We start from the raw sequence: 72,089 nt of genomic DNA on the forward strand, positions 1-72,089 counted from the left end.
TTTTGTTTTGTTTTTGTTGTTAGTTTTGTTTTGTTTTGGTTGATTGGTTGGTTTTGTTTTTTCCTCAAAGCTGTGACACCTTATATTTAAAAGTATAGACAAATTGTTGAATGGTGCGTGTCTTCAGTGTCTGTCTAGCTTAAAGTCTGACAGGAAAATGAGGCAAAACAGCAAGGTTATGTTCATATCTCTATAGCTCTGTCTTTTTATCTGACTTTTCAAGTTTATAAATGGCAGAGGATGTGCAGTGGAGTCTTTGGAATCAAAAGGATCTCAATAACACAATGCTCGAGCATGTGGGAAGTTAGTGAAGAAAGAACATCTCTGCCTTCACAAAAATTGTACAGGAGCACATTATTCATTTAAATGACATATACTTCCTTGTCATGATAACAACTAAGAAAGCAGAAGGTGAATATCTACTTCCAGATGCACACTGACTGTCAGTCAAGAGAAATAAACTGGAGGCTAGCTACAATTAATTCAAATTAAATTGAATAAATTTTTAGGCAAGGGACAAACAGATGATATCTTAGCTAGGCTACACTTTAATATGTACCTGTGCTTTCATCTTTCCTTAAGCCACTGTGGGATCACTGGTGGGCAAAAGCAGCCACATGGACAAGGAGCAGATGCGCTAAGTAAACTGACAGTGTCACAAACTGTTTAACCTGCATAATCTAGAGAGAGAAGGAATGACAGACCTTATGGAATTGTTCATTGATCTGCCTCCCCTTACCATGTTAAACACTATCTTTCTAAAACAAACCTATTCCTTAAGGAATAACATGCTATTTAGACTGACATCTTACAAGGTAAAAGGATGATCTAGTGTCATCTGGAGAGCAGAATCATGAGAGGCTAAGAAATGTTTTCTGTCTTTTCTGCTAGTGGATTTTATTTGTAACCACAGTGTCTTCCTGTGTGGCATTAGGTAATTGCCTAATGAAACCTGTCAGGCATGGGAACTCTGTTATTTTTATATACATGCATCTACCGTGTATTTCACAACCAGTATAAGCATATGTTTGACTGTCCCAGTGTTGACTGGGATAGAGTTAATTTTCTTCATAAAGGCTCATGTGGTGCTGTGCTTTTCATTTGTGGTGAAAATACGGTTGATAACACACCAATGCTTCAGTTGTTGCAGAACAGCAGTTACACAGGGCAATGACCTTTCAGCTTCTGGTGCTGCCCCACCAGCGAGGGAGGACACTGTGGGTGCACCAGGAGCTGGGAGGGGACACAGTCAGCACAGCTGGCCCAAATGGATCACAGGGATGTCCCATGCCACGTGGTGTCATGGTAAGCAATAAAACTGGGGTAAAGGAGGAGGAAAGGGGACATGTGGAGTGATAGTGTTTTTCTACCCAAGGAACTGCTATGTGTGATGGGCCCTGCTCTCTAGCAGTGGCTGACACCTGCCTGCTGATGGGAAGCAGTGATTGGATTCCTTGGTTTGCTTCATCTCTGTGCACAGCTTCTGCTTTACCTGTTGAACTGGCTTTGTCTCAACCCGTGATTTTTTTCACATTTACCTTTCTAGTTGTTGTCCTCCATGCCATTGGGTGGGAGAGAGCAAGTGGCTGCGTGGAGCTCAGCTCCATGCCAGGGCTAAACGACAGCAGTGACACTGGTCTTTCTCTCCTCCTTCCTTCCTCCCTTCCTCCTGCCCTCCCTTCGTTCCTTCCTTATCCTCCCTGTGTCCGAATGTCCTAATAGTGGTTACATTTGTTCACAATCAGCTGCCCACTTGAAAATAGGGGAAAAGTTGGTAGGGCCATTCCTTGCAACAATATGAAGTCACTCCCAAACCTCAGCAGAGATGCCTCTGCAAATTTCTCTTATTTTCATTGTCCTTGTCCTGGCTCTCACCTCTGTTTTTTGCAGGGTTTTGTTCTTGTTTTTGTGTTTGTTTGTTTGTTTGTTTGTTTTTCAATATTTTCAGGGTTGCATTGAATATGTTAGTGACAGAGTTCTCACCCTTTGCATTTGGCCATGATTCTGATGGAGTGTGAAAAACATAAAGCAACACCACTTAATTTAATAATTGGATTCTGAATACTTACATGTGGGGTTTAATCACATTACACATATAATTTAAAATGTAACTTTACCACAGGAATTTGCTTGAGAAACGTTTTGTTTTGTTTTGTTTTGCCTCTAACTGGAAAGAAAGAAAAGCTCATTCAATTTTGTCCACATTATTCTAAAGAAAGTCTGACATCTTCCTGTCATCTTTATGTTCTTTAGCTGTGTCTTCTGTCAAGTTCAGAAGGACTTCGTGGCACACCTGTAACAAGAAACCATTGACGTACCTGAATATATTGGCAAGATTTCCACTTACCATAAAGGTATATAGTTCAGAGGTAGTCTTCTTGGACTTCTTCGTGGACTTCTTGGACTCCTAGTACGGCTCAAAGGATACTTTGGGACCAGGGAGGTGTCTGAGGTAACAGGATCAGATTTGAGTGCCAAATATAGACTGTTTTAACCACCATAGCAGATATAACTATTAAGTTTCTTGGTACTGTGTCTTTTCATGCTACAAGCTTAAGTATCACAGTGTCATTATCTGCAAGGGACAAAAAATATTTCTGAGGTATCAGCTCAGAAGTAGGCTCTGATGTTAAGGTTTTTGGGGTCTGATCCAGGAATTTTCTCCTACAGGGAGATACCTGTACCTTGAAGCGGGAGGCCTCTGTCCACAGACAACAGCCTCTTGTAGGGAAGCAAGATGTTACCAAATCCAAAATGTAGAGAGCATCTTCAGGAAAAACAAGCAGTGGGCCCAGAGAATGATTCCCCCACCTAGCAGTATGCAATTTGGTGGCCTGGGGTAACCTGCATCATTCAAGATCTTCACTCCTTAAGTGAGGGATCCTCAATGCTTAAAAATGGTGTAAGAGACCCTGAGTACACACTATGAATGAAAATAGCTACCTCCTAAGAAGACAGGGTGTCTGTTGTGATATTTGAAATCTGTAATGTTCTAGCAAGGAGAAGACTCCTGGAACTGAAGAGATGTTTTCTGCCCAGAGGCAAAAATACCTAATCCATTTATTTCCAGTGTGAGCTATAATTAATGACTGATCAAGGAGAGTGCACCATATGCTGGTGAGGGGGAAAAAAATGCTGACCAAACATGTTGATTTCAGTCTTGTAGCCTGGTCACAGCAAGGAACAGCTGCAAAGTAGTTTCCACTCTCCTCCTCTTTATATACTGGGTGACACAGAAGGTGATTACCTAGTTTTAGAAGACAGTGTTAGCTCAAATAACTCCCACTTCACCTATACAAGACATGAATGCATCAGAAGGGCAAGGCACCTAGATAAGTGTACACAAAAGAATGTGTCACATGTCTGAATAAATGCACAAGCAGAGAGATGGGCAAAAAAAAATTGGTTACAAGAAATGTGGTTCTGCTACCCAGGGTAAGAAAATGGTCTGCCACAGCAGTCCCCACACCTTCATTTTAAGAAAGTCAGGATTCAGAAAGAACTCACTAGGTGCCTCAGTAAAACTCACATGGCTATGGAAGAATGAAATGCAAATTTTTATTTAATGCAAAAGGTTAAAGTATGCTAGGTAGGCAGCAATAAAGAAGCACAAGTACCACTGCCAGATATTTCACTAGAGACAATTCACAAAGTCAAGATATACTTTAATAAAACGTGAAGAAATGAGAACTTTGCTCAGGCACAAAAGCTATCAGAACAAAATCAGTCAATGATAGAAAATGGGAAAGCACTGATCACATTCCCAGCTTCAGTCTCAATTGTATCATAAACCCATTTCCTATTGCAGCGACATATAGGTCCACATTTATTTGAATTGCATTTGGGGCAAGGATAGAAGCAACCCAGGCAGTTCTTCTCCAGGCAGTCACACAAATCGATGTTATTACAAAGCAGCCGGCCATGTTTGTCATACTTCTTCATAATTCTGCAACAGCAAAGAAAAAGTGATTATTAGAGACTGTTTGTTTTCCCAGAACTGCTTTCATGTGTAATAAATCTCTCTGAAAAATATTAGTGCGTTTGTTCATTCCATTTATATTCAGTAAGCAGCATGCTAGCCATTTTAAAAAGTAAAATATATAATAAATTATATCTTACTTGGGCTTATAAAAAAAATCTTGGTTCATCTGTGACATACGTGCTTTTTTTTTCTGCTCTCTAGTTTCAGGATTGAAGTCAGCTACCTGAGGTCCTGGATTTTGAAAAGCTAAGCATTTTAATTGTCTCTCGATTTGTTGCTAAGAAAAACAAACAAGAGCAAAGTTACAAAAATTTTTGTTGGTAGAACAAATATTTACTAACTACCAAATGTCCTCGCTGTCTTCCAAATGACTGTAAAATTATTCTTGATAAAACTCAAAACAATACAGGTAGGAAGGTGAGACAAAACTCAACATAAATTAAGATAACATTGTTTTAAATATTTCCTTGTCTAGCTGATAATTGATTATTCCATTGACTGAATGTGAAACCTAACAGGAGAGGGAACAGTCAGGACTCTGAACAGAGATTCTTACTCTGGTACAGTGGCATAGTGTAAAAGTTGTCTTGTGAGAGGCAGAAATCACATATTTGGAATATTTCTGGAGGTTAAAATTTCAGCTCTGTTTCCTGTGATTCCACATAGCCCACATATGTTGACAGTCATTTTTAAATATGTTGACAGTCATTTCTAAAGTCGTTGCAGACATGGGCTTTGTGTCAGTTTCTCTTTAGACAATGACTGTGGACATCATATATTCAGTTATAATTCATTATGCACACACATAAATGTACATATAAACTGATATTCCATCTTAAAAATGGAGGTGAGTTGCCACCCCTCAGCTTTTGTGGAGGGTGTTGTTTCTTTCAGAGTCCACAGTGATTTTCACAATCAGCTGAGTTCCTTTATTGTTTCTCATGGAGAAAGCAGTGGCAGTTCAGTCTAATCTACTGATTTAGAAATATACATAAGTGCACTTGAATGCACTTATTTACTACAGGTCATCGGTGCTGTGCATCTTCAGTTGAATTCTCATGAAAACCAATCTCATGCACCTATATTATGCAGACATTTCTGCTTTGGAGTGTGGGGTAGATTTTTGGTGCAGAAGATATATTCCAGCATCATCATGGCCTGTAATCATAATGAATGTGATTTCAAGTTGGAAACAAATCATAAGCTATCCCTCTAAGAATAGTTTTTTTTTTCTTCTTCTTCTTCTTCCACATTTACTTAGAGCCCTGAAGTACTCCTAGCCCTCTACCTTACTGCCCTGCAAACTTGACTATTTTACTGTTGATGTTATTTTCCTATTGAGTTCAGCCTTTTATTTTTATAATTTTTATAATCATGGATGAAATTGAAGGCAAATGGCAAGGATCTTGACAAAAAAATGGGACTAGAGAAGTCATACCAATTGTTTTGGGGTTATTGAGGAGTCCTTAGCAGGAGAGACATTTCCTTCTGCAGATGTTTCCTTGCCAGAGATGCTTTTCTTGCCATTTGCTTCCATGTGATCGCTCATTTGATTACTCTTATGAAATACATACATACATGTTAGACATATACAGAAGTGTCAGAATCTCAGAATTTTAAGTGAACATTTTAAGGTTAGTAGGTGATATCCATGTTAGACTTTTATGTGTTATTAACCAACACAAAAGGCATAACAAATTGCGGCTCAGTATCAACCTCAATTTTAAAACTGCATTAAAATAATATAATACAGAGCTGTATCACCAAAGCCATTCTATTATTCGTCATTAAGCAAAACTCAAAGAAATTCTGTCATCTCTGAATCTACTACTAACTCCACATCACTGCACTGTCACCTTTAATGTAAAAGTGAGGAGACATATTCTCACTGAAAGCACAGAAGCAATCAGCGGTGTCCAGTGGAGCTGGTCAACAGAAGGTATCAGCAGTAGTTTCGCTTACCAGAAGGTGACACTGTTGTTCTAGCTGCAGTTCTTTTTGTAATGCTCCAAAAATGAGCAGGCGGGCTGACTGGACTGGGATGGGTGTTTCTGAAGGCTTTCAGCCGATATACTAGAAGAAAACTTCTTGACAATTATATCTCAGCCATTAGATTTGCAAGAGATTTTGCTTATAAATAGAGCCTAATAATAATAATAATAATAATACCTAACTGTTTAGGTTTAATGGGAAAAAGTGCATCACTCTGTCTGCTAACAAAGCACCCCTGAGGACTATGGGTTCTGTGAGTTTGCCTTACAAATGCCATCCGTCTCCTCTCCCTATCACACAGAAACAGTGGTTAAAACTGTTCGGGATGGATGTTAACTACTTCTTTTTACTCAGCTTGTGAAGCCACTTTCTTACAACTTAGTACAATGCATGTAAGTCCAGTGCCTCTGCATTAACCACAGGCAGCACCAGGAGTATTTAATGACCTTTTTGGAGTTCCTCTAATCTTTCCCCAGTCACTCCCATTGCCTCTGCCAATTAGCACAGGGGTCTTTGCCAGATTACCCTGTGCATTAGGATTGTTGCCCAAGCCCTGCTGCAGAGATCTTTGCTTAACCATTACCAAAGGGCCAGCATTTCTCTGTAGGAAGCAGGAGAGGAGTCCTGGCCTTTAGTACCTCTCCGCAAAGTAGGATTAGCAATGCGAAAGAAGTGAGCTTGTAGGAGGTGACGCTTTCTTTGAGAGGCTAAAGAACAGCCTTCAAAGGGTTTCAGAGAGGGTTTCCCTTAATCTTATTCAGTGACACTCTTCACAACAGGTTGCTCTGGAGCAAGTTTCGGTCCTGGTACTCGGGTATCTTTATAGGCTTAGAAAATAAAAGCTATTAACAGGCAATTAACATTTGCTATATGGAGGAGCCTGCTTGCCTGGAAATTTGCTAGGGATCCACAAATAAAACAAGAAGAAAGGCCACCACTCTACAGAAGGTGAACACTGCTCTTCATTTGCACTCAGCCTGGAGTCCTGATAAGGATTTTCTTCCTACATCTACTCTTATGTCCAACCATGCACGCAACATTGTCAAAGCACTTTATCAGTATGCATGAGCATCATCCTTGCTTGCTTGTCCTGCAGGAGCAGGACAGCCATCAGCACCTACTACTGTAAGTGTGCAGAATTCCCCGGTGTCTTCCGGTGTTGTAAATATCTGACCCCTTCAGAAAATAGGTCCTAGCAGTTATCTGGAGCCAAATATCCCAAATCAGAAGCCACTTCTAAAATCTTGGCAGAAAAGGAACAAGACCATGTCTTTTTCCAGATGACATACTTAAAATACCCTCACAGCTGCTCAGTGAATATATTCTGCAGAGAAAATGTAGCACATTTCTGTCTTCACATAATTGTAAATATAAAGTGTTCAATTTTAATATCCAGGAAAGACACTAAGGGACTAGGAAACTGTGCAAGATTTAGAAACTGGTGAGGCCCACGGGACTCATTTTCCTCCAGATCATGTCCTGATGGGGAAAAGAGGGAGACTATGAAACTCAGACATCCATCCACTCTCAAGTCTGCAAAACCTTATTATCCAGAGGAAATGATTATTTTTTTTTTTTCCTGAAATACTGATTATCCATCTAATGTGAGTAAGCTTTGGGTCTACTGTGTCTGGCTGTAGTGATAATCCAGGGACAATGCATTCAACTCCAGTCATTTTCATTCAGATTTCAACTCTGATGTCTTTAGAGGAAAGCCACTAGTTGCACTGTTCCTCCCCCAAAAACTCTGCTCTCCAAAACTTCTTGAAGAGAGCAGTATTTTCCTGGGGGTGATCATCCACATCTCAAAATACCGCTGTGACTGCAGCATATGGCTGAGAAATGGCAATTTCAACACAGATCCTTGGCACAGCTAAAAGCAAAGCTAAAAGCAGATTAGAGGAGGAAGAAAATCAGAGGCTGTGTTATATTAAAAGAGACTTGGTCTTATCCAAGTGACAGATGTTTCTGTTCAGAGAAGTTTCAGAAGATGTTGGGATTTGGAAGGAACTGCATTTGTTTATGATTTTCATAAGAGAAATATTTTCCTGTATTGCTCTTTCAAGAATTTAATATTCCTATTTATGATCCTTGCAGATTGCACTGTCTAAATATTTCAGCTTGTGAAATGTGATGACCACCATTCCAGATACTTCAGCAGCCTACTGCTGGTATCTCTGCAGGGCTTGCCAGAGTGAATGCACATTGTTTTCAAGCTGCATTTGTTCACACCAGGGAGCCTGTGGCTTGGATCTGTAATCACGTTCCTCACCTTAACCAGGGCACAACAAGGTGCTGTCCCCATGGCCCACCCTGTGCCCACATGGACAAGACTGAGACATTTCAATGGTCACATCTTCCTCGTAACATAGTTCTGCAGAGATGTCTGTAGGCTGAGACCAGCAGTCAGGTTTGTGGTACATTCTCATATACATCTTGAAACCTCTATAGGAAATCTGGTGACAGCCTAATTAAGGATGAGAATAAATTCATCTTCCTCAGAATCAATTGTGGGCTGAGCTGCCATGATGTGGAAAGGCCACTTACCAACTAGCGTACACCTTCTCTCATACCCCCAAATGTGCATCTGTGTTCAGAAGATGGCCTTTAAGGCAGCAAGGAAACGTAGACCAGATGAAGAAATAGGTCTCATCTCTTGCAGCTCAGCAAGAGACTGCTCTGGCGGTGACAGAGATTGCTCTGTGGTGACAGAGTGGCCCATTCTGTGACAAGAGTCTGGCAGAGAAAATCCCACCCTCTCCCAGTAAAATAAAACTAATCATCATGAGTTTTCCCTTCTGGTCCAAGAGCCTTTCTGCCATACCTGGAAGTGGTGGATCCCTTAGAAGAACCCTAAGAGAGAATTTAAAAATCATGTGCACCCGCAGGTGGTCATGCAATAGGCAGAAGAGGTCTGCCAGACTCACCTTCTGAAAAACTGCAGTTCTGAAGGGGATATGCTCAGTTCAGAATAGACCACAAGAGAGAAAGGAGCTTCTCCAGAATTTTATGTTGTACTTACCAGAGAAGGAGGCTGTCACAGCACAGGTTTCCTGCTGCACAATTCCTCTGACAGTGAGAGTATGATGTCAGCCCCACAGTGACTGAAACAGAAGACAAATAATCAAAATAACGTTCCCCAGAGAAGCAGACTGAAGGCAGTGCCAGGTAACTATCTTAAAGAACCTCACAGTTCCTGTCTCATTAATTATGGCTTTTAAGTAGTACTTATCACAAAGAGTGGAAATAGAGAAACAATAAAAGTTGGAATGAGAGTCCTCATGTGTTACTTCCATCTGTTGTATCTTTACAGAGCAAATGTATAAGCTTTTTATCTTAAAGAATAACTAAATGACAAAACTGTAATAACTACTGCATTTTACAAAAATTAAGTTTTTTTTTTTTTTTTTTTTTTTTTTTTTCAGGACAAGGATGCAGCAAAGCAATATTGTACCACATACATTTTAGACAAAATGTTTGGATTCTGTTTCCATCCCCAGTAGTCAAAAGTCACCAAATAATTACGCTCCCTAATAGCTACACTGACATCACAACCTCACGGTTCAGCTTTCTGCCTTTCATGATTGTTTATTTTCCCAGTGGAGACAATTCAGGCTCTTCCTGTTACCTCCAGATGCCAATTGCCAGCGTGCCACAATCATTGATGGCTTTCACTGCTTTTCCCTAGAACACTACTAAAACCTAAAGAACATCCAAAGCTGTCAAGTCTTATAAATTCTCCTGTTGTGCTTAGACAAATAGTCCAGAACATCCTTTTAACTTCATGAGCTGCATCCATCCATTTTCTGAGGCATTTCACAACCCAGTCTGAGGGCAAGTAAATTTATTATTTACTATTTTCTTTTCTTTCCCTCCAAACACTTTTAAAACAAACAAACAAACAAACAAACAAAAAACCATTCTAGCAGCAGACCTTAGCTAGGTGACTTAAATGATACTACACATGCACTTGTTTTGTTTCACAGACTGTCTTCCTTGTCCTGAAAAATAAAACAAGAAATCCCTCAAGGGAAAAGAAAAACCCAAACCTCCAAGGTACTCCTGCAACAATAAGAAACAAACAAACAAAAAACCTACCACCTGTTTTATTTTCCTACATATTTTTCAGTATTCTACTGATTTCTCCATATAATGCAGAAAAGAGGAATTAATATCTCTACAAACACAAAATGTATTATTAAACCATATATTATGTGGTATTATTAAACCACCATATTAAGTTTAATATCTCATTTTCTTCAGTTTGGTGTCCTCCTAATAGTTATATATGAAATTCTGAACTTTCTGTTCATGAATTATCAAGGGTGGGTTTTTTTTATTTTGTTTGTTTGTTTGTTTTTATCATTGCTGACAATAACTAGCAGCCTGAAATCTACTCAGAATAGTTTGGTACTGAGTGTGTTACGCTATGAGTGAGGGTATACTCATACATTAAAGCTTTAAGTGACATTTAGAGGAATTGATACTGGTTGCAAAACTCGCAGTGGTTCCTACAGAGCCAAATCTTCCCCTCTATGAGCATGTGACTGTAAATTTGCACTGGGAGATGTGATGCAAATGTCCCTGTTAGTTGAAGGAGAGGCAAGGCGAGCAGAGGGGAGGGGAGGGGAACCAACTCCCCCAGCAGTGGTATGGGGGGGAGGGAGGGGGGAGAGAATGAAAAGGTAGAAGTGAGAATAATCATAGGCTGACATAAAGACAGCTGAATAGGTAAATCAGAAGTGACATATGCAAGCAAGTCAAAGCAAGGAAATCATTCTGTGTTCAGCCACTTCCAAGAAAGCTGGGATTATCGTGCCTAACAGTTTCTTGGGAAGACAAATACCATCACTCTAAACATCCCCCCCTTTCCTCCTTCTTTACCCCCAGTTTTATTGCTGACCATGATGCGCATACTATGGGGCATCCCTTTGGTCAGCTGGGGTCAGCCCTGTTCCATCCCAGCTCCTTGTGCACCCCCAGCCTCCTCACTGGCAGGGCAGCATAAGAAGCTGAAAAGACTTTGGCTCTGTGCAAGCACTGCTCAGCAAGAGCTGAAACATCAGTATGTTATCAGCAGTATTTTGGTTCCAAATCTAAAACGCAGCACCATACAAGCTGCTATGGAGAAAAGTAACTATCCCAGCCAAAACCAGTGCACCTTCCTTCTGTGCCACTGAGAACTGCAATATAAACTTACTGGCTGATACATACACAGATTTTTGTTTCATCAACCAAAAGATAAGACTATTATGCAAGTATCTCAGTGGCCAGGCCAACACTGGACTGGCTTTATTCTGTAGGCAAACTGAATTATTCATTTCACTGTCAGCTTTCCTCAGTGCAAATTTCCCCCCCAGTTAAATGGCAATAAAAAATTTGCAACTGATTGGAAACAGAATCCTGCTGGTAGTTTTTCAGAACAGTATCTGATAAGGAGACTGAATACTGCCTCTGTTGGTACTTCTCATGCACCTGAGTGCATCTGTATTCTACAGCTAGCAGGAAAGAGGCAGCTGGAAAGGAGAAACTGGATTTAAAAGCATTAAAAATGAGCGTGTAATGACCTTACCCCTTTTGTTAATAGTTTCTTGGGGCTCTGTGGTTTCATTGTTTAAAGGTAATTACAGGTGAGGTGTTCAGTGGGAAAAAAAAAAAAAAAAAAAAAAAAAAAAAAAAAACGTGATGGGACAAGATCACTACAGACTCATTTTTATGACTGAAAAATGAAGTTTCATCTCTCCAGCTGCCCCACATCCATTTTTTATAAACTGGTTGTCAGATATTCCTGTCTCTTTTCTTTCCTTTGGATGTCCAAATCAGCAGCGGTCTTTGGATGTCCAAATCAGCAGCGGTCACCGGGGGTGGGGTGTGGGTGAAACATCTGACAGAAAAGAAGTATATGAAGGGCTGGGAGATCATTTACTGGCTGAGATGTCAATGAGAAAAGGTCATGAAAGGCTTGTGTGAGACACCAGGGGAGAACAAAACACCTTTCTCCCCAGGGAAGGGGCTGTGAATCCTGCCTCCAGAGCAGCTCAGCACCAGCAAGTTTTGTCCACAACCCCAACCACTGACTGGCCTCATGGCAGCAAAAGAGGCTGCTTCCTCCCAACTAGTGCTGTTTCAAGCCCAAAGGCAGAGACATGACGTAACCGTTTTCTTGTTTTCCGTAACAAGCCCCTAGCTCAGGTGGGCTGCCTCGGCCAGGCTTCATCACCTTTCCCTACAACCCTCACCAGCCTTACATTGCTGCTGGGAGAGTGTCATCCCGCTTCCTCCCTCTGGCCTGTGGCCTCCACACCTGCCAGCATGGCTGCTCCTCCCTCACGACCATGCCACCCCAGGCCATGCCACCCCAGGCCATGCCACTTTTGTCAAGCTTTTACCCTCCTGTATGGTGATCTCCTCCCTTTACCACCCACACACATCCGGATGCTGGCAGCGGGAGCTGTGGGGGAGCTTGGTGGGACATGGCTGGCACATCCCCGGGCTGCTGGTCATGGTTGGTTCCAACTGGCTCCAACAGCCCCACGGCCGGGCAAGTGGTGCTTTGGGAAAGTGTTTAGGAAAGGGAGAAAATGCCAGGCAAAGAGAGGAGTAAGGAAATTAAAATTTTAAAAAGCAAGATCAGCCACAAAAGCACCAAGTTCAGCGAAGAAGGAATGGAGGAGGTGCTCCTAGCAGGCAGCTTTTATTTTTACTTTTTTACTTTTGTTTCTCAGCTACCTACTTGGCAATGAATTAAACTCATCTTCCCCAAGTCAAGTCTGTTTTTGCCCACAACACTAACAGTAACTGATCACCCTGTCTTTGTCTTGACCCATACGACTTTTCATGTCATTTTCTCCCCTGATCCTCTTGTACAGGGGAAGTGAAACAGATCAGGTTGGGTATATGGCAGCTGGTCCAGGCCAGCCCACCACACCCTGGCCCACCATACCCTCTCAGTTCCTTCCCTCAGACAACATCACGTTGCAAAGAAAGACAGAAAATGGCACCTGAAAGATCAGCGCCTGTTGTCCCTGCTACAGAGGAGCCCCTGCACCTCTGGGCCAGAGATGGTGGAAGCTACAGCTCTTTTTGTGCTCTGTGAGTCTCTCTACACAATATGAGTGTGGTGAGGCCACATCACTGTTCGCTCATGACACCTGAGCCAGTGTCTGCTTTTCCCCACCCCATGCCCACCTTTCCTGGGACTCACAACAACCCTGAAAGGATCAGGCTGGTCCGCCTGCCCTGTCCACAAGCACCATCTACATAGCCGGGTGGTGTGGGGCCTGTGCCTCACTGCCCAGGATCCACAGTTGATTTCTTTCTCCTCACCTGCCCCAATTGCTACTCATGGCGCCAAGGAGGAAGGGGCCATGAGCTGGCAGGACAGACACAGCAGGTGGCACAGGGCAGAAAATGTCTGGCACTGCTTGGTGCTGGAGGATGAATGCCTGTGAGGGGACTGTGGCCTGTGGGCAACTCAGGCCAGGGGAGGGACACTGCTGAGGAGCTGTGAGTGATGCACACTAGGACAGGAATACCTTTGTTGGGATTAACCCAGATATAGATAAACAACAGAGAAAACAACGTAATCCTTTGAAATACCTCAGGTTGAGTTACTTTGTGGCGTGGAAGCAGAGCACCCAACACTCTCAAGAGGAGCTTGAGCATCTCCATCTTTACCCCATTCTCCCCGTTCCTCTTGGATCTTGCTGCAGCTTCCCTCACTTTCTTCTTCATCATGTCTCCCCTTTGGACCCATAGTCCCCTTGACTCTTTCCATCCTCCCTTCCCAACTATTCTGTCAGTTCCCATACTTCTTCCACTGCACAATCTCTTCCACATCCTTGCCAATTCCCCTTGAGACTCCTGGACTGTCATGCACGTGTGCCATAAAGTCAGAACAAGCTTAACTTTTTGACTTAGACTCTCTCAGGGCAGAGAGCAGGACATAAGCCAAAAGGCTAATCTTTTCACATCATATCTGTGTTTTTTGCATAAGGGTCTACTGAATACATCCTCCCTATTAATGACACCTCCTCTCTCTGGAAATTTTCCCACACGCCCTCACATCTTCACAACTGCTTGCCCCGTAACACCTACACAGACTGTGTAAGTACTATAAAAGCTCATTTCCCATCCATGTCCTCATAATCATTTTCAATGAACTTCCTTTCACCTCAACTCCCTCTGCAATAAAACAGCTTTCCAGTTCACCCTGGATTCCTCCCATTCACCTCACCCTCCCTTGCTGCAGCTCCCATTTGCCACTCCCAAATATCTATGCTCAACTTGTACTCAATGGCAGCATGAACTGCCATGATACACCTACTGATGCCACCATGTACAAATGCCACTGGAAGAAAGAGAGATGCAGGTCTGCTCCTACACAGCCAGCTTGCTCAGAAATCACCTTCACTATTTCCCTCTGTCATGAAAACTGTTCAGCTGCAGTCTGAAAGACAGAATGTCAGCCAAAAGGCACACATCAGTCAGGAGTGCCAATCTGAAAATAACTTCTGTTTTAAAATTGTTTTAATCCTTATTTACACTTTTTTTTTTTTTAATTAAGATTTTTCTTCAGTAGAAAGAAGAAAAGCTCATAAAAGAATAATAAGGAAAGGGGAGAGTGGTTAGAGAGGATGAGTGGTTGCTCACAGCTGGAAGGAAATGATTTTAACATGCTAGTCTTACAGGCTAAACGTTGTTACAGAAACTTTAGTCCATAAATCTTACAGCAATGACTTTCTCATGCTTTTCTTAGTCCATCTGATGGCTAATAAGGCAAAGCTAGTGATTGACTAATGGGAGTCATGGGACACACTGAGGTAAAACGCCTCCAGCTCTTCCTTGCCTAGCTGACTGGGTCTGCTGTCTGAATCAGCGTGATGAAAACCCTGCACGCAATTTTCTTTGGCACTACCTTTAACTGGATCAATTGCTAAAGAGATCAAATAGTTTCAGGATAAACCTGGCTGCACTGGTTCGTAATGCTCAAATGTTAAAGGGATCCTTGGGTAGTGTCACAACAGCTACAGGGTTTGTTTTGCACCACAGAGAAGCAAAGAAGATTCATTGCAGCCAATATGACAACATTTTCCTTAAGTGCATTTAGAGGGTACCAGTGAAAAAGTCTTTGTATCAACAAGTCTGTTATTATATTCCTTGTCTCCTCACCATGCGGTATTGAACTTCTTGGTTTTTCTACATTTCTGTGTAACACTGTTTTCTGTATCAACCAGAGCACCAGTACAGGTAGTTTTGTCATAATGTTATTACTACACAAATAAATAAATATCTTGAACTGAGGAGCCCATAATTCTTTAATCACAAGCTAATATGTTTTGCTAATATTAGTTCACTAGAGGCCTGGATTCTGTTCATCATGTCTGAAACATCGAGTAAGCAAGATGATTAAACCTGTGTCTAAACTAGCATACAGATCTGTTCCATAAGAATGGAAACACTTGGTGATGTTTCAGAGGGCTTAGTTTGGACTAGTAGCCATAGGGCTATGAAAAAAATGACCATCAGATGGTGGAGCCTATCAGTTGCACCCCAAGAGCTCATCATTTCCTTGTTTAATCTCTTTCAAAAAGAATCTGGTTTGCGTACCTTAAGACTGTCTTGGGGGTTAAAGCATGATAACGGAGACAACAGGGAGGGCTCGTCAAAAGCCCATTCCTAATCAAACATGAATGTGAATGTAAACACTTTCAGTACAAACCTTTACAGCTCTGCTCAGGAAAAACAAAGTTTTAATGACAAGGCATCCATTTATTATAATTAAAATATGATATTTCTTTATTCCTTTTCTGTCCACAGCTCTGAAGCCATTCACAAGTTTATGTTTCATGACACTGTTCTAAATTACTATCCCCTTTGCATCTTACAAACACAGAATTGGAGAGCAACAGATGAAATGACTTGCCCAAGGCCACAGTGCCGATTATAAACAAAACAGAATATAAAGCTTTTCCAGCTTCCTTATGTGTTTTTGCCAAAAATTTGTACTACACCCTTTGTTCTGATATTCAGACAGGAAAAAAAAAAAAAAAAAAAAAAAGATAAAAAAGGATAAAAAAGGATAAAAAGGATATAGGACTCTATCTGTGTGTTAGGTTATTATTAGCAACACATCCCTACAAACAACTCATCCAGTAAGGAATTAATTTAGATACAATATGAAAATATATATCTTATTTCTGATTTGAAATCAGAATTTTTCTTTTCTTTGTGAATTGGTTTAGCCCAGCTTTCCAGCTGGGAAGACAACCACAGGACTCATAAAAATGTGTTTTATCTTTAATTACATCTTAAAATCTTAAAATGAATACCAAAATGCTAGTGAATCACACACTAAAATATACCAGAAATTGTTTTCCCAAGTCAATCATCTACATTTTTATGTAACCAGTCAGCAACTTTAGTTAGAAGTTGTCTCCTTTCCATATTTTCATTTTTTGAATACTCCAGTAGTAGAGTAGCAGTCACTCTCTCATCCTCTTCCAGTGTAGTATTATAGAAAACCTGCAACTGAATAAATAAACACATGAGGCTGGTCCATGTAATTTCACTTGAAGCAAACAACCATGTATCTGACACTTTAGACATGGAAATACATAGAACAGGGAGAGACTGCAGAGAGTAAAGAGTGGATGAGGCAAGGGTTCTGATTACACTAGGTGGGAAAGCTCCTTGCACACCAGGAGTGTGCCTTTTCCTTCCACATGCAGCCAGCTTCACTACTACTCGTGTCTACAACTAGTTGGGTAGCAGAATCCTCTTGTGCTGCCTCATCTACAATCACAATGCAAGAAGTCTCTCCCATCAATCTAAAGAGCAGAAGACAAGGAAGGACTTAAGAGCAAAGAAATGTACACAGATTGGGGGGGTGGGGGGGGTGGGGAGATGTACAATGAGGGAAATGAGGAAGCTGTCTGCATCACAGATGACAACCTAACATGCCAGCAGCCTAACTTTTGTTAATTTGCCCGTGGTCATTATGGAGAAGGTTATCTTTACAGACAGATTTTAAAGGTGAAAATGAGGCAGCTTTGATGATATTTACTGGGACTCTATTCCAAATCTGAAAGTTAACTGAAAGGCTGACACTGGACTATTGATTTTGTCATCTAATTTTTTTGTCAGCTAATTAACTTTTCCCTGAGGTACAAAAGATAAAAACTTTTAGTTCATGTATGTTTAGGAGAGATTTATTTTATTTTAGGAGCTAACTGACTGAATTGTTCTTCTAAATAACCATCCATTCTCAGTTACTTTCTGTATATATGCATGCATCAACCAATGGCTGAAAAAGTGAAGCACATTTTTTTCTGTAATGACAGATTCTCACGAGTATCTGTCATTACAGGAAAAAATGTGCTTCTTGAACTGTAGTTCAAGGCTGGCATAGGTGTGCTGATCATCTGCAGACAGCACAAAAACTGAACTCTTCAGCAAAAATAAAGAGTACCTTGGGACAGAGTGGAGAGGAAAGAACAAGAAAAAAGGAATGAAACAATGAGTGAGGGTTATCCATTCATCAGACACTCATATGTGGATGTCTTATTGTGGGGAATAACCTAAAGAGAAGCTACAACCATATTCCACAGATTTCTACCCACCAGCAGGTATCCCAAACCCCATCCATCCCCTTTTTACAAACATAGATCAGCCCAGTTAGAATCTGTTGTTCACAGGCTCATCTGAGCTGCCATGCAGGCAAAGGGAAAGAACTGTATCACACGTGTTCAGGCCGTCTATTCAGCACATGGGCAAACAACTTCATATGTTGCAACCACATAGAGCCGGACAACATCCATCCCTGTGCAAAAGCTCATTTTAATGCCATGGTGAATGACTGCATGCAAAGACCCGGAGCTGTGGGTGCACGTCCATACATTTATTTCTCATGAGGAGGTATTATTTTTCTCAGCATTTCAACACAACATTATACACTACATACCCTGAATGTCTTTAAGGAATGAGATTTAAAAAGCTGTATTTACAGAATGACAATAAAGTTGAAACTAATTGCTTTTCTCATTTACCTCTTGGATCTGCACATCTGTATTGACAAATCTTCCCATGACTTTTAATATATCATGCAGTAATTCCTTTCCATACCTGTAAAGTTGAGAGAAAGGTCCTTCCATGAGCATGTCTGCAAAAACACTAAACTTCATCTCACTTGAAAATACTCCTACTATTTGTTTGTTATTTATCATGTTGAAAATACCAACTGAGCTGAAATTTGCAGTTTTATCCTCCCTTCCCCCTTTTAAAGCAGCAAAAATAAAGTTCAGGTTAGACATTTGAACAGGATGAAACACACCAATTACTCTTCATTTTCATTTCCCTGTAAGATCTGGTATTTCTACTCTGGTAACATGAATTTTTGGCTTTAAAAAAAGATAAATTTTGTGAGCCCATGCAGAGAAACCCATCCAGAAAGGCTGCACAATAACGATTCTAACAGCTTGTTGCTTCTGTTCATGTCTTGAGGACAGTGTATAAAGCTAACATCCACACTGTTCTTTCTGTTTGAAAATGACATGTCAGTTTCTCAGCATATTTCTCAACAGTATGGAACAGCTCTATAAGGGAACAAGCTGGTGTGACACACACCTGCTATAATTTGCCTTTACTTGAACTAGAAATACAGTTACACATTTCAATGCTAACAGATGGCTGGTCTTACTTTTGTTGCCTCAAATGGGTCCTGAGGGACTCCTGTGCCACCAAAGACAGAAGGAATAGATGGATGTCACAGGTATGCTTGTATTTGAGAATTGCCAAGGAGAGAGGGAGTTTTCTAGCAGGCCTTAAAGATATTTGCAGACAGCCCAAGCTCATGTGCAATTCACCTGCATCAGTGCAGGTAGGCTGGAGATGGGTTAGGACTTAAGACAGTGATTAATAGTACTACTGGTCCATGAAGCCCTTGTAAACGTGTACGATCCAATCCACCATCTCTAATAAGAGAGTGGGGGCTGTCTTTGGGAAGAGATTGCAATCTTACTTTTGCATTTTACACCTGTGCTTATGAAATGCTAGTGGATAAACCCATTTCTAGAGTATATGGGGGAACTTTTTTTTTTTTTTTCCCAAGCTATGCATTTTTTTCCTGATTGTGGAACTGTCTGGTTGAATATGTAGCAAGAAATTTACCTTTTTATTTATGCAGTGAAAAAGATAAATTAGAAAGATTCTCCAGTTGTCTACAGGAAGCCTATATTGCCTCACACTATATTACAAACAGCCTGAATAAAAACACAAACAAAAATCAGGTCAGTGATGGTTTCATCTGTGATGTCCAATGCTATGCTCCTAGCACTGAGGCTAATCCTGTTCCATCACTTTCCATCAGGTCTATTCATTTTCAAAACTCTTACTCATTTTCTTGGCTTCTAGTTTTCCACCATCACTTTGCTCCTTTTACGGCTCCTGAAACCATTTGTCTACAGGGCCAGTGTACGGGGCGAGACGCTCCCGACCACAGATAGAGCATGGGTCAGTGGGAACACTTGTATAATGTGTTTGCATAACCAGCTTTTACAAAGGCACCTGTGATCAATTGTGTGATAGTCTAAACAATGTTCTCCTTGGGGACATCAAAAGGCTATCATATTTACAGATCACTAGCTACCCAAAACATGCCTAGCTTTGTTCTCAGCCATTTATGTGAAAGATATAACTCATGTCATCCTGTCAGGCATTTGGCACTGATTTGATGAAATTGATGAAATTCATGAAATTGATTTGATGAAATGGATGAAATTGGCACTTCATCCCATAAATAAAGTGCTCCAACTTGGGGTAGCTCTCACTGGCTGGTCCAGATGTCCAGCGTCATGATGGAGGACATGAGAGTTCAACAACTTTTCTAACTGTTGCCTATCAGCAGGTAAGAGTATTCATTAACTTTTCATTAACTGCTTTGCCTACACAGCAAGTGGCTTATTTCTTTTCTTTTTGCTTATGCTTATACTGCTCATATTCCTCTCAAGCTTAATTATATTGGTAGACAATGCATATAATTACAATAAAACCCATCACACTCTGTCCATGGTCCATTGGCATTCTATCATCCAGCATCCAAAGGATCTGTGTAGTAGAATCTGAAGTACATCACCGTACTTCAACCATGCACTCTTCTGCTCTTCCAAACCAGTAAAAGCGTGAGGATATTCCTGTTTTGAAAGTTTGTTCCGTTCAATGTGAAATGCTGCCTGGATAGCAAGAAGCAGGGAACTATAGATTTCATGGCAGCTAGTCATACAGATACGAAGTCATAATTTCACTTATAGCTTGCTTATTTGTTCCCTTTACCTGTGTTTACAAAGCACATATAAACATACTCTGAGAGATGGGTTTTTATCTTCCACTGTCTCACACCTACGAAAGCTTACCATTTAAGTAGGTAAGTAAGGGTCAGATTTTCTATAATTTTTTACACTTCAAAGCACTGAGACAGTCACAAACAGGCTCATTTAAAAGCATTCTGTATCTGATGTGAGTTCTTCTTTGACATTAAGACCTGATGAACTGAAAACCTTGGTCTGTGTACATAAGTAATTGCATCAATCATTACCAAAAAAAAAATAATCTCTGAAAGGAAAATCCGTACCTGGATTTTACATCTCAAACAGCAAGATGAAGGAAGGAGTAAAAAGAACCACAGAAATAAAGAGAAGCCAAAGCTTTGGTTGCTTAACATACCTTTCACTTAAAAGGGGCCAATTTTCTGTAACAAAGTCCCAGGCTATTCGGTGCCCGATGTCCTTAGTCACCACATATGAAATGATGATTGAAGTACAGTTGGAAGAAAATAATGTATCACTGAGTCCATATTGCAAGTATCTGTTAGAAAATAAGTTAATAACTATCAGTTGCTGTTCATAACCTGGAAATATGTACCAGTTCTGGACAATTCTTGTCTTCCCAAATACCAGAACATGGACAGTTATATCAAACTTGTGTCACTCTGAGCCATGTATTCAGCTTGTGTTTTATCCTTATGTTGGTAAAATTCCCTGGTCTTGCACACTGGCTGTCCACTTCTCAGTAAAATGAGGGTGTAGCACAATCAATCTATATAAGTTTCTGGAAAAATCTCCAAACAGACAGAGCCTTGAAAGTGAGGTAGCAGTGACTTAGACTGTTGTGCAGAAGGGACTGGCTGCAATAACAAAGCATCTAAGATACTCTCAGGCAGACTAAGCCATGACTTCAGAAATATTTAAATACCGGCCACTGAAGTCAATGGTAGTGGGTGACTGAGCATCTGTGAAAAGTAAGTAACTCGTCTTTTTATTGCATAAAAGCATTATTTTACAGTCTCCTGTTTTCAATGGGTTTTTGTTATTAAAAAAAAAAAAAAAATCTTCTCAAAGAGTATAAAAAACTTTACTAGTAGAGGAGATGAGTTGGGTTTCTCCCATTTGCATGCCACCAGTATGCTTAACCAAATGGAAAACCTGTAATGAGGACCAGGAAAAGCCCAGCTGAGCATTCCTCAACCTAAAAGACATTCAGGGAGGCATTTAGAAATATAGATTGCCTCGTCAGCTACTACAGCACAGGAAGAAAGGAGGTCATCACAACTTCCTGAAATGGTGTTTCCTTTTTGTATAGAGTACAGTCTATCTTACAGCTTGTCAGGGACCACTGCTAGCTTGTGCCAATACTAAAGTCATCAAAGGGCCATAGGCTAGGTGGAATATAGCATAGCTCCACTCAGACATGTCTTCCCCATCCATCTGGCCATCTTTTCAGACATATCTCTTCTGCCTTCTCAAATGACCACCATCACAGGGGCTGGTGGCTGGCAGGAGAAACACCTCTACTACTTCCAGAGCTTTAGACCCACTGTGTTTACGCCAATGCTTGGACGATCATTCTTTAGGCCATCATCACTGGCATACTTCTGTCCTGTGAGATATTCCTCAGGCAACGTGGACACGATATATTAGAGAACTCAGCTTCAATGCCTTTTTATTGATAAAGTGAAAAGATTTTACATGGGTGTCACTGAAAGATAATAAATACAGTATTCCAAACTGGAAATTTAAATAAATGATTTCCCTGTGGCAGTCTACACTTCAAGTCATGAATAGTGTACTAGCTAGTCTACTTTCATTTTCGTCCTTCACCTAGGAACGGATGATTTGGCTTCCATGCAAAGGCTAAATAGGCTTTGAAACTTCGGCTTGAAAATAAAATAATCAGGGGAGAAGCGTTATGGGAAAATGATATAAAATACTAAATGGTGGATAAAAATGTCAAGGCAAATTATAAATACTGTTTCTTACAGTGCAGAGAGCAAGGGCAGCCAATGGATTCAAAGTTAAAAAAATGACAGGAAACAAACCAAAAGATACATACAAAATATACAAAATGTGCATACAGCATTTGATATTATGGAATATGTTGTCACAATCTGCTGTAGCACCTGAAGACATTTTAGTTCAATAGGAGATCTAGATATACTGACATGTCCATTGGCAGTGTTAGACATGGCACACTAGTTACCAGCTTGGGAAGTCCTTTTCTCAGTCATTAATGGCACCTGGGATGTTATACCAGCAGAATGACCATTTGTATATGCACTGTTTATCATATTTTCTCTGTAAGAAAACTCTTAAGATTCTGACACTGGTGTATGTTAAGACACGTGCCCCTGCAGCAGGCAAACCTCTGCCAGGTTTGTACAGTTCAGTATTTGTTTTCTTGTGATTTCTACCCACACAGATATGCTTTGATCAAGGTCACCTGTGAAGTAACCATGACTCTTTGGCACAGCTCATGGCAGAGAGGAGGATGTCTTTATCTTCCTTTGTGGAGTCGGTATGGTTATACATTTCCCATGCAAAATTCCATTCTTTATCACTTCCCAGTGCAACACCATAGCAACTGACCGTTCTTCTAATTAAAAAGGGAATTCTGCAAAGCAAAATATGGTTAAAAGGTACTGTATTGTTATGAAGTCAAAACAATAAATTGATACATAACTGAAAAAAATGTTTTATTTACAGTTAAAAGATGCACAGTAAGAGAAATATAAATTAGCAATCTAAACAAAAGTGTTAAATTTGATTGCTTTATTCATGATTTAAATATTAACAAAAATGCAGCTTAAAGGAAAAAAACAAACAAACAAACAAACAAACAAAAAAAAACTCTTCATTTTAAGCAGTTGGGTCAAGTCAGTTTCTGTACAGATCGTGTCGATGCCACTCCTGCACATCTCAGCCAGTATATCTATCACACCATTAAAGAGGGTATAGCTGCATATAACTGGGGTTGTTTAGTCTGGAGAAAAGGAGGCTGAGAAGAGACCTCATCTTTCCCTACAGCTGCCTGAAAGGAGGTTGCAGCGAGAAGGGTGTTGGTCCCTTTTCTCAAGAGACAGGTGATAGAACATGAGGAAATGGCCTCAGGTTGCATGAGAGGAAGATTAGATTATACGTCAGGAAGAATTTATTCACAGAAAAGATGGTGGTTGGGCATTGGAACAGGCTGCCCAGGAAGGTGGTGGAGTCTCCATCTCTGGAGTTTCTCAAGAGATGTGTGGATGTGGCACTTAGGGATATGATTTATTGATGGACTTCTTAGTATTAGACGATGTTTGGACTTGGTGATCTTAAGGGTATTTTCCAGCTTAAATGATTCAGTACTTCTATGACTCTGTAAAAATCAGTCCAGATAAGCCTTTTGTAAGTTTCCTTCTATGAGTGCACCCAGGAAGAAGAGCCATGGGCAGCACAAATGGAAACAGAAGGGACATTTCTCCATGCAACAAGCACCTTCCCATTACTTGGATTTCAGGGGAGAATCCTCAACAGGGCAATGCCGTTCATAAAAGAAACTAAATGCAAGCATTTTGAGCATAACACTGCACTTCAGGTGCAAAGGCTGAATAGAAAATTTCACCTGTGGCAATGACATGTCACTAACACTACAACACATCAACTCTTCCCAGTATCAGCAACATGTCTACTACTCTACTATTGCAAGCTACCTAAAAATGCTTTAATGTTATTTTGAATTAATTCCCTGTTGCAGAATGTGTCTCACTGCTACAAACCAAACTTTTAACCTCCCAATAGCATACTGTTAATCTGCATAGCATTAGATAAGACCAAGGTGGTAAGTAGAGCTATAAAACTATTTTCCATTACTTCAGGAGGTAGACTTGGAAAAGAAAACAAGTTTCTGGTCACAAAAGCCATTCTTCAGGCACAAAACCAGCAGCAGAAAATTCAAATTTAAATATGATTTAAGAAAAAATCCTCTGAGTTTCACTAAGGGATCATAGAGAAAATGGAGTCAATACCAGCAAAAACAGAGACAATATTAGTCAGAGGAAAGGCTATATGACAGCAATATTCAAAGCAAAATGCAGACAGAAATAATTTATAGACTTTGTAAACTATGAAGGTCTAGTGAGAGTTAGGGAGAGAGACGGGTGTTCTGGATGATAGACATCGCTTGTTGAGAAGTGAAAATGCAAGCTGCAGGGATTTTGATAGCCCTGTTGGGAGTGGGAAATTTTACTGGCATAACAGAAAGTGTTGGAATGTTTTATCTGGATATGTGCTGGAGCATAGGGAATTTACCGCTAACATTGATACTTGCTGGAACTGAGTGGTTACGTTAAGATAAGGGATGTTTTTGTGAGGAATTCTTCTGGATCTTATTTGAGTTACAGGGTCTAGCATTTTTTTTTAATAACCATTTCATAATCTTGCAGAAAGAGGCCACAGTAGGTTGATGTGTGATAATAGGGTATATGGTTAGCTAAACTATTCTTTTCAAGATGCTTCATGAAAAACTGCCTTGGCTAAAACACCACTATTCTGATATCTGCAGCTGTTTTATTACTTTGAAGAATACATTGGCTATTGAGTGTAAAGCCATTGAGGGTGAACATAAAATAGATAATCTTTGTAAATCTTTTGGCTGCAGCTCTGATGTTGGCTATTCAAGGCAGGCTATACAGCCAGCACACTATGGGACACTGGTCTACCAACTGGTGGCAACTAAGGTGGCCCTGAAGTCACTTATGTTGTCTAGTTCAGAGAGGAAGCCCGTTGTGGCACAAGGGAAATTTGGAGTTTGGGGTTATTCTTTCTGAGGGATGTGGTTTATTAATCTTGGTATTTTTTTTCTGAGAATAGCTGTGTGGTTTGAGATTACTGGCCTTCCAGGATTCTCTCATTTGTACTTCTTGGGGAAGATGCAAAAAAACTTCTGGAAAGATGGAAAGACGGTGCATTAGGTGATGTCATTTTCCTGGAGCTTCTTCAGAGGTGACATTGTGGTTTCATAACCTTTGAGTACAACAGCATTATACAACACCACAGAGAACGCTACTTTACAACACTATTTTAGATAGGTTTACTTCAGTCCTATAAGCAAAAATTGAGCTAAACTGAGAAACTGGATGGAAATCCTGGCTCTTGGCCTGTTACCTACCTACTTACCTACACACACACACACATACACACTTCCCCCCTCCCCCGCCTCCCAAGAGGTAAAAATGCACCATATCAAGTCCAGTTAAGTTCTGCCAGGCCAGGAGCTCTTTGGAAATGTTCAGCTGAAAGCTAATTACCTTATGTGAAAAGGAGAAGCAGTACTGACTTACACAGATGTGGGGATCCTACAGGGTATGGTAACACACCTGGTGCTCGCCTGTGTACTACTAGGACTTTTGCTCTCAGAATGGAGAACATACAAGCGTAGCATAAAGTAACATAAAGGGACCTTTTCTGTGAAGTTTGAGTCAAAAGTGTATTGTGACCTGTTCCCCTCCTATCCAGCATATGAAGAGCTTTCTCTTTAACTGAACAGGAACTGCAATCTGTCATTGGAAACCTAAGATTCCTGTCATATGACTTTTTCCATAAAGCACGATTTCTTTCACTTAATAAAACGCGTAATTGCATTATTTCCCCACATTTTTAGCCATGCAAAGCTCAGTACTGTCAAGTCTCTTTGAACTTATCTCAGTTCTAAACAAGATAGCAAAATTAATTTTCTCCATGTAATCCAAAACCAGATCAGCTAATATTTCTTAGACGTGTCAGCTCTTGAACTCAGAAAAAGTATATAGGATTCCATCAGCAAAAAATAATTTTGAGTATTCTTAACAGGGGAAAATGGGTGACTATTTTGAAAACAGTCTCAGAGCTCAGAATAGTATTCTTGCTGTTAGTGTGGAATAGTACAAATATTCTCTCTGGAACATACTAGAATGTGTTTAGCCCATTTAAACCTTTTGCTTCATCTCCAAAGCACTTTTTTTTTTTTTTTTAAATGAGGATGGTCAATAAAAGGCTAATAAAAATATAAATACAGGTTCAGTTCAATTAGCCAGTCACACATATCAACAGAGGCAGAATTAACAACCAAAACATTAATCTTTTACCACTATTACAAATAAAAAGAATAAATAAACTTTAAATAGTCACTCACCAGTGCCAATACTATATGATTATTGCATAGAAAAAAATCAAAAGAAAAAGGAAGGAAAAGAGAATAAGAATTTCAATACATTGTAATATTTCTTTCACAATGCAATACTCTAATACAGAAAGTCTGATCCTGGTAGAGCCCAGACTCCATGCTCACAAAGCAGAAACCTAGACACTAATTTCCAGTCTCAGCACAAGAGCTGACAGCCCCTCCCAGCACCTGTTCATGCAAATACAGAACATGAAAAATGATGTGATGGGTTCACCCATACGAATCCATATCATACAAACATAGCTTCGTTCTCTACTACTTAGAGAAGCCTAGAAATTGAGTCAGTATATGTGATGCCCCCAGTTCTGTACTGTGGAAAAGGGATTGGACAGTATGGGATGTTAGCCCTAATCTGAGCTTCATTTCTTATATGGCTATACAGTTTATGGTCTTAATGGAAAAAATAAAATAAAATAAATAAAATAAATAAAATGCACCCTCCAGCTTGTAAATTGTATGTAAAAAGCAGTAATTATGAAATCAATATAAAGGTAGGATTTGGGGAAGTGGTGGGGCTTTATGTTCATTTTCTTGTCTTGAGGTTTTTTGTTTTTTTTTTTATTTCTTTGTTTTTCTTAAATTCTGTAGGTCTGTGGAGAACAAACAGTGTATAGGAGCCATTCTCACTCTGCCTGCCTCATGTAATAGCCCACTAACTTCACACCTCCCTTACATATGCACACCTCTAAGAGCACATTATTGTTCTTACTTGTATTGAGGGTTGTCCATCCACTTAGTATACAGTTCAGATGACAGGTCCAAACAGTCTTGGAGACCCAGCCAGCACGCTGTTGCAAAAAGTTTTTCCAAATACACTCTTGAAGGGAAGCCAAAATAGCAAGAATAAAAGGTAGGTATTCCACATTTGGAGTACTCAAACTGTGCTTGACCACAGTTTTTGCACATGATGCTGTTAACCCAGGAGAACCTCTACTAAAGGCACTTGAAATTTAATAAAAAACTAAAAAAGAAATTGCTAATAACGGGTTCTTGAAAACAGTATTCATGGATATTAGTGAGGCTACTCATGTACTCTAGTTTTTATTAGCTTTCTGTGTGCTTTATAGCACTGTTGCTCTAGTTGCACCTCGTCTCAATCATTCTGACAGTCAAGACTGTGGCTTTCAATTGCAATGCAAAAAGGACTATTTTAAGCTCTAGTGACTGATCCATAAATCACATCTGAAGTTCATTGCTACAGGATTTTCCCCAAATAGCAGCAGCATGTTGCACCTGTTCTCCAATCAAAAAAAGCTACCATTCAGATCATTAAGGTATCATCTTTTATGCTCACTGAATACACTAAAAAAATCCCAAGCAACCCTGATACTGCATTTTCATTAGAAGTATCATCATAAGTAACACACACTTAAGGACAGTAAGAACAACAATTCAGTTGCATTCAAATTAGACCATTTTTCTGTATCTTCTATTTAAATTTATAAAAGTGAACTACAATGTATCAGATCCAATCATGTCAGCCCAAACTTTTGAGAAAAGCGGAATACTTACTGTGCAAAATAGTCATGTTCCAAAGCATCAACATTTTGACGAATAAAACCTGCATAATAATGGTATATTGGCAACATTCTCTTTAAAAGGTATTTCTTTTAAAAGAAGGGAAAGAAAAATTATTTTCATGTAGATGCATGTTTTTATTATGCTGAGTTTGTCTCTACTTACTCAGATACATCCTAAAAATTTACCACTAATAATTTCTTGACAATATAACGCATTAAAATGAAGTATATAAAATAATCTATATAAAAGTCAACATACTTGTACTATTCAAAGTGGGAAGTTACTATTTCACATCACTAGCACCTTTGAGCTCAGTACAAAGAAAATAATGCTCATTCTCAAACAATAAGACAGAAAAAAAAATTTCTAAAAAGAAAAATATTCTTCTCACATATTTTAAACATGCTTATGCTTTAACAACTTAAGAGAATCACTGTTTTGGTATTGCACTTAAAACAAATGTACAGTCAAATAGTAGTCAAATAAATAAATAAGGAAATACCATCTCTTGTAACAAATATGGGAAAGAATTATCTCATTTAGTTTCCCAAGCCAGTTCCTACTTTCCATGTAGATTTTCCTGATCCTCAGTTTTACAAAAGCAACACAAAGCAAAACCCTAAGATCAAGGTTAATATTAAGAATGTGAACATATTTCTGTTTTATAGTAAGAATTATTCATAATGTACTGATGTTCATCATTTTCTAGTATGTAGAAATAAGAACCTCATATTTAAAGAAGAAGTTGGCAAAGTCATGCAAAGGGAATTATAAGAACTATGACCCATCGTACTCGTTAGTGTCATGAGAAATTATAAAGCACTCAGTTTAGTCTGCTTTATTTAAATGGGCTAGTATCTTTGCTAACAAAAAATTATACCTTTAAAAGTGGATATACTTCATAGTTTTTCAGAGTACTTTCCAGATTCTCGGGCACTAGATTTAACAATACCACATTCCATATGAAGAGTTCATCTTCTCTGGCAAGGTACTTTGTTAGTTCAAGTGCTGTTTCAATCTGAATATATCCAAACCTATTTGAAGATATAAAACACTCATATTTGAGCATACTTACTCACATTAACTATCTATCATGAATATCTGTTTATTTATGAAATTGATGATACAGGGTGGAGAGTGAACTGGAGAAGACACTGGAAAATTAAAATAAATGTAAAACAATGGTTCATCATTTAAGTGCTTAACTCTCCACCCATTTATTGCAGAGCACAATGCCACTACCCAAGTAATGGGGCAATCATGGCAGTAAGAACAGCTGCATGCAGACTGAGTTGTGGCTCTGTCTGCAGGATTAGGTCTAAGCACATTTACAGCACGTCATTCTCACTAGAAAAAAATGCAGGAAAAAAGCATTGTTTTCACTTATAATGCATTTATCTTTTTATTGCTAGACAACAGATTTGCAGTACAGGTTCTTTCATGGAATAAACATCATTATAAAAGTCAAACAATTGAAATCTTGTGCATGCTATCCCAGGGATTAGCAATTTCAGCATGGCATTTCTGTACCTTAGTATGAAACTAGCATGGAAACCATTCTTTCCCACAGAGAAAAACAATTCAATCCCCAATCCACCAGAATAGAAACACTTCTAGCCTGCCTATATGGGACCATAGGTTAATACTTCACAGTTACTCTCCTTATTATGTGCCAGGCTTGAGCTCTCTTATGAGAATGGACACTTATACAAGAGGAATAAAGGGAATTTTGACTTCCTGCTCCCAGACCCACCTCCATAGGCTTCAAAAGTGGCAGTGTGCTTTGGCCGCCTTCTCCCTAGGTGACCTCCCACATTGTAGGTGCTTGATGCTTTGGGCATTTCTGATATGACTGGGACACAGGCCTATCACATCTTTGGCTCCCCACAGTACTCTTGAGCTCTCCAGCAGCATGGTCCTGCAGCCTCTAAACATGAATCTCCTCTAAGAACTGCCCAGCTTTCAGAAGGAGGGAAGAGTGTCAGGAAAACTGATGTAAAATCGGGTTATCTTAAAGTGATTTTCTACAGAACTGTAGCACCCACAGTGCATCCTGTAATCTTTTTCTGCCAAGACATGAATGACCAACTCATCCACCAGCAGAGGAGATGCAAGAGGTACTATGAGTGACACAGGACAGCAAAGCTGATATTCCCCAGAATAAATTTAGAAAAGGAAAATTCACTCTCTTCATTCAGATTTTTTTTTTTTTCTGTTACAACAAATCTAGGTTAGTTTCTAAAACATTCATGACAGTGCTATAATTTATAATACTTGCTAAGAGATGGAACACTTTAAAAGAAATTTTGAAAATCACTCAACACTGACAGAAGAATGTACTGAATACTTTATGCCCTCCCATTTTGTTGTTCAACAACGTCTGCTGTTCTTATGAGGCACATAAGGACAGAAATGAAAGAAGCAGAAGCAGGAATGCTGAATAAAATAACGTATTTTAATTACTTTCTTTGACATATGCAAAACATACTTACTGTGTCAATGCAAAAGCATCATCTAGGAGCTGGAACCTGCTGACAGCAGGAATAGCCTGCAGAAAGCATCAATACGGTGTTAATAGACTAAACACATCATTAAGAATAAAAAGAGCTGTACTAGGTTTCGTATGTGTAATACAAGTCCCTAACATTTTTTCTAGGCCAAAATCTTCTACAAAATGTATTAAAACATATCCTGTATTTTAAGATGAAGTTGTTTATGTGATTTTAGGAGCGTTTATATATATATAAATATACAACTGCATAACACTATGTGTGGAACTTCAAGACCCCTCTTCTTTGCATGCTGAAATTAAAATAAAGAAACTGCACGTTTCCTGAAAATAACCTTGTTATATCATTCTGGCACATTTTTTTCCTTTTGAGGCTTCAGTTCAGAATACATACATTAGTCCAGACTGGAGTGTCTGACAACCGTCACAAATTACATTCCTGGGGAAGGACTGTGGGTGAGTCTCTGCCTACAGCTCATGCTGATCCCTCTTCATCTCCTCCCTGTTTCCATACTGGTAATGCTTGGCTGCTGCTCTAGCCAACCTTACCACCAAACAGTACCAAAGAACAGCCCTAAGTCAGCAGTTTGTTCTGACTTAGATTTGCTGTGAAAGAAAAACTTAGAAGAAAGTGTGCCATAGAGAGGCTTGGTCACACCTGTGTGTTCTTATCAGCTTCGTATTCAGACCTCCCAGATAAGTCATCTGATTGCACATTAGTGTGTGCCCCAGACTCAGAAAGCTTAAACTTTCTCAGCTTTGTTATCAAAACCAATGAACTGAAATTATTACCAGAGCCTCTCTCTCACTGTAGGTCTAGGAAACGTTAAATACTATGCAACCCTATAAATGGCAGTATGGATGGGCTGCTCTATGCCTCATTTATCTCCAGCCCATGCTGTGGCAAGTCAAAGGTGGCACAAAATCTCCTCTGTGTTGTATAGCCTACAAAGGACTAAAAGAGCTGTAGTAGAACTGACTGGAACTTCTCAGAACAATCTTCACACAACACACACACACAAAGCCCAAAACACCCCAAAACTCCATCAGATGCATTTTTTGTTGTTGCTGTTTCATTGGCAGAAATACTGTGCTTTGAGGAAATGTGGAAATAAAAGCTTTCTCCTAACTTTTCTCTACATGGTTACCTAACTGCAGATAAAGCTCAGTCACATGTTCCCATTGATAATTATTCAAGCCTAATTTAAGATATTGGAAGAACCACCAGTCATTAAGACAACTTTGAAGACAGAATGCCATCTCATGTATGCTATTTTTCAATGCAATGCTTATGTGAAACTACTTGGGCCTGTTCCTATTCCACTATGGAAGTCTGCCAGTGACTTTAGTCATGCAATGGTGCATCATTTGTTCTTATGTGATACACGTGAATTCTTGTTGTTCCAGGTTTTCATCAAAGTGATTACTGGTAAGAACTGCAAAAAGAAATACATGGAAAGAAGCCAATTTATAAGTTTTAAAAAAACAAATGTGATCTTACCTTTGGATCATTTTCAAGCAAGTGTACTAATCTTTTTAAGTTTAACTGATCATAGTTCACTCTGTAGTATCCACTTAAATTTACATTTAGCAGGATCCAGTCATTTTCTGATTCTGACACTTGCATTTCAGGAAAAATTTCTGTGAAGTGATATTAAAAAGTATTATTATATGTACCCTGATAAATTCTATTGCATTTATGAACAGCGGACTCAATGATCCCCTGAGACAGAGGTCTAAGGCTGGACACAATGAGAATGGACACAAGCTGGGTGCATTTGTCATCTATGCTCTGCACAATAGAATAACTTCAACAAGCACCTGACCCCTCAGTAACTGAGCACCTTGAAGATGGCAAAAGGTGGGCTGAAGACCCATGCTGCTCCTAACCACTGGCTAGTAGGCAGTCCACAGAAACACAGAATATGCTGAGTCAGAAGGGATCTGCAAGGATCGTTGAGTCCAACCCTTTGCTCTACACAGCAACACCCAAAAATCAGACCCTACCTCTGCGAGCATTGTCCAAACACTTCTTGAACTCCAGCAGGCTTGGTGCTATAACCACGTCCCTGGGGATCCTGTCCCAGAGCCCCACCACCCTTTGGGTGCAGAACCTTTCCCTCACACCCAGCCTGACCCTCCCCTCTCCCAGCTCCATGCTGTTCCCTCGGGTCCTGTCGCTGTCCCCAGAGAGCAGAGCTCAGCGCCTGCCCCTCCGCTCCCCTCTGAGGGAGCTGCAGGCTGCCATGAGGCCTCCCCTCAGCCTGCTCTGCTCTGGGCTGAACAAACCAAGGGACCTCAGCTGTTCCTCATATGTCTTCCTCTCCTGAACCTTCACCATTTTTGTAGCCCTTCTTTGGTCACTCCCTAATAGTTTTGTGTCCTTTTTACACTGTGGTGCCCAGAACCGCACACAGTTCTCAAGGTGAGACCACACTGGTGCAGATTAGTTTGGGACAATCATTTTGGAGAGTTCAGTAAGGTCATCTAAAAGCAAACAGCTTGGAACTATATGATCGTTAAAGTCCCTTCCAATCCGAGTCATTCTATGATTCCTTCTATGATTCAATACCTCCACGTACCGACGCATGCACTCTTGGCACACCTGCTCCTCCCAGTGTTCCTCCAAAATGCACCCTTCAGTACCCAACAGAAAGCAGCCTACTAGAATTTGCATAAAAGGTGATCAAGAAAAACAAAACAGCTAGGTTTATGTGAGAGGCAAACAACTGAAAAAGATTACTTTAAATAAAAGTCCTGTAGTCTTCTTGATTTACATCATATCCTGAAGTCTCCTTGTTTCAGTTGTTTCATTTCACTACTGCCTACATTAGGCATTTGTCTGATTACTTGCTCCTGATAGCTTACAGGGCACAACAGGCGGACAGAGCACCCTTGAAGGCTTTAAGTGTATTCAAACCCTACTTCAGCTGGGTATGATTTGAGAAGACGGTAAACTCTCATAAGACGATAAATCAGTATTGGTGAGAAGACTGGGACTACAGTGTGATTTGACAGAGCAAATACTACAGGATTCATCCTGAGTCATTCTCACAGATTAAACAAGAGGAAAATGTCACACATGACAGTTACTAACTTAACCATTTAAGAGACTGTGGGTGGCTAGCATATGGCACTAGCAGTATTTTCCATATACTAGTTCAATGCTCTGCTAATCATCAAAAGAACTTTTAGATGCATCTAAAATAGCAAACTTGTGCTCAGAGATGCAGCCCATTCCTAAGCTACACCCCCAGGCCAAGTGAACATGTTCTACCACAGCAGCATGGTTCGCTTGTGTTTTGTACATTCACTGAACAGATGTGCATCACTCAGGGATTGTGTCTTTACCTGCCAGAGACCAACACAATTACATTAGCAGAAGATAAGTATCTAGACATTGCCAGAGAAGCCTTAAACCAACAGGACAGGCTGTTAACATTGCCTAGCACAGCTGTGAAAGAATGTGCTTGGTTACTGATAGCTTGGAGCTCTCAACTGAATTTAACCTGTTCAGAAGTAAGAGAAATTAGCTCCCATGTAGCTCTATTCAGCAAAACTACGCATACACGGCATCACTTCTGGACAGTTTCCTTTTTATGTATTGTTATATCACTGCAGAAGCTATTCCAAAATTTTAGGAAAAACAGTACTTCATACCAAATCCCTCAGTTTCTTTTATCCAAACCATCCTCATGAACACTTCTGAATCACAACAGTAACAGAAGTTCTCAACCAGAAGCCATTTCAGGCTCACAGAAGGAAAATGGTATCTGAATAGAAAAATATCTCAATATTTTTTCCCTTGTAAGGAACCATCTGGTTTATCTCTACATCAAAAAGTCAAAAAAAGAAATCAGAATTATTATTATTATTTTAATCTTCAAGCTTGAAAGCAAGTTACTTGGCTGAAGTCTAGTGTCTGGGAAGTTTCATACATGGCTTTCAAATACTAGTGGAATGCGTTTTAAAGACTGAATTTCTACTTTATTGTAGTTCCTTCAGGCAGATGCAACACAATGTTTATTTCATAAATTCTTCTGTAGCTCTTAAATCAGATAATGGGTGAAGAAATGGAATTGCTGTCATTTCAATAATATAAGCCTAGCCTGTAACACTAGTACTTCCAAGCAAGCAGTGATTAACACTTCTTTCCTATAAATTTTCCAGTTTTTCACCTCACTGGAGCATCCACTGATTGCTTATTTATTTGCCCATATACTGTGAAATAATCACTTAAGCTATCTTATTGCCTGAAAAACAGGGCAAGACCATTGCAAACAGAGGGCAGAGTGACAAAACACACACACTCGATTGTAGTTTTGCTCTTAAACGTTCGATGAACACTACAGTCTGTGCACCTACTTGTAACTGATTCAAGGTCTGATGGAGCTGAGGGGTGACTTAACCAAAGAAAACTAGTTAACCCGTCCTAATTATTACTTTTCTTCTTTCTCAAAAAATTTTGTATTTGACTGGAGATGCCTGTAAACTCACTTTTTTATTATAAACTCTTAAAACCTTTTGGAATTCTATGCTGTTGATGAGACTATTTTTCATTTAATTTGCATAAACAAATTACACAGTGTTGAAAATGCTCATTTTCTGGTTTTACAGATATCCGTACTTAACAATGTTTTTCTCTTCACACAGCTGGTTTTAATCTGTTTCAGTTTTCATAACTACTTCTTGAGCCTGATCATTTTCTGATGTATCACAAACTCTGGGATGCTACCAGAATCTCTCAGAATCTCTCTTTAATGTCAGTAGGATCTACTAAAGTAAAAATAATGCAGAAGCATGAGGAGCTTGAAGTTCAGATTTGTGTACAAAATGAAAAATAAATAAATAAAAAAAATTATTGTGGAAATCTCTATTCATAACAGGAATTGAGATTCTATCATATTGTTAAGAACAAACTGAAGTTTGATGCAACATAGAGAAAAAATGTGTTAACTTATTTGAAAATGTATTGTTATTTTAATATAAAATTAACACAATAGTTAGTCATAGACTATACTGGAACAAAGATTTATCTCCCTAACCAATTTAAATATTTATTTTCTTTAAAGAAGTATTAAGCATGTTTTTATCACCTTGGTTTTAGCATGTGTGAACAAATATGTTACTTACTGCTGCTTTTGTCTAGCCATATTAGAGGTCGTGATGATCCACTTCTCATCCAAGAAATAGGAACAATCCATGTGTTGCTTAAGAAAAAAAGAGATAATATAATTCTTTTGCTTAAAAAAAAAAAAAAATAAATCTCTGATGTTGCTAAACCAGATGCAAATGAGTTCTTACAAGAATTTCCATCTACCATCTCTCCTCTCTGATACACAAAGCCTCGTCAGGTGATTGTGCTTATTCTAGATCAGCATTTACGTTCATTGATGATAAAGGAGTTTTAACCTGGATTTAAATAGACACTCATACTAAGACTGATCTGTGCTAGACCTTTTTTATATCACTGTACCCCATGCTCTGGCTGTCCTTCTCCAGGCGATAATTTTATTTTCTCTGCTTGTTACACTTCACTTTATTTCTGGAGACTGTAAAGATTCTTTACAGAAATGCAGATACTAAAAAAGGCTCCAGGTAAGCAATGCAACTGTAATTCTGATGACTTTAATTTCCTTTCTGAGGGAATGTAACTCTTGCAGTGAAAACAGATGAAAGCTATGACAGCATGAAGTTGTTAATGAAAATGAAAAATTCTGTAATACTTATCCTGGGTTTGCTTAAATTTACATGGTATTGCCTCCTGCTGTAACTAGAGTAACAGATGTGATGTTAGTAACTTGGAACTCCTTATCTAAGATAACCAAAGACATTGATTGGACTAGTTTTCTACATTTCCTGGAGCTTGGAAGCAAAGGAAACTCTATGGTTCTCATCAAAATTTTGCTTTTGGCTCTCTGCAGGACTAGCAACAGCAGCCAGGAAAAAAAATGCTTTGCATTATGCTCCCCTTTATACTTCCCTAGGTGATAACTCATCTCATGGACTTTCTCCATACATCCCAATGCTCCTGACATGTGCTGAATTTCATAGAAGTTCAAACTCTGGCCATGAGTTTCCCAAGTGGATGACCAAAGACAGCTCCTTCTATTGCTGTATTTAGGCATCTAAATGTGCAGTACAGCCTTCAAAAGTACCAGGAACTCAGCAATGCTCACTGACAGTCAGGAGCTTTAGAGTTTCATGTCAGGTACTCGGCGCTTTCTGAGTAAGGAGTCATCTATGACTTTGCCACAATGTCTGTCACAATGATGATAATGGAAATATGTCAACTGGAAAGAAGCAGCCACATGGTTCAGGTAGGTCCCCAGTCTGGACAAGTGAGGGATAAAGAATGAAGAAAATGCAAAACTGCCCTGCAACATATTCATGGCTTGCATCTGTCCTTACAATGACATTATTTGGCTAGAAAAGTCACTACTGCAGAGGAAAGCAAACCAGTGAAAAAAGCAACTTGAAGAACTATTGCAAACTCCAGTTTTAAACAAAATTTACTTCACAGTTCATGCCACAAGGAAAAAAGAAAAAAAAGTTAAGAAATCAGATTGTCAAAACATAATGAAGAGTTTCCTGCAAAAAACAGGGTATAAACATATAATAGGACACAAACTAAACATACTTGTATGAATCAGTACTGATGTTTTCATTCTTTTTATTAAGAAATTGTTCCTGACTGATTGTGCCAGTGGTTATGTTTAATGTTAAAACTGGAAACCCATTTTGGCATGTCCAGGAATCCATTATCTTTTTTACAGATGCTGGCAACTGAACTTCATCCTGTGCATCTACAACCTTCAAGAGAAACAGGAATTAGAAAAATTTAGGACAAACAGGTTCTTACTGATTCTGCTTCAGTAATACTCTAGGGTTTTTTTTAGCAGTTTGCTGGTCTTTGAATCATGCACAAAATCAATGTATCAATGTGTAAAGAATGTTATTGACATTATTATAATGAGAGCATAAGCCTTTAAAGGAAGTATGACATATGGAGAAGACATTTCTCATTCTTATAACCTCGTGGCTAACCTTTCGCTTTGTACTGTTAATATACTTAGACCCCGTATGGCTGTGACAGACTTAATTTATTAATTTTACTGAAATAAAGCTACCAGAAGACAAGAGATTTTTAAGTGACAGCCTAATATACAAATTGAACAGCAAAGACATAACTAAAAAATACTAAGCTAGAGTTCCAATTCCAGTAAATTGGTATGGTATCTGTTGGCATAGAAGATGTGACAGACTTGCATATCTGAAATTGTGGCACTCTTGTTCTTAAGCTTAGACTTTTTTCTGTAACGCAGTGAAAGCCTTTTTTAGAGGAATAGGGAAATGGATTTTTTAAATAAACCTATAATTAACACCTTTTTTTCTTATTCAGATTTCTGCCAAAATCAGCAAAGGATGGAATGCTGAGCTACTGCTGTGGACTTTGCTGGTCTGTAAGAGTATAGACTTTGCTGGATCTGTGAGATATCAGCATCCTTAATCATCAAGCCCAAAACATCACGCCTTTGATCTGGCAAAACATAAGCTCCAGAAAAACAGTCTATGCAATCTCGTGTAGGCTAAGGCAATCCATGAGCCTGAAAACTCCACTTGACCCTAATTTTCCATCTCATTTCTCTGCTCCTTGTACTTGGCTGCTCTGATCTCAAGTGCAGTTAAGTAGCCAAATAAACATTTCTGAAACATAAGCCAAAAGAACCCGCAAAGCTTTTTTATTTATTTATTTATTTATTTATTTCAAGGGAAAGACTGCGCTAGGGATAGCCAAATCCAATGCAGTCTTCTGCAAGTAGTATATACCCTACATTTGATCTACGCCAAACCCCAAAGCAAAATACTGAAGATAAAATGAGTACCATCTGTATGTGGGTCCAGAGATCATCTTGGTTAGCATTTGAAAAGGAAAATTCTTTCAGATACAACTGCAGGAAAACAAGCAGAAGCATCAGAATTCATGAGACTTCAATAAAAAACATCAGAAAGGCAGACAGTACTTAGTACACTTGCTATTTTCAAGCTTATAAATCAAGATGATGATGTTAGTTTTCCAAACTTACATGAAGAGCTTTCATAAACAACTTCTCAGTCAGAAAACCAGAAAGCATCCAGGTAATAGAAGCCCCCTAAAGTACAAAACGAGCTATGAGAACACTTCAGTTATTGTTGCAATTATTACTGCAGTATTTTTTCAAACTATTTCAGAAAAGTTAGTTTACTCCTATGTTTCATAGTTCATGGGGATTAAAAATGTTTTCACAGTTTGTTTCAGAGAAAGATTTGCAACACCCAACATGTTTGTGTGTGCAGCAAAAACAAATTTTGAATGACAAAGCTACAAAGAATTGTAATTCAAGGGGATATTCCATTCTGCTTCTCAAACATACCTTGTTACCGGGTTAGTTTGCAATATACAAGAAACAGGAAGAATTTTATATTTTTTCACCTTGTTGTATGTGATGCTGTCAAACAGAGAAATTAATGAGAATGATCCTTTGATCTTGTCTTCATTCTCTGATAGTGATCGAACTCCTACTTCATTGTCTTCCCTTAAGACAGGTTGTACAACATGATCATAGAAGATTTTATCCTGCAAGGAAAAGAATCTAAGTGAGCTGAACAGAAAATACGTATTCTTAGGTAGATACTGTGGATTATGGTATTAGCACTAATAGAAATAGCCTGTCAATAAAGAAGGGATGATCCTTTTCCCTCTCCATAACTTCCCCTTGAGGTAACAAGGACTTTACACCCAATCCTAACATTTTCCACATGCTAATGATTTTGGCAGTGAAAATTTTAAATCTGAGATGACATTGGGCTTAAGCTTGACAAAGATGATTACACTTTAATCCTCTGGGAAGAAGAAGTCAGCTACATTAAACAGCAAATAAACAAACACTGAAAACTGAAAACATATAACTCATTTACATTGGTATGTCATTAGTATGCCACATTTTCCTCTTAAATTCTGTATTTCTCCTGCTGCAACCCTGAAAAATAATCCAAGAACTAAACACTTGAGTATAGCAAGGCTTAACTGTGCAGCATTTTGGCTGTTATCCAGCAAAAAAATACAGAAGGAAAACTGCTTCTTTGGCGTAAATCAGTGAAGTTCTCCTTTTGTCAAATGATTATTTATTTTCTCACAGCTGATTATCCATCCTATGACTGAATGTTAAATGACATAATTAGTTAGTTAAAGAAAACTAATAAATTTTTAAAACACTGTAGGCCACTTTGAGCACTTCCTCTTCTCAAGGAGAAGGACACAGACTTTTAATTAAAGGGATCAAATTTGTTGACCATTTTTTCTCTTTGTTAAGAGTCAGTGAATATAGTTTTCCAGGTTCACTTTTTAGCAGGGTGGTGATCAGTGACACAAAGTCTGGTTTAAGGCCAGTAACTAGCAGTGTACTCCAGGAGTCCAGTCCTGCTTAACATCTTCATTAATGGTTTGGATGATGGGGCAGAGTGCATCCACAGCACCAGTACATTCTGGGGGCTGACGGGGTGGAAAGCAGCTTGACAGAAAAGGACCTGGGGTCCTGGTGGACACCAAGTTCAACATGAGCCTGCATGGTGCCCTTACTGCTAGGAAGGTTAACGTTGTCCTGGGCTGTCCATCCTCAGAAGATGTCTGGACATGATCCTGGGCAACCTGCTCTGGGTGGTCCTAACTGAGCAGGGCTTGGACAAGGTGCCAATACCAGTATTCAAATTTACTTTACAGGCATAAATAAAATGGCAACCACTGATTTTTAGAAGGGAAAGCTTCAAAATAAGAAAATTAAAAATAAAAAGGAGACAAGGACTTACTTCCAATTTAAAATTCAGCTGGCTTTATGCTTTTCAATTATATTAAAATAATTGCACTACAGAGAATAAAGTGAGCTGTTGTTGAAGTTCAGAGGAAGAGGTTAGCACATCCTATGACCTAAAAATCATTCTCAAATAATTTGTTGGACATGCTTGTATTAGTTTCTAATTAAGCATGTAATTAAATACTTTGGCAAATTAGAGAAGGAAAGGGACAAATGGTATTCCATTTAAGTCAAATGAAAAGCACACTGGATTGCCTACAGTCACAGGCCTGCCCAAACTAAGGGCTTCTCCTTCCTTCAGAAGCTGAGGGCACTGTGCAGAGATATTTCTGAATGTACAGGCAAGTGCACCTCAGCTGATGGCTACTGTCAATGGAACCCATCCTCCTGCTGCAGGTTGATGGAGTTTTCCAATACAGAGTGGGATTTATGCTTATTCCCACTTGGGCAGAAAGAATGAGCTTTTACTTTCCCATCAGATTAGCTGGGGCTACGTGCACTACAATTTGCCTCATCCACAACCAAACATCCATGGACCTGATGAGGTAGAATGTCCCAGCTTAGACACTGCCCAGTAAATGTACCTGAGATACGGGGTGCCCAGCTCTCACACACAGAGCTCAGAAGCACGGGGAGAGAAACCATCACCATCAGAATCCAAGAAAAAACAGGTAAGTTTGTTAAATCAAGGACCTGGAGTATAACACCAACACAGTTCTTTAGATCCTTGTCACTACAGAGTCACAGCTCTCTAGCTGTCCTCTGTGCCAGGTGTAAAAGATCTGGGCATGATCACATCCCACAGCTGATAGAAGCCCTCAAGGGAAGAATCAAGAGCTGCTGTTCCCAACAGAGTGAAGATGCCATTGCCATTGCTCAATTAAATCCCATCTCCTGCATTTTCCTTTTCTCCCTACATGCTGGAACTTTAGTGCCTTAGCTTACTTAGTTCAGTAACTGCTTACCAGTGAAAGCTTGGGTTCAACAAAGGTAGCTCCCAGGTACTCAAAGTAAGACGCCAGCCCCTCATTAAGCCACAGATCATTCCACCAGTTCATTGTAACCAAATTTCCAAACCACTTTAAAAAAAAATAATTAAAAAAAAATGTCTTAATATCTTTTCAGATTGCTGTTTTCATTCATAGGTTAAACATATATCATCACTGAAGGAACTTTGTTTAACATGTACATGTCAACCAAATATAATGCTTTATATTCCTGCAGATAGTGAAAATTCAGTTGAAAAAGAGATGCATCTTGGAAAAAGTCAAATCAGTGATTTTTTTGCTTCGCCTACAATTTCATACCATGAACACATCAGTGCATTATGTCCGTATTCTACTCTATTTAATTTTAAACACTTCCCAATAAAATTTAAAGATCTAAAAGATCATATCAGGCTATGATTAAAAATAGGACATTTATCAAACAATTACAAAAACATTTTCCAAAGAGTCACTCATAAATAAAATGATAACTTTTGTTTTTCCATGTTCTTAAGAAAAGGAAATTGTCAAGGGGATAATAAACAGAACTGGGGAAATAACCATTTCCAAAATCAGCAAATCGCTATTCTGGTGAGCAACAAAACTTCCACAACAGCTGCTATGTACTCATATTTGGCAGTTCATATTTAAGAAAAAAATGATCATTTGAAGATTTGTACTTTATTTGTTAATTCTTAAAAGTTTGGACTATAGCTTTACTTTAAAGTTTATTTAAGTGCTGCCATTTATTTTATTGGCCTGCAATAAAGACAATCTGCTTATCTGAAGGTCTGAAAAGTTACAGACCTTGTCAGAAGGGTCTGTAAAGTGTACTAGCCAAGTTAAACTCTAGTGCTAACTTTGTTGATTAGGTGCTTTCTTCTGGCAAGGAACACTAAATTATACATGGTCAATTAAAAAAAAAAAAAAAAAAGAAAAAAAAGTGAAGTTTCATTAGTTTCATTGTCATTCCAAATCAAATAGCAACACCTCTGATAATCTCTATGAAAGTGTAAAATATGTTCATGTTTCATTTGCTGTGTAATATCACAGGCTTTCTTACAGAAAAACAAATTCATTTTGCAATATGCACGTGCAATCCCATTATGAGGTAGGACATATGAAGCCCATTCATTCTCCCACTGAAGTACCAAGTATACAGTATATAGACAATGCTGTCATGCCTAATTCCCTACAGTATCTTCTAGTATGGCATTCAGTTACAGTGTAAGATTAAAAAAAAAAAAAAAAAAAAAAAAAGTATTCTGTTAACAGTTTTTTATCAATGAGTCATATGCAGTCAGTATGATATGACAGGATATGGCAAAATCTGCTTTTAATATTGATCTATCAGCAGAACAAAAGATCACACGAATAGTCTTTCAGCCCTCTCGTGCTCATACCCCCTACTTTTAAGTCACTATTTTTCATCAATAATCAGTGACTGCATCATCAGGAACAGAAGGAAGAAAATTTATAGACAAATAAATGTACAGAATTTTTTACCACATGCCTGGTGTCCTAGCTCATGTGACACAATTATGGCAATCATTGCCTTTCTGCTTGTGAATTTATCACTTGGGAGGTACATCAGTGATGATTCCTGGAAAGTCATTAGCCCCCAGTTTTCCATAGCACCTGCTCCAAAATCAGGCAGTGCAACCAGATCTAAATTGATTCAAACAGAAAAAAAAAAAAAAAATGTATCTTAAAAATTTTTGGAAGTTAAATGCTCATATGATTTTATGATCACACTGGATAAGTATTCAGTGTGCAGTTAAAAGATAGTACATTTTTATCCTTTCTTTGCTATATTATGGCAACACCCTTGAAAATACTTTGCAAAATTTCCCCTTGTCATTATTCATCTATGACTGCCAATATTTCAGGGAGCTGTATAATAAATACCCACAAAGCCCACATCTGTCCTGTATCTTGTACGTAGAACACTTTTGAACAAAAACAAAGGCTGTATTCTACCTATGCAGGAAGCAGTTTTCCAGTTCAAATGTGGGAGCTGGAGGAAAGAGAGATGTGCCCTGGATGAACATCAAGGATCTCAGAGGAGGTTATACTGCTTGAGCTGAGTAGCAGAGCACAAACTTCACAAAAGGTACACGGAGTGTTTTTGAAGCAGACTCGAGTTTTTACTGAAATTCAGCAGACCAAGGACCATTTCCAATCCAAAATCTACTCAGTTAACATGTGCATGATACTGAACCCAAGCGAAGGAGACTGCATCTCAGCCAGGCTTATCACTGCAGGCTTACAGCAAAGCCAGCTTGGGGTGAAAGAGCTCACTTGTAACTGGATTAAACAACACCTGAAAACAAATCCATAAATATCCACAAATTTAAATGTGTTTATATTTTGGTTTGCGTTTTTAATTTGCAACAGAAATCTCTAGCATTTACAAGAAGCTATTCTTGTTTGAACTAATCCTATTGATTTTTAAGCAGAACTTCAAGGAACGTCAGTGGGAAAAGCAGCTGAAATGCAGTATTGCATTACTGTGGGGACTGTAACAGTATTAACAGCATTCTGTGACACTGTAATCCTACCTAACAGGAAATCTGTGATACTGTTCTACATCACTTTTGTGATATTTTAATAGTAATTAATTAACATATTGACGTTGCTGCTAAACAGAGGAATGCACCAGTGAAAAAAATAATTGTCTATAGTCCTTGGTTACCTTGCATGATTACTAAAATAATAAAGATTTAAAAGAGCAACAACTGCATGTATTATATTCTGTGTAGGTAGTGCAGTGAGTAAGTCTGTATATTATTCTTAACATACATATTACATTTACCCAGATGAAAATTTCTTTCTTTCAAGTGCCAAAATACAGATTTGACAAATAAGCACACTATCTAGTCAAAAAAGGGAGGAAATTCTTCTGCCCCAGTTCTACAGTCTACCAAGATCATGGGCAGGTCCTCAACTCGTTTCAAATAAGCTCTGCTTTCTGTGCTGTCAGTGTCCTAGCCATTTGTATAACAGAGCATGTTATACAAATTCCCCCATGACATCTGTGCTGAATGAAGCCTCTGTGAGTCCAAATACCAGCAGCAAACTGCACAGTGGGACCACATGATGGCACCCTTCTTTCTTGACTGAAGTGATTTTATGTCAATTTTAAACAGAAGTAATATTTTCCTACGGGAATCGTTTTCCAGGGATAAATGTGCATGAACATACAGTCAACTCAACAGTCAGGTGAGGACACACTGAAGAAAGCAAGGAATGTTTCGGGGAAGCATGTGTTACAGTAAGCAAGGATTTATTAGGCACACATGGGGACTCCAGCATCCTTGTCCTGTATGGCTCATTCTGGGATGCATAAACCAAATGAGTGAACAACTCCTTTTCCACTTTGTAGCCCTATCTGCCACTTTATTAGGAAATACTACTTTAAAGAATGAGCTTGATGTGAAGACAAGGGTGCTGAATGACAGGTTAGGAAGAGTCATGGTGCAGAAAGGAGAATTCAGTGAGTTAAAGCTTAAGGGTTTTATACCAGTAAGTTATAAGAAGAGAATACTGCAAGAGAACCTATTGTTTCTGTAAATGTTATACCATTAACAGCTATTTCTGGTCCATTTAAGAAAATAATGAACCTCACCTGTCTTTCGCAGCGGGTAGCTGATGTTAAGTAAGTCTTCCAGAAATGAAAATATTGGGCCCGTGATATTTAAAGCATAGTCAACATACCCATTTTTAATGGCCTCTTTCCGAGCCCAAATACGTATCTGCAATAAAAAAAGGAAGCATTATTTCAGACAGCCCTCATATTTTCATTTTCTTTGCTTCTCTTCTATGAATCATTGTTTGAAAATGCTGTCTGTCCACACCAGATCATGTAATGAGCTTTTCATGAAAAAAAATCCCAGCCCACATATTGCTGGACCTGACAAAATATGGCCCAGAGCCTAATCCTGCTAAAAATCAAGGAGAGTTCCAGCACTTCAGAAGGGCCAAGACTTGAATCCAGCTATAGATGATTGGACCAATTGGACTCCTAATTATTCTTTTATTAAATACAAGATGCTGTAAAACTACGCAGATCCACACATCTTAAGCCATCGTATTCCAGCCAGTGGGCATGGGTGGCAGACCTTCCACTATTTCGCAAAAAGACATGGAAGTTCAGAGAGCTTTTGCTATCTGAACAAACTAAACTCCTCTTGAGCTTTCTTTCTGTCTGAAACAGAAAACTGATTTCCCACTGCTGCTAGAGAGAGAGGAACCTCTGAGCAGAAGATCTCTGTACCTCTGAATAACGGAGACAGCAGCTGCAAGCTTTCTTTCCCAGTGCCCATTTGCTACATCATGGTACTGAAGCGGGCAGCTGTTTGCCCAAAATGACGAAGCAGACTGAGAAAAGTTTTATGTCTCCATCATGTATCTCTGGATGCAAGGACCCCTAGGTGCCTACCATGCTCAAAAGCTCAAAATTTCTTGCACCTAAATGCAATACAGGGTCTCACAAGGAGCTGCACAGCTAAACCCTAATAGCACATCAGGATTTAATTTAAAAGGGGAAAAATAAAGCATATTCAGTCAACAAAGTATTCTTAGCCTCTGAGCCCCTCTTTTCTGACAAGGCTTTAGAGGGGTTTCGAAGAACAAATCTCTTCATTTTACAAAACCTAAACATGATGGGCAGACTTAAAACCCTAATCCCAGTATGAGTTTTGAAATATAGTACACATATTTGGGTTGTAATTTACTTACTGGAAATAATAAAACAGATACAATGAACATGCTCACGCAAACACTGTGCAGGCATAAACTGAACACCTCTGAAACCTGGGGTCAAAATACCGTCTTACCCCCAACAGAGTATGGGTGGTGCCTTTTTGCTCTGAAAGAACACTAGTTTTAATGCTTTGTTTTGCTTACTACTGTCAGGAGACATCTGTCCAAGACAAATTTACCAGCCAGAGACAAAAGAACCCAACAGAATTTATGCAGGGGTCAGCAGGTATGACATACATGTCCAATCTTCACTTTAAAAAGCAGCTTATATTGTGCTTCCAGCTACACCTCTGCACTGTCCTCTCACCTTGTCCTGCCTTTCTGTAGTAGGATGACAGCGAACTAATCAAAGAGCTTGCACCATGATCTCATTTATGAAGAGTACCAAATGAAGGGTTTTATGCTTGACTTCACCCTTTGTTTTGGGAGAGCTTGTTACATCTCTTCCCTGATCACTTTCAACAAAAGAAGGAAAGCCAAGCACCTAGTGCCATTGCATTATTTTTTTCACAGCTTCCCTTAAGAAGATTTGGCCCTTGTAGTAGAAGGGGAAAACAGAATCCTCAGTGATGAAATGGCTTCAAACATAAAACAGACACTTTTAAAGGCTAAAAAATGTGCTCATTGCAGGGAAAATAAATAAATAAATAAAGTGGTTAAAATAGAAGTATAAAAAAAAAGGTTTGGAGCAGATTATTGCTTGTACAGAATTCATGACAGCCACCATCAAAAGGGTCTGAACAATAACGCACAGCACTTCAATGATTTGTCATAGCAATGGAAATTGATATTTTTTTTCCAACCAATATTGTTAAGAAGGTAACAAGATTCTGAATTTTGAACATCACCTTCTGCAGAGTAGCTGCCCTAAAGTCTTACCATATGGAACACATACCTACTTTTGGATTTGTATCTCTAGGCACATATGAAATGATCAGCATAGGATAATAAACTAATTGCTCCAAAGGAAAGCTTTCTGCAGAAATATCTGCAAGATAAATGTTAGCAGTTTTGCCATATAAGCAAATACTTTTAGAATGGAAAGCACAGTTAACGTCTCTGATATCTTCTAAAGCACATGATGCACCACAGAGCCAACTTCTGTCGTAAACTGCTATAATGTCTTATGCAGCCTCATATTTACCTCATTTCCCCGCTCAGTTCTGGTGACATAATCAAAATCGCAAATCACAAAAGCAGTTATATAAGTTGACATTTTCAACGAAGTGTTAAAGGTAGTAACAGTCCACAGGCTTCCATTTTCGTCCTTCATCTCAGATGTGTCTAGAAAAACAAATTAACGAAATAGTCAATCTATTGTTCTTCCAAAACAAACAAGGAATTAGTCTTTTCTGCATGTCTGTTTTTATTGTTGTTGTTACACCTCTTTTGATATACTGTATTTCTCCGCTAACTTCATATGCTTCTGGTAAAAGGCAAGCAGCCAAACTTCTTGCTACCACCATATATCAGTCATTACCTTTCATGCAAACATCCAAAATCCACTCTTGAACTTCTTTACTAAAGTCTTGGAAACTTATCAAACTGCGTCAGTTTTAGGATGTGGATGAACTGTGGACAAATTATCCTGTGGTGCATATCTCTAAAATGTATAATGTATTACCATTCAAATATACGTTATGTGTACCTGAGAGCTACGAAGTACTTATTCACATACCTTTCTTCTAAATGTGGGGTAAAATGGACAAGATTCTTAGGGGAAAAAAAATCTTCCAAGCAATTCTCATAGACATCCCATCCATTATAATTCCTAAATTACTTCGCTTCTATGCAAATCTCAAACTCTCCTTTTTATGGCTGAAAATTATTTGGGTGAAATAAAAATCATGGCACTGAAATGCAGGGAAAAAAAGAAAAGCCATTAAGAAGGAGGCAAGAGATCCCACAGAGTCCTGTAAGAACAGTAATTTATGGACTTTGCTTGGAATTTTACACCCAACATGAATCTCACATGACATGCCAGCAAGGGGCAGAAGGAGCATTTCCAGAGCGTTATAGTCCTGTTATCCTTATTCTGCACACACACAGAAGGCTGCAGTCTCTCTGCATGCTAAAACACTTTTTCATATGATGTAAATACATCTTAAAAGCAGCTTAGGATGAAATCCAATCCTTTAATACCACAATTACAGGCTTTGCATACTGGAGCTGCTGTTTTGCTTTAAGCAGATGTCATGCAGTAAGACAGACATGCTGACACTGCAGTAAATGCTAAGAATGAAGCACTGCATGGCCTCCAGCAGCCAGAGAAGAGCACATCACAACTGGCAGTATGGAATTATTGCCATCAAAGACATTAATTATGAATAACTCTCTCCAAATACTTAAGTTTGTAGACACAGATTTCTGCAGATTTTCAAGGTGTTAGCAACAGGCAATAGAATGGTGTTATATCAGATGATAAAGCTACAGTCTGTTCAGATGAATTTCACCCCTTTTATGGCAATTGAAAGAACAAACAAACAAACATAAGTCTACAGTTTTTTACCTACCAATAGCAGGCATGTTGGAAAGAGCCACATAGCATGGGTCGTGGATAATTCTGATATTAAACGTGGCCTTCATGGCAGGCTCATCAAAACATGGATAAACTGTCCTGGCATATGTTGGTTCCAGTTGGGAAGCAATCAGCATGCTATATTGAAAATACAAATAGGATAAATCCAGCATGCTACAGTTGATGAAAATCAATATACTGTGCATCAAAATGCCAAATACAAAGCAAAAAATTAATCACATGGATATGCAGGTTTAAAAGGGTCTGGTTATTACTTAAAGTCTTGATCAAATCCCGACACTGAGCAGACAGCTCAGCTTGGATGTTTCTAGAGAAAACAAGTCTTTTTTAATTAGTTTATGGTTTGGGTTTGTTTTTTTTTTTTTTTTTTTTTTTTTTTAATATCTGGAAAAAGCTCGCAATTTTCTTTTTTAATTAGTTTATGGTTTGGGGTTGGATTTTTGTTTTGTTTTCTTTTCTTTTCTTCTGTTTTATATCTGGAAAAAGCTCCCAATTTTCAATATTTGAGCTTTTCTAGTTCAGTTATTAAGACAGAGTTGATTAAAGATTTGCACATAGCAGGCAAGTGCTCAAAAGTGATACAGTGCCAACTGCCATAATTTGTTCTCCAGGGGTCGGTGTTGGGGCCCATCCTCTTTAAAATCTTTATTGATGATTTGGATGAGGGAATTGAGTGCACCCTCAGTAAGTTTGCAGATGACACCAAGTGGGGGGGAAGTGTTGATCTGCCAGAGGGTAGGAAGGCCCTGAAGAGGGACCTGGACAGGATGGGTCAATGGGCAGAGGCCAGCGGGATGAGGTTCAACATGGCTAAGTGCCAGGTCCTGCACTTGGGGCACAACAACCCCATGCAATGCTACAGGCTTGGGGTGGAGTGGCAGGAAAGTTGTGCAGAGGAAAAGGATCTGGGGATGTTGGTTGATGCTCACCTGAACATGAGCCAGCAGTGTGCCCAGGTGGCCACAAAGGCCAATGGCATCCTGGCTTGTATAAGAAACAGTGTGGCCAGCAGCACCAGGGAGATGATCATCCCCTTGTACTCATCTCTGGTGAGGCCGCACCTCGAGTGCTGTGTTCAGCTTTGGGCCCCTCACTACAAGAAGGACATTGAGGTGCTGAAGTGTGTCCAGTGAAGGGCCTGGAACACAAGTCCTGTGAGGAGTGGCTGAGGGAACTAAGGTTGTTTAGTCTGGAGAAGGGGAGTCTCAGGGGAGTCCTTATTGCTCTCTACAGCTACCTGAAAGGAAGTTGTGGGGAGCTGGGGGTCAGCCTCTTCTCACAGATAACTACTGATAAGACTAGAGGGAATGGCCTCAAGTTGTGCCAGGGAAGGTTCAGGTTGGAAATGAGGAGATGTTTCTTCTCAGAAAGAGCAGTCAGGCATTGGGACGGGTTGCTCAGGGAGGTGGTGAAGTCACCGTCCCTGAGGGTGTTATGGAAAGGTTGGATGTGGTGCTTAGGGACATGGTTTAGTGGGTGATAGTGGTGGTAGGGGCACAGTTGGACTATATGATCTTGAAGGTGTTTTCCAGCCAATGATTCTATGCTTCGAATTACAATCTCTCTATACATCTGCTTACCTAATGCATGCTGTCCTATTTTAATGGTTTATTTTAATAAAAAATTGTACACAGTATGTATCAGGTAACTGTGAATAGATGCACTTGCACAATTCTATCAAACCACACAGAGAAGAATGTCCCACTGCATTGTCAAACCCAGGAGAATATACAAGATCATTTTCTACCTTACACTGTGCAGCTTTGACCCATTTGGGGCAAATCTTTGTGGCATGGTGGCTGGAATCAAGATGTCCAGTGGCCATGATGATGGAATCACCATGCCTAGTGGCCAAAGTTTCCATAAAGAGCTATAGATGTGGGCTGTTCAAATCAAGGCATCTTTACCGAGTGTTAGAAAAAATATGACTATAATGTTTCTCAAAGCCCCATACCTATCAGCCCAAAGGCAACAAGGAAGACTCCATAGGAATCTTACTTCTACACACGTAAATGAAGGGAGCAGTGATGCACATGCTAAAAGTGAGCAGAACAGGCAGACAAACACATAAACTTCAGACTATCAAACCTTCCAGAAAGTTCAAAACCAAACTTAGTAGTCCCAGCAGAGGATACATGGATGGCATGGTCCTCTTGTTCCAGTGACCCTGATGCTATCACAAGGCCAGTATTGTTCAGCTGTAGCGGAGATGTTCCCAGACACTCAGTTCACAAATCTAGTGTTCACGCTTAGCATAGAATCACCCCAAACAAGACAGACCATCAGGAAAGTATTTATACAGTAAGTAACAGTATATAACAAGTCATAACTGCACTGCAGATCTACACTATGTGCACAGCATGACTGCACCTGGTTGTGATATACAGCTTTGGACCATGTCTGAGACATGAGGACATGAACCTAAGGTTCTGTGTTTTGAGATTCCTTTTTTCAGTACCTGAAATGAATGGCATAGATTTCCATTTATGTGTACACCACTTCACAGAAGACGTATTGCATTGTGTGCAAGTTGACCCAAGGAGACAAGCTGGCAAAACCCAGCAATACTTTTCACCCCAAGATCAGCCCTTGCTAAATCTGTGTGTTTTGAAAGATGTTTGGCTGCTGCCATAACTTTGGTCAAAGCAACTGTACTCTCAAAACGTGGTATCCTTTGCATTTAGCAGACATGCTGTGATGCTGTACCACAATACAATTTATGTCATATAAAAGAACCCATGTGGAACATGTGCCGTCACCAGGTGACAGCTAGGACCACAATGCCCCTTTTAAAGTGAGAAAGCAGCATGATGCATTTTACTTTTTGCCTATCAGTGCAGAAGATGTCCTTGATGGACCTGGCTCCCTGCAGAGTCATGCATGTGTTGTGCTGCCTTGCTGTGTCACCTCCCCCCTGAGGTGCCCAGTGACACAACATGACTCTACCTTCTGCTGGGGTTGTGCAAGCAGCAAAGATGGTTATCCCCTGCCTTCATCAAGGGAATCAATCACAGAAATACTCTTGCTCTAATCACTGTCTTCCCATGCAGAAAAGTATGCTGTTGTGCATTTGATTATCATTCTAGAAAAGATGGAGCAACCTCATGACTTTGAACTGTGCAGCACCAGAGACATCACTGTCTCTGCAGGCACCAGACCAGCAGAAACTAACACAGACACTTTAGCAAATTTACCCACAAGAAATTCTTATTCAGGAGCACCAAATAGCAGATAGTGGACTAAAGCATCAACATTAAACAGGAAATTTGAGGGCAGTTTAAATGTTATTTTTAAGCAGGTCTCCAAATAATAAAGATAAATGAGAATGTTTCATGCAAGTTACACAAAAAATTGGCATTTTACACACACATTACCTCATATCATTTGTCAGAATGAGTCATCATTGGGGCTCTTTTTTGCTTGTTTAAAAAAAAAAAAAAATTGAAGGTATTAGCATGAACTGAATTAATACCAAACTGTATTCTACATTATAATTGTATCACAAAACAAATTACCCAAAAGGAATTTCATTTTCAACAAAGCTTGATATTGCATAAGCAAACAAAAAAGTTCCTCTCTTGCTCCTGTACCTTTGTGCCTAGTTTTCTTTTTCTTCCTTAATTATAATGCCTCTTTCTTCCTATAAAACAAGATCAAAGACATGCTACTTTTAAATAAAGAGAAACAAACTGATAACAGGATCTCTTAGACTAAAGCTTTGACAATTTGTACTATATTTTATTATTATTATTTTCAGTCAGTGAAAATAACAAGAAAGGGAAAAATGAAGCATGATTCATGTATAGTCTATAAATACCTCATGGACACTGCTTCACCTGTTTATATAAAACAGCATCATTGTAAAAGAAATGTGTCATGTTGATGCAAAAGAAGTTGTTCTTGCAAAAATGCTTCCTCACTGAGGTGATGTTATATGTAATATTGATAATATTACAATACAATTGTAAGATTTTTTTCTGTGCTAACATATATTAGATCTGATTTCTTTCACTTTAAAAATATGTAAGAACTAAATGATTTAGCAAACCCTGAGGTGGCTCAAAGTACAAGGGTATTACAGTGAGCAGAATCCTGTTCTGTGCAGTGGCTGACCCACTAGTCCTTTTCTCAGGCAAATGATATTCAGGTATTTATTTAAATTGTTGATGTTGTGGTTTAACCCGACTGGCAGCTAAACACCACACAGCCGTTCGCTCACCCTCCCCCCTCCCTCTCTGGGATGGGGGAGAGAAACGGGAAAGTGAAGCCTGTGAGTTGAGATAAAGACAGTTTATTAAGATAGAAAATAATAATGATAATAATAATAATATGTACAAACAAGTGATGCACAATGCAATTGCTCACCACCCGCTGACCGATGCCCAGTCCAACCCCGAGCAGCCGGCCCCCCCAGCCCGGCTAGCCACCCCTATATATTGTTCAGCATGACGTCAGATGGTATGGAATACCCCTTTGGCCAGTTTGGGTCAGCTGTCCTGGGTTTGTCCCCTCCCAGCTTTTACTGCACCCCCAGCCTGCCCGCTGGCAGGACAGAGCGAGGAGCTGAAAAGTCCTTGGCTTAGTATAAGCAGTGCTCTGCAGCAATTAAAACATCAGCATGTTATCAGCACTCTTCTCATCCTAATCCAAAACATAGCACCCTACCAGCTACTAGGAGGAAAAATAACTGTCCTAACTGAAACCAGGACAGTTGACAATTAACACTGGACTAGAACTAAAAGCAACCTAAAAACACCTTCCCTCCACCCACCCTCTTCCACCTCCTACCCCTGAGTGGTGCAGGGGAACACAGGGAGTGGGGACTGTGGTCAGTAGATAGCACTTCATCTCCACCGCTTCTTCATGGTCCCTCTCTGCCCCTGCTCCACGTGGGGTCCCTCCCACGGGATGCCGTCCTTCCCGACCTGAGCCTGCGGGGGCTGCCCACAGGCAGCAGCTCTTCAACAACTGCTCCCACATGGCTCCGTACCATGGGGTCCAGCACGGGTCCCCCACGGGCAGCAGCTCCCCCCAGGCCCCCTGCTCCTGCGGGGGCTCCTCTCCACGGGCTGCAGCTCTGGCCCGGGGCCTGCTCCTGTGGGGGCTCTCCATGGGCCGCAGCCTCCTCCAGGCCACATCCACCTGCTCCAGCGGGGGCTCCTCCACGGGCTGCAGCATGGAGATCTGCTCCATATGGGACCCATGGGCTGCAGGGGGACAGCCTGCTCCACCAGGGGCCTCTCCACAGGCCCCAGGGGAACTGCTGGAGCACCTCCTGCCCTCCTGCTGCACTGACCTGGGGGGCTGCAGGCTGGTTCTCACCCCTCTCTCCCAGCTGCTGTTGCCCAGCATTTCATTCCGGAACTTCCTTAACTCTGCTCTCCCAGATGCCCACCCAGCGTCACTCCCTGGCTTGGTGCTGGGTCCTTTGGATGGGTCCTTTTTGGAGTAGCTGGAGCTGGCTCTGCTCTGACATGGAGCAGCATCTGGGCTCTGCTCGCAGAGGCCACCTCTTGCAGTCCCCATGCTACCAAACCCTTGCCACATAAGCCCAGCACACATAGAGCCCCCACTTGACAGCACACTCACAGTTATCCTGCTAAGCCTGGAACAGTGTGCATGAGCTTAATCACAGCAGTGCAGTATAAGCATGTAGGATGATGTTCAGTCTAACCTCCTGCACAGCTTATGTTTGCACCAGTGCTGCTAAAGAAGGGCAAAGACGGTTTCTGAATCTTTCTGCCTACCCTGACCTGGCATGACTCTACCAGCTATTTGCAGAACACAGATTCCCATTTCAACAAGAAATCTTTACAGATATTTAGTGCTGGTGAAGTAGGGTCATCCTCCTCTTTCACTTCCTTTGCTGTTGCAGTCACTGTAGACATGGACTATGCAGTATTAATGCGTAGTGCTTCCATTTTTCCAGAATTTTTTCATGTGTAAGACCTGATTGAGTGGGTAGTATAAATTCTCAATAACAGTAAATAATGCACAGTCTCCAATGATCAATCTGATTGTGAACAGTTTCTATGTTTCTGTGAATTTCTGGAAATTCAGTAAAGTTTGGGTTTTGCTTTATTCTGACTTCCACAGAGGTCAGGCTAGCATTTCTGAAAATAGCAGGGAGTTGCAAATGGATTTTCTTCACAGCCTCACCAGTACACTTCTGCTCTGACTTGGAAGGACAGGGAATGAACAACTCTTCATGTCAAACACCTAATTCCACCAGCCCTCCAAGAACAACGTGGGCATCTGAGCAAGAAAGCAGGAGGTGCCAAAGATCAGACACAGATTTCAGGGACTTCACTTCTCTTTAGGATCTAGCTGTCTACTGAAAACTTGCGTTTCTGTGCCTAAACTTTTCTGAAATGAGAGGTCCCTGGTGGTTCCAGAAGCACAAATTACAAAACCACTAAAACTTCTAGCGCATGCAAGAAATACAGGAATCTGTTTGACCGCAAATAAACAGCACATTGTCTGCTGCAGCTGGTGGTTTCAGTTACAAACTGAAGTCAGAAGCCTGTGCAGGAATTAGATCCCGAAGGTCTGATGGAGCCAGGTACAAGTCCCTGCGGAAGAGCTACAGGGCTGTCCACAGGAGGTAGTGGTTTCCTTGCAGAATAGTAATGGGCTTTGTACTGCAGCCTGGAGCGGAAAGACGCGGAATGTTTGTAAATTGCTCCTGATCTATATAACCCATCGGAATACAGCTTCTTCCATCATTAACAGCTTGCTAGAGCTTACTAAATATGTTCATCACAATGCACCTCATCCAAAATGGGGATGGCAAAACCCCTTAAGTGTAACTGGACCCCATCATATTAGGAAACTGCTGGTAAAGTGATGATTTCGTTCTTAGCAAAGGAAAAAGAAAAAATAACAAGGTAGTGTTGCATACTCTTGATTCAGAGAAAGCCCTTTTAAAGCGGGAAGATATGCAAAATCCATTCAAGAACATCAGGAATGTGGGCAGGAACAAGTAACCAAAACAATATGTTTTATCTGCAATCAGTGGATTTCCTTTGATTTATTTCAGTGTCTGAACACCACTGGCATTGCTTTAAACTGGACTGCAGTCTCACATTTCCTTAGTGCTTCATGATAAGCTAAGAATTAAATGGAACAATTGCCACAAATACTTTAAACAACTTGAAATCAAATGATACACATTATTTCAATGATATTAAAATACTTTTTCTTATTTTCTACTGTGGCAGCAGAGCTGACAATAGCCAAAAACGCTTGTTTGTTTTGGATTCTCTGAACTGTACACAGTATGAATTGAAATCAGTCTAATTCACTGTTTCTTAAACAGTTTTTGACTGAATTAATATGGCACCATAAAGTACATTGATATTGTATTAAACGATTAAATGATTGTTCCATTCTTATTTAGATTTTTTTTTTTAATTATGAAAGTTAGGCAAAGAATTTGGGTTTTCCTTATATCAAAAGTTGCACAAATATACCTGTAAATGACACTCAGTGAATGAAGAGATAGCAACTGAAATAATAATAATAATAATAATAAAGATAATCATAAAATAAAAATCTATTTCCTAAAATCCCTTAGTAACATACTGTGCTTTTCTCTAAGGATAACCAACTTATCTCCTTCCTCTTAAAATAAAAAAGGCTACTACTTGTTATAGAGAAGTCACACGGTTCTCTTCTGTTTCAGTACAAACTATTCATTTCACGGCTTGTGATTATTAGTGCTGATACAGTGACATGCACATATGGATCCTGCAGGTAACTGAGCATAGCTCCACAAACTGCTTGAGGGAGTTTACTTCAGTGAACTCATTAGTGGGCCGGGAGCCAAGAACACTTGAATTTTAACTCTAGCTTCCTTTCCGACTTGCTTCATGTCCCGCAGCAATTCACCGCATCTTTAATTATTAGAAAGTACCTTTAAGTATAAGTACCTAGAAGTACCTTTAAAATAAGCACTTTTCCTGTCCCTACATTAAGCACCTATTTTGAGAAACTCGCCTGCAACCAGAACTATTGAAATCACAATCTTAAGCTTCACTTGTCTGCAGGAAATTTCACATCCAGAATGAAAAGCACCCTGAGAAGATTCCCAACTAAAATAAACAAATAAGCAAGCAAGCCTTGCTTTGGGGACAAAAAGCTGATTTGAGTGATGTCCAGCAGGTTCACGCTGCCCCAGTCCCACTCCCACAGGGCAAAAAGCAGAGGACTGGGGACGGGGGATGGGGAGTGAGGGGGAGGAGAAGATGGTGCTGGGCAGTGCTCTCAGCAGGTGGGGGTTTTGAGGTTAGGGATGGGAATTGGGGTGGGAATGGGGTTGGAGATGGGGTTGGAGACGGGGCTGGGACAGGGATAAGGATGGAGTTGGGGATGGGAATAGGGATGGAGTTGGAGATGGGGTTTGGATTGGAGATGAGGATGAGGTTGGGGTTGGAGAGGGGGACAGGGTTGGAGACAGGGATAGGGATGGGGTTGGAGATGGGGTTGGAAATGGGGTTGGAGATGGGGTTTTAGACAAGGATGGAGACGAGGATGGGGACGGGAATGGGGACGAGAACAAGGACGGGAACAGGGACGGGGACGCAGACGGGAACGGGGCTGGGGTTGGAGTTCATGACGGGGTTGGGGACGGGACTGGGGTGACACATCCTCCTGCACACCGCAACCCGCAGCCCCTCGCGGTCAGGCGTGGAGCCGGAGCCCACGTCTCCGCAAATCTGCCGCCGATGCCGCCTACCTGCTGCGGCCCTGGTCGGTGTAGCGGGTGAGGAAGAGCCCGTCCAGGTCCTCCTCCAGGTGGCCCTGGAAGCCGAGCTGCAGCATGTAGCGCCGCCCGGCCCGCAGCCGCCCGCGGAGCTCCAGCACCGCCACCTCTCCCGCCGCCTCCTGCCGCAGCTCCGCCACCTCCACGGCGGCTCCGGGATCGGGCAGGGACCCCCGGACGGCGTCTCCGGGCTCGGGCAGGGGTCCTCGTACGGCGGCTCCCCGGCTGCGCAGCCCGGCGCTGTGCAGCACCACGGCCCGCGTGTCCTGCCGGCAGCGCACCGTGATGTTCACCTGCCCGACGAAAGAGAAGGGTCCCGCCTGCCCCGGCCGCACCCGCGGCCACAGCTCCAGGTCGTAGTGCAGCGGCAGCAGGTGCCGGGGCAGCCGCCGCCACGACGGGACCCCCGGAGGAGCCCCGGGGACACCGGCCCCACCCGCCACCCCCTCGGGGGGCGAGGGGAGCGCCGGGGGCGCCTCCTCCCCGCGGCAGCGCCCGTAGAGGGCGGCGAGGGCCAGCAGGGCGGCCAGCAGGGCCAGCAGCACCGCAGCCAGCAGGGCGGCCGCACGGCGCCCCACGTAGAGCCCCGAGCCGCCGCGGGCGCCCATCACAGCTGCTCGGCCGGCCGGAGCGCCCGGTACTTACGGGGCGGCGGAGCCCGGGGGGCGGTGCGGGGGGCGGCGGCACCTGCGGCGGGAGGGGGTGGGATGGGGACGGAGACGGGGATGGAGATGGGGAAGGGGATAGAGGATGGGAATGGGGATGGGGACGGGGATGGGGAGGGGGATGAGGATGGGGACGGGAATAGGGATAGGGATAGGGATAGGGATATGGATAGGGATAGGGATAGGGACGTGTATGGTTATAGGGATGGGGATAGGGACAGCGATGGGGATGGGGATAGGGGGGTGAGGATGGGCATGGGAGGTGGGGGGTGGTCCCTCGCTTCTCCCCCCGCCCCCTCTGCCCACACCGCGGACGCTCCCGTCGCTCCGCGCACGCCGACCACCCCGAAATGGCTCGGGGGATCCCATGCGGCGCTGCCGTCCCGGAGCAGTACCTAAACGGGCGGCAGATGAGCGCCAGCTTCAGTCGCGATCGCTTCTCGCAGCCCTGCCCGCCGGTTTTGCTCGGTTGCAGCTTATCCCCTAAAACACCGCGAGCCCCGCAGCAGCCGGGGCAGCAGCCAGGAGCAGCGGCCTTTGCATGCCAGAGCCTCGGGCACTCACAAATCTCGATGGCAGGCAGTTTTCCCCCTCTCCTTTTCCTTTTTCTTTTTCAATTTTTTTTTTTTTCTTTGCTGTTGTTCTGACCCATTTTCTTGGGCTCTTGGTTCACACAACAACCGCCCCCCGATGCCAAACCTGCCCCCGATGCCTGCAAAACTGAGGCGTTTGGGTTAGGTATTGCCCTCTGTTCTGCCACCACAGGTAAACCCGAGACGGCTAAAGTAAATTCACCTCAAAGACCTCACTAAAGGCCATCCCTTCTGATAATACATGTGTTAATTGAGGGAGCTGACCTTCCCGTGGTCATGTACAGAAGGCAGGTATTGCTTTCCTCCCACTGGGCACAGCAGGGCTTGCTGCTGCAGGTCTAGGAGACAGCTCCATGACACCAAAGAAAGCTTCTGGACCCAGCACCGGCCATTTGTTTGTCAGCCCGTCCCACTGGCTGAGGGCTTGCCTCATCGTCCTCCTGTCCCTGTGCCTGTGCTGCCATTACTCACTGGCTTCCCAGCAGGCTGGCTTCTCGCACTGCCCCACTTCCTTCTGCTGTCTTTCAGGTGAGTTGCGTGTTCTTACTTCTGTTTTTGTGCTTCCCTCCCCATTTTGCTCTCATTTACCACTCATTTAACCCAGTCTTTCCTTCCACCACACCTGGGACCTGTTTCTTTTGTGCTCTTCCCACTCTGCCCTCCATCCTCTCACCCTTCTCTCATTGCACATGCCTCACACACCTCTGCTCTTCACCCTGCACATCAACAACTTCTCCATTTTCTTCCAGCATGTCTGGCAACATCTGTTATTTTGCTGTAAGGCTCCAACAAACTGCAACATCGCCAAAGGACAGGGCACTCCTTGGAGGTCCCTGGACCTGCAGCCCTGCATTAACAGCCCTTGCACCTGCATGACCCACCACAAGTCACTGGAATGACTGCACAGAAAATGTTCTCAGGGGTTCTCAGGAAGGCATCTTTTTCCTCTCACTGCCAGGAAACTGTTTGCAGGTATCCTCTGCAACGGTGTCTGCAGGAAGCCCAAGTACAAGTGCTGATGCACTAAGGAGCCTGGGTAAGATGAGTGGTCAAGAACTCCCAAAAGGTCAGGATGGTGCTGCAAAGGAGGAGATGACAGGGAGAAGAAATTGTAGAAGGGCACCAGCTTTTCTAAGGCAAAAGCCCACACACTGTAGAAAATTATAGAGGATTTTAATGTCCTGCATTCCAAATACAGCTTCAACATTGTTCAGTAAAAATGTGCTTACCCACTCACCCCCCAGAACAAGGCACTGGCAAAATCAAAATTGTGAGCCATTTCATTCCATGTCTGCAAAAACAAGCAGGACTGCTTGGCAATATGCATGAAAACTGCACAGACCCCGGGGGGGAATTTGCCCTTCTTAATGGTGCAGGATCTGTTTTAATGTTTACAAATCATAGCCATTAAACATACTTTATTTTCTCTTGCTTGCAGTGGAGAATTCAAACCTATTCCTTTCCTAAGTTAGCATGTAATAAAAGCACAATAGTAATGACCTACAATACGTATTTTTAAACGTGTTTTTTAACCTCTTCTCCCAAATGATTTAGAACAGTTACCCTCCAAAGCAAGTGATGCACGGCTGTGGATTCCCCCCCACTGGTGACACAGACACTCACTGTTTGAAAAACTTTTGGTGCAGTACAATACAGGCAAGTAGCTTCTTTTGCAGATAATACCGTTTGCCATCCTGATGAGTGCATTTACATAGTTAAGGTGTCTGAACAATGTGTTCCTGCAGTCAAAGCTGTGGCAGTCATGGGCTGGGGACAGGTACCGTGGCCATGACATCTCAGAGACAATTCCATGTTGGGCAACAGGTCAGCCCCAATCCTGACCTTGGGTGGAAACAGGGGACTTGTGTTTAAGTCAGCCAAAACCTCTAGTACACACCTGGAGGTAGAAACAAATCACCTGTTATAAAAGGACTCAGAGAGCTCTGTCACTCTGAAGGACACCAAAGCTCCTGACAAACTTAACTATCTCATTCCAGCCTAAGGGGTCTGTGCCATGTTCGCTGGCTGTTCAAAGTCCCGTTGATGTTCCCTGAATTTTAAACAAGAGGAAAAGGTCACATATGGCAGCACCGGTTCTCCTATCCACTAAAACACAGAAACGTAAACTACACTTCACGTGCCAGTTGGCTGGGAAATTTTGTATGAAATTCCAACTAGCCAAATACTGCAATCACCCATGCTTGTACTTCATCAAGATTTTCAGGTTGTTAGTACTGTTTTCATAAAGAAATACTGTGCCATCATCGCAAATGATAGACTAAATGATAAGAAAAAGGATAATCATATCCTTTAAGTAAAGTGACATAGTTGTTAGGCTGAAAGATGATTTCCTATGTCATATTGTTAGTGTTTTGTTCAACCTGATTTAAGAGTTTCCAAGAGCTTAGCAGTTCCAGCAGTGGCACTGCTCCTGATCGACTTTGTTTTTAACAGAATTGTAGATCTTGTTTTCTCTTCGGGTTTTATGGAGATGCCTCATTTTTGCTGTATTTACAAAGCTAGAACAATACTTCTCCTCGGCATGAAGGATTCATGTGTACCACCTACACTCATGTCCATGAAATCTGCTTTTATTTTTGTTTTTATTTTTATTTTTATTTGAGCTGTTTGTTTTACGGACTATAATTTCCTGTGCAATCTTTGTTTTCCTTCTCTAACTGATCCAATAAGATATCAGAGCTGAAAATGTTGTAATGCCTGGTAGTATCTTTGGCAGGAGCTATTCCATAGGAGATGCTGAAGTTGTAGACATTTCCTGCTGCTCTGTTTGTTTCATTTAGTGGATATTTCAGGGTTACCAGACATCTGAAGAAGTGTCACATATAGGTGGGCAAAATTAACATAGCTGTAAATATCCACAGTGAGACAAGCATGAGCTGTTGAGGACCGTAACTTCTTACCAGGCAACTGAAAGAAGTACTCAGCTTTCCTGGAGGCTTAGGATGGCTACTTTTTGTCCTCTTTCAAGGTGAATGTATCTCCAATATCAAGGTCAACATAGGTGTTCCTAGTTAGCAAGAAATTGGGATTAGAGTTGATAGGAGGATTCCTTTTCATAATAAGGAGAAAACAACGCCAGAAGTTTTTCCTCAGTATTTTGAACAGGACACTGAAAATCCTCCAGCTGTCTCATAGACCACCAAACCTTGCAAAAATTTGTTTTTAAATTTTATTCTTGTTCAAGGGACCAGCCATGAACTTTTTCCCTCACTGACTGCCTCTTTGGAGCTATGTATCAACATATTGGTTTGGGCCTTCCAGAGCAAACAGGAGGCAGCACAACAGTCTCAGGTAAACACTGCTGTGGAAAAGTGAGCAAGAGGGCAAAATCAAGCACTAGTGCTACAAAAATGATCAGAGGGCTAGAGCACCTCTTCAGTGAAGAAATACTGAGAGAGCTGGGGCTCTACAGTATGGAGAAGAGAAGGCTTCAGGGAGACCTCATTGCGACCTTCAAGGTCGCAGGAAATCTGGTTACAGGAAATCTGGTAAGGGACACTTTGTTAGGGAGTGCAGTGATAGGACAAGGAGGAATGGTTTTAAACCAAAAGAAGGTAGGCTTACATTAGATATAAGGAAGAAATCCTTCACTCAGAGGGTGGTGAGGCACTGGCACGGGTTGCCCAGAGAAGCTGTGAATGCCCCATCCCTGGAAATGTTCAAGGCCAGGCTGGATGGGGCTTTGGGCAACCTGGTCTGGTGGGAAGTGACCCAGGAAGGTCCCTTCCAACACAAACCATTTTATGGATCTGTGATTCTGTTTTAATTTCACTGGATACTTCTGCTTGTGAAGGACAATATAGTAAAACCTAAATTATTAGGTATTTAGTAACACCTAAATTAATTAAATTATTACTAATCCAAAGTGATGAACCATAAAACAGAGTATCGGCAAAAAGATTGTGTCAGTTGGGTGGAATTTCACTCAGAGCTGGAGAAGGCTCCCTCCAAACATCCCAGGGTGCTCAAACATGCAAGAGAGGCCTGCAGCCCTATCTGCATGTATGACACCTGTGAGAGTTACATCCCCTGAGGAGGGTCACAAAACCATCTCCAGGGAACACAAGGCGCTCCACTGAACAAAACAGAAAGTAACAAAGAAGTAACAACAGCAGACCTGAAAGCCACTATCCAGAATATGAACAGGAGATGAAAATTACAGGAGGCTGTCCTAGCTGGAATTTAGGAGGCCACAGTTTTATCAGTAATTTCTTTGTATAGTTGGTAACTCTATCTATCAGCTGGCTTCTAAGCTGTTGTGGGCAATCAGTAAGACTGATAAAACCAAATCTTGCAAGTGAGGATATACAGGAAAGAAGTGTATCATGTTCTTACCTGTTTGCTTAGCAGGAAAAATTAAATTAACAATGCACTGTTAATTAGAATTAAGTTTTGAACATCTTTTAAGGCTTTAATAAGAAAAAGATGAGTGAATGCATGAATCATTTGCAGCATGTGAAGCTCTCTTCCAAATTGAATTTAATTTGTGTGTGTGATCTTTAATATTTTCTGCTTGTCAGTGCATTTAGAAACAACTTGAATAGATATCAAATTTTCTCCAAATGTGCCAAAATTGCTGGGCTTGTGCCTTGTGAGACTGCATGAAAACAAACATTTGGTCAAACATTTGACCAAAAATTACTTACAAGTGGATTTATTTTTTTTTTAATGGCATTGAATGTCAGTAGATTGATATTGCTTAATGTGATGAATGGTGGCATTTTCAGAGTTTTTGACCTTTTTTATCAAGTGCTTTTTTATTCAGTTTTCAGATGCCTAATATTTTTCTGTCAACTTCACTTAAACGAACCACCAATGTGGTATTTGTCCCCTGAGTGCTAGGCGTGCTAAGATTTACCAGCTCTCCAGAAGGAATAGAAAATTGAGGAAATGACATATTGAGACACCATAAACTATTCCTCACCCATAGAGACAGACCAACAACATTGGACCTAGGACATGTGTCTCCTCTCATTTCATCTGGTTTTCTTGCAAGCAGGGCTCTTGTATGGTATGCAGGCCTGAGATTGCAACAGCCCAGTACAGGAAATGCTTCACAAAGCATACTTCAGCCTAGAGACACACAAGGAACCAAAAGAGAAATAATAATAATAAAAAATAAATAAATAAACTTGGAGCATCAGTCTTGCTTTCCTGTTGCTATGAGGAAGATAGCAGAAGAGTGAGTCATGACTGCTCCTTTTGGAAATAAACATTTTATCCTCATGTGGCAGGTTCCAGCCAGCGTGGCTGTCCAGCTCGGTGGGCAGCGCTCAGTCCTTCTCTACTTCTGAGGCCAGTCTCCCAGTCATTTCTATTACTGGGTTCTGGTTCACACTGCAGAGAAGTTTCAGGGTGCACTAACTGGATTACTTTCAATTGAATTAAACCAAAATCTCTAAATTGGAAAGATATGGATTTGTAGGGTGGAACAACCAGTGGATAAGGAATTGGCTCAATAGCTGTGCCCAGAGTGTGGTGGTCAATGGCTCTATGTCCAGGTGGAGGCTGGTGATGAGCAGTGTCCCTCAGTGGTCTGTCTTGGGACCAGTGCCTTTTTCTGCTTCACAGAATGTGGTTGTATCTTGTGATCAAATCGGCCAGAGATCTGTGCCTCCCTACAAATTCCAGAGAGCCTACTTCAGGCTTGAACCTGGTGTATAAATGGAGGAAGACAGCTCCTTTAAAGCGTTCTCCTTGCATCTCAGAGCACAGAGTTCAGCGTTGCTCTCATGGTGCAGCCTGCAATCCCACTGCACTTCTCTGTTCCTCATTGCCAGTTTTGCTCTTACAAAACCACCAGGGCTGTCTGATATGTTCACACATAAAAGAGGAAGGTCCCTGCCAAAGCCTGTATGGTTGGATAGCAAATAGTTTATTGGAAAATATTTTTGGAAAATATTGATGGCTGGTGAAATGCAACATGTAACAGGAAAATCCATATCTGACAGAAGTTGTGGAGCAGTATTGAAAACCATGAATTTCAAAATATGATTCATAAAACCTTTTTGTGGGAGACACATGAAGGGCAACACCCATGGCTGTCATACAGATCACTTTCTTACAGAGAATGCGACACAGAACAGGACACAGAAATAGGACTCACAACAGAACAGGAGTAAAACCTTTGCCTAAAACACATCTTTGTGCAACAGTAATGTTACCAACTGCCTGATACCTGGCAGGCAGATGAACCCCACACCGCTGCTCACTCACTCTCCCCAGGTGGGATGGACATAAGAATTGGAAAGGTAAAAGTGCAAGAAATCATGGATTGAGATAACAGCAGGTCAACAAGTAAAGCAAAAGCCATCTGCACAACCAAAGCAAACCAAGAAATCAATTCACTGCTTCCCATCATCAGGCAGGTGCCACTCCTAAGTGCACTGTGGTTAAAATCTCCTCAAATTTTCAAGTTTCTCTAAGGGACAGAGAGACACTTCACACAAGGGATTATCTCAAGGTCTTTATGTTTGCTATAGGAGTGACAGAAGCAGAGCTTCTGACCAAAGACTGTGACAGGTTAATGAAATAATTAAGGCAAGACTCAGAAAGTTTGGTTGCGTGCAGTGCATGTTGTGGGCCTGTTCTGAAAGCAAAAAGAATGATGTCAGAGAAGTGCAGCAATGGGCATCCGGCCACAATCCTTGCTCTGAAACTAACAAATGCAGCAGCGAGACAAGAATAGAGGGAAGCCTAGCAGGCAGATAACCCCAAACAATTTTCAAGGAAAAAGCAAGAATATTCTGGGAAAGTGTTCAAAGCTCCAGGCTTTGTGGAGCTTGATGCTGAACATAGGGGAAGAGGACTGAATTGTTTCACTAGCCGCTTGGGAGCAGGTTGGCCCTGGGGTTCATCCCACCCCACTGTCCAGTGAGCCTTTGGGGATATCTGCTGTGACATCTGAACCAGGTTTGGTGAGCCATCTACACCAGTTTTAAAAAACTGCATCCTTGGACTCAGTGTGAAAAAAAGAGAATCCAATCAATGGCAAAACAGGTAAGTCACCTGTCCTTCTCTTAAGGCTTGTCTACATCACATACTGCTATTATTTTTTGAATTGTCAGCTGGCCACTTCTGGGAAATTGGATAATCCACTCAGTGACTTGGAGAGAAAAACGTTTGGTGTGTTTCTGATGAACTATACTATTTAGGGCATATTCCCAGCTGCTGTCTCAAATTGGTTTCATTCTTATCTTGGTGGACCTCTTTGGTTCACCATGCTTCCTTTGCTGCTCTGCTCATACTGACTCTCTGTCACATCCATCCTTAAATACCAGCATGCTTCTAGATCTCTCTCTCTCTCTCTTTTTTTTTTTTTTTTTTTTTTTTTTAGGATGCATTGTTAACATCACACACTATTCTTAGCCTTATACCTGTCACACCTAGTCATAACGTACCAGTGCAGAGATCATGAATTTACTTTTGGTCTGGGCAAAGGGAAGAATCACATCAAGTCTGAACAGCGTCACTTAATGCCTGTATCTAAATAAGTACATGGCAGAATGAAAAGAATGGATGGAGGCCTTTCTAGGGAGGCTGCAATGTTGTGACAAAGAAAAGGGCTCTTACATAAGAACAATAATGTACAGAATCAGATACTTACAGTTCTTGACCGTAACATTATGAATGGGTCTTATTTTCTTCTCTGTGGACCCTCCCAATGGGAATGAAGTAACCTTGCAGTCACAACAGCAATTTTGACCAGAACTGAAAAATTTCATCCCACAAGATCCATGTCCTACACCCTGAAGCTGACCCTGATGAAGAGATAATCCTCAAAGCCCAAGCAGATGTCCAACATAGCTGTACCAGGATTATGATAGGCTCACTTACAAAAAGGAATTTTAAAATAACTTTTGTTCTGGGGATCTCATGGGATGATATTGGATGCTTTTCAAGCAAGCTCAGCCATTATTACCAACCCCACACCCATTTTGTGGACACTCCAAGTTATGTCCAGGATGAACAGTCTATGCTTTGTAGTGTTTCCTTTCCTGAAGTATCAAATCCTCCTGGTTTTGATTACCCCTTTCAAGCACCCCCTCAATCCATCTACTCATTTAATATTCCCTCAGTCCCTTGTTGCATGACTTTGTTCCTTACCATGTGCTCACAGTAGTTCTTGTGCCAATAAAATGTGAACTCCAGAGTGTTTATTTCTGTACTGTAACAAAGTGTTCTCTTTCCCATTCAGATGGCTACTGTTCCATACTCTACTTCAGCTGATGGCATCTCAGAGGTTATAAACAGACACTTCACAGCAAAGGCTTTTTTACTTCAGTGGTTGATACACAAAGAATCTCAGCATGGGCTGTGCGAGTCTTTACATTCCAGTAACACCTTGAGTTTGTAGCTACCTTGAGCTGCAGTAGAACATTGTTCCACAAATCAAGACATTTCAAAACACAGACAAATGAGTAAAAGGGAAAGTGTAAAAATGCAGAATGATTTTGGCATGAATCATTAAAGGCAAAAAAGTCTATAAGAGCTGTTAAAAAACAATACCAGTGCTGGCCCTCTATAGCAACGTATTTTTGGAGACCACTGCATAGAATTGCATTACTTATATTTTGCTGATAAATTCATCAGCTTTTCTTCACCTTGATAAAACCAGAGATTACTTTCTTGTATGATACTCACTTTCACGTATGTATCCCATTTACAAAATCGGATTAATTTCTGCTCTATACTGATGTGCCGGAACTGTATGGAATATATGAAGGAAGAAATATCGCTGCTAAAAATAATCACTTGTAATTTTTTTCATCCTTTTTGTCCACCTTTCTCTGCACACTTTAGCCTGTTGCTAGCCCTGGGGTTGGGCCCTGAGAACTTGTTCAGGCAGACAGATGGTTGTGATTTCCTCAGAGGCATCATTAACTCCATGTTTGTGCATGGAGGTCTTTGGGATTCACAAAATTCGTAGGTGGACCTGAAGAATCATGTTTAACATGCAGAGTCATGACCTGAGAACCTCAAGTTTCTTTTCCCTGGGTTTGTTTACTGGCATCACATTTATTTGATGTGGGCTTGCCATTACATATGTTTCAAATCCCAGGATGGCTGACTTTGCAAAATATTAATAACCCCAAGTGCAGCCTTTGACCCTTCTGCCAAATCTGACTCTGTTCTCCCTCATCCTTATTCCCCTTTTCATATTTTTGCTGTTAGGGCTGTGAGTATTTTCCTTCTTAACGCTGGTATAGAGACAAGAGTACACTAAACTCCAGCACTTCACATTACTCTTTCAAATCTCATTTCAAAAGACCTGGAAATCTCAATTGTTGAACTCTAACATCATCTCCCCATTTCGATTTGGGAAGCACAGAGTGCAAAACACAGACTTCACAGCAGCTGAGCTCTTTCCACAAGTCCCTGGATTGTAATTGTTGGCCAATGCTGTAATAAGATACAGGGTAGGTGCAGCCTATTCAGGAAATGAATATAGCACAACATATATAACATATATTATATATATAAATATATATATATACCACAGCAGTGCCATTAATATGGCATTATTTGGCGTACTGTATTTAACTGCTGGTTCTCTGGGCCAGAAAGATATTGTTAAATGAAAAAAAAAAAAAAAAAAAGGCAACACTGAGCACAATGTATGATATAATTTCTAAAGATTTATCTGCCCTCATCTAAAGATTTATCTGCTCCTTCTCTTATACCTTCAGGAGCTACCTCTCCAGACATACATCCCTTGGTAATTAAGTCACCCTTAAATAACTCTGTATGAGTGTTAAAGCACACCAAGTTACATTGTTTTACCCCACTCTCAGTTTCATTACTTCTATTTTCATTCTTTAAATTATGGAATCAATCCTTTTGCTGCAGAATTTGCTCAGATAATGAGTACTTTATTTTAAAAATTTTAGGAGAAATATCCCAAACAAACCTGTTGGACCAAATGCAGCAATACAGAATTACAGAATTCTATCTCTGAATAGAACAACAGAATTTATTCACTTTGATTACTTTTATTTTTCAAACTGGGAATATTTTCAAAGTTTAGTTAACACAATTGTTATATTAAAAAGAAAAAAAAAAAGAGCTAAATTTCTGCCACCATGCTGCTACTTCTACTATTTATTTTCTCCTTCACTCACATAATAGATACTTCAGTTACATAAACATATTTTATTGTATCATAAAATGACAATCTGGGATCAGACAAAACATCTTAATGGTTCCTTTTTGTGGGTAGCATGTAGCAGAAACAAAGATGACTGGAGTTCATCCCAAGGATTATCTCAGTACTCTCCCCAAATTCATTGTGTCATCCGTGAAAATAAGTGGTGTGATCATAATAGGCAAGAACTAAGACTTCACAATAGGGAAGGGTGATTTCATTTTAACGTTATGTCTGTCCCTCTGAAACTGGGACTAAGCTGACTCTTGCCCAGAGACTGTGTTTATTGTTATTGCCACCTCTGTTGCCATGCTTTTTCCCCTACTACTATCACTGCCTAATTCACAGAATCCAAAACCAGGGACTGGGAGAATGATGTACTGCCCACTGTGGGAGATGAAGTTCAAGACCATCTGAGGAACGTGAAGGTGCACAAGTCCCTGGGGACCTGATGAGATGCATCCAAGGGTCCTGAGGGAACTGGCCAATGGAGTTGCTAAGCATGTTCCATCACATTTGAGAAGTCTTGGCAGTCTGATGAAGTTCCCACTGACGTCAGAAGGAAAAAGGGTAAAAATAGCCCCCAGAGGAGGAAAATAGCCCCCATTTTTAAAAGGGGACAAAAGAAAGACCTGGAGAACTACAGGCCAGTCAGTCTCACTTCTATGCCTGGCAAGTTGATGGAGTAGATCCTCTTAGAAACTATGCTAAGGGCACAAGGAAAATAAGGAGGTGATTGGTGACAGCAAGCATGGTTTCATGAAAGGTGAATCAAGCCTGATAAATCTGGTGGCCTTCTACGATGGGATTACAGCATTGGTGGATAAGGGAAGAGCAACTGACATAATCTGCCTGGATTTGTGCAAGGCATTTGACACTTGTCCCCCACAGCATTCTTGTCTCTAAAATGAAAAGAAATGGACCTAGTGGATGGACCACTTTGTGGGTAAGGAATTGGCTTGATAGTCACACAATGAATTGTGTTCAATGATTCAATGTCCAGGTGGAGACCAGAAATGAGTGATTCTCTTCAGGGGTCTGTACTGGGACCAGTGCTGTTTAACGTCTTTATTGGTGACATGGACAGTGGGATCCAGTGCACCCTCGGCAAGTTTACTGATGACACCAAGTTATGTGGTACAGCTGACACACTGGAAGGAAGGGATGCCATCTATATGGACCTGAACAGGCTTGAGAGGTTGGCCTGTGTGAACCTCGTGAATTTCAGCAAGGCCAATTGCAAGGTCCTGCATCGGGGCCAAGGCAATTCCAAGAACAAATACAGGGTAGGCAGAGAATGGATTAAGAGCAGCTCTGAAGAGAAGGGCTTGGGGGTGTTGGCTGATGAGAAAGCCAACCATGTCCTAGGTTGCTTCAAAACAAGCATGGCCAGCAGGTTGAGGTAGGTGATTCTTCCCCTCTGCTCTGCTCTTGTGAGATGCCACCTGGAGTGCTGCATTCAGCTCTTGGGCCCCCAACACAAGAAGAACACAGAATTATTTAAACAAGTCTAGAGGAGGGTCATGAGGATGATGAGAGGTCTGGAGCACCTCTCCTGTGAAGACAGGCTGAGCGACTTGGGGTTGTTCAGCCTGGAGTTCAGCATGGAAGGCTCTGGGGAGACCTTCTAGCAGCCTTCCAGTACCTAAAGGGGGCCTACAGAAAAGCTGCGGAGGAACTCTGTGTCAGGGAATGTAGTGACAGGACAAAAATTAATGGTTTTAAACCAAAAAAATGAAGGTTTACCTTAGATATAAAGAAGAAATCATTCATTCAGAGGGTGTTGAGGCACTGGCACAGGCTGCCCAGAGAAGCTGTGGACACCCCATCCCTGGGTCAAGGCCAGGTTGGACGAGGCCCTGGACAACCTGGTCTAGTGGGAGGTGTCCCTGCCCATGGCAGGGGGGTTGGAAGTAGGTGGTCTTCAAGGCTCCTTCCAAACCAAACCAAACCAAACCAAACCAAACCAAACCGAACCAAACCAAATCAAACCAAACCAAACGATTTAATGGTTCTGTTATAATATTTTGTGTGAACATGTACAACTGAATTACAAACATTAAAAGATTCTGTTATTTTGTATGGTAGGTACTGTCAGCAAAGCAGTTTTGTTTCCAATTGGAAAAGAAAGAGGCAGATAAACAGCAAGACAACATTTCTGGAATATTTAAGTTAAAAATAAGAATTCCAGGAGTGGGTCCAAACAATCATAGAACTGGAACAATAGGTTTTGAACAGACAGACAGAGAGAGAGAGAGAGAGAGAGAGAGAGAGAGAGAGAAAATGAGAGGGGAAATTCTGAACATCTGCTCACTTATTTACATTGCGTGTTTTAATATGTGTAAAACAGAATCACAGAATGGTTGAGGTTGGCAGAGACCTCTGGAGGCCATCTGGTCTGACCTAGGGGGAAGACCCATAATGGTCAGGGGGGCTGAAGCAAAGTGGTGTGAAAGAATGTTGTTGCAAAAGAAAGAAAGAAACAAACAAACAAATGAAAAAAAAAATCTAATGTTACACTTAATATGCTAAAAACTTCATGCAAACACACTAATTTCTCAAATACCTAAAAGTCCTTGTGGTTGTTTCCAAAGCTCTCTTATCTTTTCTCTTTTGCATAAAAATGATTACCACCACAAAATAGCTGCAGTATCAAAAAATGCACACACAGAACTAACGAACCAACTAATCACAAAGAGAAGACCAGCCTCTCCAATACCTTCAGAAATCAGATTTTGAACATTCAGTCCACTGGGACCAACTGGTGAAATGAAGAGAAGCTATTGTTAGGAGAGATTGTTAGGTTCCAGCAAAACAAATAAGGAGCAAAATAGCTTAGCAATACAGGCTTTAAGTAGTGAAATAATGCAAGTGGGTTGCATTTGGTATTCTTGTATTGCAGACTTTGTTTCTTATTTATTTATTTATTTATTGTTCTATTGTTTCTTGATTACTCTTCAAAAGCCTTTAAAACTTGAGATGTCACACTCAAGATTCAATACTTGGACTTGCTTTTGACAACAATGGGCAGAAAAATGTTGTACAGACACGTGTTAGCTCAGCTTCCAAGAGAAATATTCCTATATAGCAGTGGTAGGATGTATGGGCAACATAGATATAGGTGATATAGATGGCATAGATATAAATGATGCAGATTCAGATATAGATATGTAGATATCTTTCACAGCAAACAGGAAGCATTAATTTTGGTGAAAAATGTGAAAATGAC

The 72,089-nt window shown here is 40.8% G+C and overlaps 2 protein-coding genes across 9 annotated transcripts; both read right to left on the minus strand.

Moving 5' to 3' along the window:
- Window positions 1-2,136: 2,136 nt before the first annotated feature.
- ARL14EPL (ADP ribosylation factor like GTPase 14 effector protein like) lies at window positions 2,137-9,207 on the minus strand. Of its 4 annotated transcripts, none has more exons than XR_004746426.1 (4): window positions 5,421-9,207; window positions 4,120-4,259; window positions 2,944-3,946; window positions 2,137-2,293 (listed from the first exon to the last, which is right to left on the minus strand). XR_004746426.1 is itself a non-coding variant. In XM_035310998.1 (4 exons), exons 2-4 carry the CDS (start codon window positions 5,529-5,531, stop codon window positions 3,724-3,726), a joined length of 474 nt encoding a protein of 157 aa, XP_035166889.1. In that variant the 5' UTR covers window positions 5,532-5,540; window positions 5,945-9,207; the 3' UTR covers window positions 2,885-3,723. The 4 variants fall into 4 exon arrangements, 3 of the variants coding, with proteins under 3 accessions (XP_035166889.1, XP_035166888.1, XP_035166887.1); XM_035310998.1 differs by lacking the exon at window positions 2,137-2,293 and having other exon boundaries at window positions 2,885-3,946; window positions 5,421-5,540; window positions 5,945-9,207; XM_035310997.1 differs by lacking the exon at window positions 2,137-2,293 and having other exon boundaries at window positions 2,885-3,946; window positions 5,421-6,055; window positions 8,997-9,027.
- A 7,048-nt stretch (window positions 9,208-16,255) lies between these two features.
- On the minus strand, window positions 16,256-58,094 carry LVRN (laeverin). 5 transcript variants are annotated; one of them, XM_035310440.1, is made up of 20 exons: window positions 57,411-58,090; window positions 48,648-48,790; window positions 47,279-47,418; window positions 44,999-45,125; window positions 42,884-43,038; window positions 41,350-41,463; window positions 39,007-39,150; window positions 38,621-38,686; window positions 38,420-38,485; window positions 37,174-37,346; window positions 35,667-35,743; window positions 32,035-32,174; window positions 30,517-30,572; window positions 28,905-29,058; window positions 28,016-28,110; window positions 27,213-27,320; window positions 22,745-22,915; window positions 20,693-20,833; window positions 18,022-18,097; window positions 16,259-16,504 (listed from the first exon to the last, which is right to left on the minus strand). In XM_035310440.1, the coding sequence occupies exons 1-20, from the start codon at window positions 58,043-58,045 to the stop codon at window positions 16,358-16,360; spliced, it is 2,928 nt and encodes a 975-aa protein (XP_035166331.1). In that variant the 5' UTR covers window positions 58,046-58,090; the 3' UTR covers window positions 16,259-16,357. The 5 variants fall into 5 exon arrangements, with proteins under 5 accessions (XP_035166332.1, XP_035166331.1, XP_035166335.1 ...); XM_035310441.1 differs by lacking the exon at window positions 18,022-18,097 and having other exon boundaries at window positions 16,256-16,504; window positions 57,411-58,091; XM_035310444.1 differs by lacking the exons at window positions 16,259-16,504; window positions 18,022-18,097; window positions 20,693-20,833 and having other exon boundaries at window positions 22,753-22,915; window positions 28,016-28,064; window positions 57,411-58,093.
- Window positions 58,095-72,089: the final 13,995 nt, after the last annotated feature.

This window comes from Oxyura jamaicensis, chromosome Z (assembly GCF_011077185.1).
Source record: "Oxyura jamaicensis isolate SHBP4307 breed ruddy duck chromosome Z, BPBGC_Ojam_1.0, whole genome shotgun sequence".
NCBI classification, from domain to species: Eukaryota; Metazoa; Chordata; class Aves; order Anseriformes; family Anatidae; genus Oxyura; species Oxyura jamaicensis.

Coding starts and splice junctions, on each gene's coding strand:
- ARL14EPL (XM_035310996.1), bottom strand. CDS start 5,558: ATGTATGTATTTCATAAGAGTAATCAAATGAGCGATCACATGGAAGCA. Junction 4,260..5,420: donor CAATAACCCCAAAACAATTG/GTATGACTTCTC, acceptor TGTTTTTCTTAG/CAACAAATCGAGAGACAATT. Junction 3,947..4,119: donor GATTTTTTTTATAAGCCCAA/GTAAGATATAAT, acceptor TTGCTGTTGCAG/AATTATGAAGAAGTATGACA.
- LVRN (XM_035310440.1), bottom strand. CDS start 58,045: ATGGGCGCCCGCGGCGGCTCGGGGCTCTACGTGGGGCGCCGTGCGGCC. Junction 48,791..57,410: donor ACCGACCAGGGCCGCAGCAG/GTAGGCGGCATC, acceptor TTTTCAATATAG/CATGCTGATTGCTTCCCAAC. Junction 37,347..38,419: donor TCTGGACCCACATACAGATG/GTACTCATTTTA, acceptor TTTCTCTTGAAG/GTTGTAGATGCACAGGATGA.